Genomic DNA, 60,948 nt, shown 5'->3' on the forward strand with positions numbered 1-60,948 from the left:
ATATATTGCATGTATTTGTGCATAATAATATTTGCTCTAAGATAATTTATTTACTAATTGTCAAATTACCTAACAACTGACTTATGTCAATACACGAATATCTTTTCTGTATCTTTTTTTTATAATTAAAGTCCTAGTGATTAAAGCAAAAAAAAGTAATAGTATTAACAGTTGGACATGTATCAAGGTCATCTGTACAAAAAAAAAGATTAGGACAAACAGCTGCCATATTCTTTTCGAACAAATTATATTTTGAATTCAGTCAAACAACAAATCAGCCAACTATATTTAATTGAATTAATTAAGTAATTAACTAACTAGAGAAATAAATAATATACATAGGAATTTATTTTTATAACAATTTGTAGTCTCAATAATAATTAACGTTTTAACAAAACATTCCAATCACTCGATGTATGTTATTAACTAATGAGATGAAATGCATACTAATCTATGTATGACTTAACAATTTTTCAAATAGCTACTCATATTCACCAGTTCATTTGGAATCAAAAGGCGTTTACAGTCATTTAGTACGGTGTTAATAAAACTAATCAGTAGTTGTTGAATAATCACAGAAAAAAAATAGAAAATTTAGAATAGTAGTGAAGTATAGGGAATGAGCTTGGTTCTGTCTGGAACCCAACACCTAGACACGCAACTGTATCACAATGTTGTTATTTATACTGAAATTCAAAACTAATACTTGTTCTTTGATAAATAAAGTGATGCCCACTACGTTATTGATTCATGACAGCCAAGGAATAAGTTCCATATACTTTGGGAATATCACAACTGTTGCATTTATTGAGCTGATATAATAGCTACATTGTTTGTTAAAAAACAGACAAAAGTTCCGTTTCACTAAAACTCTTCGACTTTAATAAAATGTTATATATAATTCAAATAAAAAACGTATGAAAAAATTCACCGTGGAAATGAATTAAGAAACGTTTTACACAATACGTATAGGTAGCCTTCAATCGTTTATTCGCACCATTCGGTGTGTTCTACCAACTCCGTGCTTTCAATGCACTGAAACTCTTCAATCTTTTTGATAATTGTTGTAAATTCGACGCCACGTTCTACCAGACACTAATTACAAACAATCTTGAACGTAGCATCCTTTGCACTGTCATATCACATGACTCGAAGATATCCGTTTGAAAATTTGTAGTCCAAAAAAATAAGTTACTCAGTAAAAACAGTATTATTATGATGTACATATGTCATATTGTCTATTTTTACAGAACAAAGCAGATAACTATTAGTAGAAAACATTATCTTCTTGCATGTTAAACTACTTCTTATATCCACTGTACTGTAGATAAATAAAACTCATGCTAATTACAAAAAACTCATTATATGTTACCTTCATCTCTTTAACAATAAGTACTGCATATGGCTTTTGTGCTAGTTAGCACTTGATGCAGACAACGTTGCAACGTTAATGAAATTGATGTGCACCGTAAGATGTAACCCGTGAACTATCCAAGCTACGATTGACTTCCTGAATTACTTAAGACTAGACAGTATAATATTCGTAACTACTGAATGATTAATTACTACAAACGATATCTAAACTTTTATTCCTTAGACTTCTATTAGTACTTTTTCACCAAAAGTCTCAAATATCAAACGTGTTTCTGACTAACCAGTAGCATAGACAGAAATCAGTAAACCTAAGTCTGAATATTATCACCAACATTAGCATTCTGCTTAGTTTTATTTCCCATTTGATTATGATTGTTTTTCTATAGAAAAAATAAAAGATTAATTTTCAATTATTAGAAAGCATAAACCAACTAACCATATTTTATGAAAAATAATAACAAGAAATTTGTATTTCTTCAGAAACACACACACACATGCACAACAAGCAGTTTGAAATATTATTGAAATTCTTAGCGTTAATTCTCATGAGATATGTATATATATTCGACAACATTTGACTGTTATGTCATTAATCATATAACAGGTTTTTTTCGAACTTTTTCTTCCCTTTCGGCTATTTTCTTCTCAAAAGATAATATTTTATTATTCTTTATTCTTTCCTTTCTTTTCTTTCTTGTCTTGCTTGCTATATTTTTCTCTTCTGATAAAGATTCTGCTTACACTTTTCTTCGTTCATTGACTTTCGACCTTGTGATTTTGTTTATGTCGACTCATTCAATGACTGTTGACAGTTGTGCTTTCATTTAAATAATACTTATAATAATAATATTTATTATTATTATTATTATTATTATCGAGGACAGTACAAATTATAAACCAGTAATTAGTAAAATATTCATTTTATTATATTTATTAAGATAATTAATGAAGCGGGACTAATTAATTGTATACTTGAGTAGTTTTTTTCAATTTCATTTTATTTTTTTTATTTTTTTCAAGTCCTTAGTGTTTGTTTTTCGCTGTGCACATTAATGATGATTATGATGATGGGAATAATGACATTTTTGTTTTTCCCTTGTGAACACCGCAATAATAATAAGTATAATAATAATAATAATATTTGTGGTGTTGGTGCGGAAAAATCATTTAAACTATGTAACAGGAAAAATGAGAAAACTACACAAATAAATTTCAATTTTTTCTTCTCATGACAGGCAATTATTTTCTTGTAGATGTAATTAGTAATATTTCAGACTGTTAAAACATATATAATCAATATACGTCTATTTATGTATATCATATTCATGTATATACCGATCATTATGAATCAGAATTAAGACATTCAAGAATTAAATAGGTATAATTTGTGTTTATAAATAAATTCCACATGTTAATTTGCCTCTGTATTGACTATTTCTCAATTTCAATCCAGTCTTCTACGTTCTTCTGGTAGTGTTGTTTTGTTAACTAAAAGCTAAATAGTAACGAGTGATAAATTTTTTAGTCTTTTGTGTTGACTGAGTTCTATCTATCGAAATGCAAAGTCAGAACTAGACATAATTACTCAATGTCAAGGTTCACTACGTTTGACTTTAGGTTATTGAAACCATTTCATTTCATTCAACAAAGCTCAGCCTGGAACCCCTCTGGGGCCACTTCCAGTCCCAAGCCCGGATAAAGGAGGAGGGCTAGGCATGGGGTTAGCGACCCATCCCGTAAAAAACTAACTCTCTAAAAAACGCTAACCAGAAAAAAATATCCAAACCATTTAAACTCTGCCCTGGGAGTCAGAAGGTCTTTATTTAGAAGAATTATGACGCCTCATGGTAAAAGTCGAGTTCCTTCGGAAGCCATGAGGCCGATGCCCATTATGACAACCACTTATTTAGGCACATGGAATACTCGTACAATGTGGGAGACTGGGAGAGTCTTCCAAATTGCTGAAGAAATGAGGAGATACAACCTGGAGGTGTTTGGAATCAGTGAAACACATTGGATGCAGGTCGGACAACAACGACTAGCGTTAGGGGACCTTATGTTATACTCTGGCCATGAAGAAGAAAATACTCCACATACACAAGGAGTTGCATTGATGCTATCAAAACGAGCACAAAATGCACTTATAGGATGGCGATCCTGTGGACCCAGGATCATCAAAGCCTCCTTCAAAACAAAGAAAGAGTGCATTACAACGAACGTTATCCAATGCTATGCGCCTACCAACGACTACAATGAAGACATTAAAGATGAATTCTACGATAGGTTGCAGTCAATCATTGAGAAATGCCCAACAAAGGACTTGACCATTCTAATGGGAGACCTAAATGCCAAAATTGTAATGGAAAACTTCTAACAGATTTCAATTAATTATGGAACAATTGTTTGTTGTTGCTTGATATTCACTAATTATTTTTTTTTGGTTTCTTAAAATATTGTTTCCAATTACCCTAATCATTTATTTGTTTATGCTTTCCTGTTCTTCATGCTCATTCTTCTTTCTGTTTTCATATTTACATTCATATCTTTTAATGATATTCAGTGGGATTTTTCTCTTTAAAAAAAATTCTGATTGCAAATACATTTTGTTTTATGTTTCAAAATATGTGTCAAGTTAATTTCAACAAATAACAAGGTAATTATGTCAAAACTATTAAAGTAGTATAATACATCAATAGAATTATTTCTTCTGTTAGTAACATAAGTTATACTGTTATTTTAAACAAATACAATTACATATAATTGTATGTGTTTATGTGGAGCTATGACATGTATAGACATTTAGTATTGCTGTAAATCATATTTCCTTCAATTGTATTATTGTATTAAGCTTTACAGAACACAACAAACTGAAAATAATAATAATGATAATACATGTTTATTAAAATTAGTTTCAATAATACAATTTGTGCAAAATTTGTAAGTTAATATATTTATGCATTTGTATTTCTTAATCAGCTTGTAATTTCCTCTATTAAAAAAAACAAAACAAACGTAGATAACCATAACTGGCGTCAAAAGTGCTTGTTGTGCATATTATTCATAGTGAAGAAGAGAAAAAAAAGGCAAACAAAGAGAGGGAATATATAGAAAAGGAAATTATACATAAATTATATACATTTCTGTTTGCCATACGTTTACATACACACGCTTCTGTACACTATTAGTTTTAACCACAATTGTAGATGTTACTTTTTCAAGAATAAGGGGCAAGTATTTAAGTAATAATTAATGTATTACTTATCAAATAAATAAGTAAATAAATTGTCACCCAATATTTATTTATCAATTTTCAAGGTTATACGTATGTGGACATATACTAATTACACTGATCTAGATGACAATAAAACCGTTGTTATCATTAATTTTGTTGATGATGATCGTTCATTTTCATAGTAAACAAAAGTATAAACTATCCTACTATGTGGGTAAACAATTTAAATTATCATGTCTGGATTAAGAAAATTTAAAGCATAAATTGTGAAACATGTGCAAGTACAAATGAATGATATACTCGTAAACAAATCCGGTAGGCTAGTTGATTAGATGGATAGAGTGTGTATGTGTGAAGGCAAGGAATAAAGAGGAAAACAGAGATAAGTAAATGCACACATAAAGTATAATAGACAGAAGAGACTACAGTAAACTTTAATAAGAAATACTAGCCAACTACCTAACTAACTATAAGTATTAACGGTTGTTTAAATGTTTCATTCTTTTTTGTCAAGAAGTTACACTTGTGGCGCCATTCAGATAAGATATCATAATATGACATTGTGATGAAAATTGAACAGTTGTGGTGACTAGCATAAAAGTGGTAGCGAGAAAGAACACGCGTAAATACTAATAACTTTAGTAGAGAGAGAGACAGAGAGAAGTTAAATAGTCATGTGGGGTGGCTACAGGAGTCATGTACGTAAATAGAGATATATATACAGGGAATATTGACGAAAATTAGTAGAGACAAATGAATAAATTAGATTTAAATTAGTTTTGGTAGTTAATAGCCCCCACTTCATGAGGACTTTTGATAAATTTAAACAAAATCTATTTAGTGTAAATAGTTTTTAAATAAACAAAAAAAGTATTTCTCCTATTAAAAAGGAAGAGAAAAGATAAATGAAGACATAAAAATAATCATTAGTTATATTAGTAAATTCTAATTAGGTTTCGAATAAATTATGTTATCATTTATCAAGATCAGTCAATGACAAGTCAATGATTTAAACAATAAACACAGCGTTTAAAATTCACAGATTCTTCTCATTTGAAATGTTACTAAAATTTACTTTATCTTTTAATGGTGGTTTAGTCTAGATCGACTGGTGAATTTAACTGTGAAAATACTACATTCTCCACAAAATTCCATACTGATAAATGATATATATATATATATATATATATATATATATATATGGCTTATGATATTGTTCTACATTGATTCAACGTTTAATTAGTGACAATTCTTTTTCAGTCTTTAAGTAGTGAACGAATTTTATCAACTAAATGAACTAGGTAAACTGATTTTGTAATATACTTTTGTTTAAATGAAACTTTACTAGACATAACATTGTTTGGTACTCAGCTATTAATAAGTATGTAAACATCATAGTTTAACAAGAAACAATAGTGGCACAAATAGATCGGTAGTAAAACATATAATTATGAAACTAGATGATATTGGTTTAGATTTAACAAGAAATATCGTACACTCTTTGAAATCAGATTCCAGTCAACAAAAACCTTGAGTTCAAAGCTTCCTTTTGATTGTTTTCAACTTACTAACATCAGATATTCTACTGTAATTCAACGAAGAAAAGCTTATTAATATAATACGTCAAACATTGTTAACTTAATCAATTAACTAAATAGATCAGAAAGGGTTTTTTAGAGATTGTAGTAGTTTCAATAGTTGAGATCATGAGTCATTTGAAGCTAGACCACCATAGAAAACCTGGAAGCTCTAGACAGTCGTTTCCTCCTACTATGGGACTACTCAGCAGTGCACATCCACGACCCCGCCTAACGAGATTCGAGATCAGGACCTGTCAGTCTCGCGCGTGAGCGCTTAACCACTAGACCACTGAGCTGGCCGGCGTCCAACGGTATTAATGTCTAACTTCAACTAATCTATGAAATCGATCGACACATCCACCATTCTCATCAGTGAGTTAATATCTCACAACAGACCCGGTTGAACTAAATAGAATTAGCATAGAAATGAAAATATTTTATTTGAAGAATGTAATTAATGATGTAATAAGGTGATAAGAAAAGATAACAAGCATTTTATGTATTGAGAAATATTGTATTTACCCTAAATGATTAATCTGTTTTTACGTTAATGCATTTCAAAAATTTAAAGACAAATTGTTATGAATTTAATGGTTTAATGTCATTTCAAGTGAGCACTTTTCATTAGGTACTAAGATACTGTATACATAATGCTCAAATTCATCGATTGATTAGAAACAACTAAATAGGCTAGAACAATACAGTTTGATCTTTTTATTCAATTTATTTGTCTTAAAACTTTAATCAAAAGTAAATTTTAAACAAAATTACCCATAAATTGTATTTTGCTATTAATAGTTAAATGAAATATATATGTGTGGTTTGAGGACGTTGATAATAAATTGGTAGACAAAACTTCACTTTCAACCGTTTAAGTAACCAGTTGCACTGGCTACATGAATTTCCCTTGTGGAAGCTTAGTAAACTACATCTATTAAGACAATGAACATATTTCATTAAAATTTTCATCCTTACAGTACTGTCAGAAATATTTACTCATACTTCTTTCTAAATGAAAGGTAAAAGAAACCAGATGTTAAATATTCTGTAAATAAATATCGGTATGATGATTATCATCTATGGACCTTTGGTAAAGATTATTAAGACCCTACTAAAAATTACCGACTTTCGTGATTAATTGAGTGCTCTACGATAATTGTCTTAAGGATGCATTTTAGTGGTAAATGTAATCACACTAACAAAAGTTGGTTGGAATCTATAGTGTTAGTCAGTTTATGTAGAGTGACTCTCGAATGACCTTAAAGTTCTTGTATTAATCATTAGGTTAACAATCACTACTTGCTGCAAATATATTTTTAATTTACACAAGTAAGCTTTCTAATCTTGAATGGTTTTTGAAAACCTATGTATTACCGAATTGTGATAGTTATTACTTAGAAATTTATTGATATACTCTTAGTACTCAGCTCAAATAATCAATCTATGTACTTTCATTCAATAATATTTAATTGTAGAGTATTTGTTGTTCGAAACGTCACTCCACTCAAATTGGTTCAAGTTGTAAATGTTGATCATTCAATCGTGATTTCTGTAGTTGGCAGGTATAACCGTCAACAAAAGATATAAAAATTATGGACCCAGTCCTATGCAAGTTCTTCGACCTGCACTGATATTGAGCCACAAACGACAAGGGGGAAACAGCTTTCTATTTTTCTCCAGTCTTTAATTGTTCTCCAGTGGATATCAGTCCATGATAAAACCTAACGACAAATAACTATTGAATGGGAGATATATTCAACTAGTTTTCTTCAGTATGATCAGCAACCAACTGAATTTATTATTTGGTTGGAGGTGTTTATATTCGTTTGTTATATATATATCATAGACTGATTTTAATTGGGGTGCCACTAAAAACTAGGGAGAAATAAATAACTGTTTCTCCTAGCATGAAACTGCCCACAAATGGCCACCCACTACCCCATTAGACATCGAACAGAGGATCTTCAAATCTCTCAACGAAGATTTAACTGTAACCAATATTATTTACAAACCAAACAGATCTTCACGAATCTCTGCTTAATAAATTCTAAAAATCAGCTTACTAGTGATCTGCCTCAAGATTTTTTGAAATTCTAATACAAAGTCGTGACTGATGGGCCTCAGACGTATTGAAAGTGAGACAGTTGTCCATATTGGTATTGAATAATCATTGCGTCGTATCGCAAGTTGATTCCATTCGAAATTGTACGATTAAACTCAGACCTAGTGATAAAGTATTCACTATAAGACCTGAAGGTCGTATTTCCGATCCCTAGTAAGGTTGAAAGTGCCCACTTCTGTCGACTTCGATACTAGAACAATGCAGTTTTTTCATTAGTAACCCAAGTCCTACTCACTGCCTTCTCGCGCTATTACTATTGTTTACGAAATCGAGAGGAAAAAAATCGAATGTCCGGCGCTTTAACCGGGTTGGTGGATATAGAGGATCCACCTAGTGGAGTTGGAAAACCCTGATTCCAAACCAATGGTGCACATAGGCTCCAGGATCCTGAAGGAACAAATGGCGTGTGAAGCAGTTGTTGGTCACAACCTACCATGGGACTACACCTCCTGACGTTGCTTCACTGCCTTGTGGATTAGACCTTTAGATCGAAGGCTCCGGGTGTGGCCTCCTAAGGAAACCGCCTGCTTCGGTTTGGGCACCTGAGTAGTATCAGAGCTCACACACAAATCAAATGACTCGTGTGGCGCATATCTATTTGATGCCTCCTTGTACCAGTGTTTATGTGTTTAAATAAATAAATAAAATTAAGATGAATATGTAGAGAATGAAACATACAAGTTCGTTACTACATAATGAATATATTGGATTGCTTCTCAAAATGGTGATCATCAGTTTTCCATTTCATTCACTTCACTCATTTATGGGGAACCGGATTCCATTAATCGTATTTTGTTTTAATATTATATTTTAAATGGGACATTAAAAAAACAGTTTTTCTAATTAAAACTTTAGAAACCATCAAATTGATTTATTTTCAAAATATGATTCCAATCATCTTCAAATATCAAGTGATTTTGATAAACAAATTAGGATTTCGGCCTATAAAATATTCCAATACATTAAACAGGAATTTTTTTCAACTGGTCTAGTAGTCAGAATAGTTAATGTTAAAATTGTTACTCATTGCTATAGATTGAATAAACCCTATGTGTAACAATTAGAACAAAGAAGCGGATATGATCGAAAAAAAACTGAAGTATCACTTATGAACTGAGACTGACTTTGTTTAATTTAATGTTGCCGTTTCAACTCACATACATATTTTATGGAGAACAAATAAGCAATGGCTTAGAAAGAAAGAAAACTACTTAAAAGATGATACTGGTTAGGTTAAGACAGGCAAATAAATATTTACAATATATAGCCGTTGTATTCTTGAGCATAAAAATTGATAGATAATCCGTATTAATTACAGTGATGATCAGCGTAACACACACTTATTAAAGAGTGAAGATTAGCTAATTCAGTGTTTTCGACTGAGATCAACCACACCTCACTGAATAGTCATGTCTAACACTTTCAGTTATTTTTCTATTCATTTAGTGAGTGAAATTAAGTTTCCAGTAAATAATTCATCCCAAGTAACTGTAAAATCATACATGAGTAAAACCAGTATAGAGTAGTCCGACTATTGGATGAAAAATACAGACATACTAAAATTTAGGGCTTAGAATGATATCGTTGAAGGGGATTACCCCTTAATGTTCAACAGTCATCTACTAAATGAACGGAAAAATGATCAAATGTTCTGAGTACGACACAGTAAATATTCTGGTTAATATCAGCAATATTTTCTAATTTCAAAACAGATTTTTTTACGATCAATATCAACTCCAGAAAACCAGTGGGAAATAAATAAGACAAGACAAATGTTTGTTTTAATGCTGAATTTCATACTGAATTAACTTTGATAAGAAAATAACTCATTATTTATCATTTAAGGAGTGAAAGCTGAACTTGTCATTCCACAATTCACATTAAATTCCCATAGAAACTTCTACAAACCATTGACAAGCATTGAAAAAAGGGCTAATTTTCATTAAGTGAACGGCGTAAAATCATACGCTTTATATTATATATAAATAATAAGAATAAATTTAACAACCACATTTTCTGAGTAAAACTGAACTCAAATCTAATGATCCTCCAACCAGTGATTTACAATGTCTAGGGAGTGGTTGAAAACTAAGGAGCATTAGACTCTTCATCAGCGCATAGTTACAACTTCAAATGTGGTCATACCTCAAATTGTAATATCTCTCAGTTAACCTGTTATTATTTTGTCGCGCTGATATGAAAACAAAACGTCACTTTAGTCTATTAGCCACAAGGAGTTGAAATAACTATTTGATACTAGTATTTCAGAAGTGTACACGTTTCTCTTTTCACTATCTTATTTTTCATTTTCATGTATACTTTTAAAGAAAGCTAAAACTTGTAAAAATTCATTACTCAGTAGGAAAACCTCTGAAATAAACCGAAATATAACTTCTGTTGCGAAAAATATCTAGTTTGTAAATGTTGTATTCAATAAAGCAGACCAAAATATTATGCTTCATTTGTTGAAATAACCTGTGGGTTATGCTATGGATTAATAAAACAAGTACAAGTTTGTATACTCGAGTTGTGATTCCTCTGATTTATTTGATGTGAGATTCATTGGTGTTAGTCAGATACTTATATAGATATAAGGTTCGAACTTTTTTTCATATAATTAGTTCAGATTTAATTGGTTTAATTACTTAGCTGTTTTTTTAAGTCTGTTCAAAATGTTTATTATTATTGATTAACTCTTTCAAACTACATTATGAATAGTGTTATTTTCAGTCACCTTAGATAAAAACCTATCATATCTGCATCATAGTGTATCATTTGGTGGATTGACAAGATCATGGACAATAATTAGAGGATAGTATTCTTCATGAATTGATATATGATGTAAAACTACTGGGAACTATGGAGAACTAAATTGGTAGTTTGCCATACTGTCAAATTTCATAACACTGAGGATTCAACAGGTCTATTATATCACAAGTTGACTGGAGTGGAAAAATTTGTTCCATAGATTTCTGAATTAGTAAATAACACCATTATAGTTTCTTTGAATCCTGAAATCCATGAATTAGATTTAATATGAGGTCTTAGGTATACATTATTAAGAAGTTTTAAACTAAGATTGAATAGATTCCAGCTCTTAGTAGTTTTAATTTTTTTTCAACCGTTGTTTAGAAATATTTTAGGATTAAACTAATTTCTACAAACCATCCCACTAAATAATTGCTAGGAAAACCTAAATTAATTCCGTTTTCTTTTTATTCATAAATATTTGTTCTGATGTGTAAGGAAGACAATGATAACATTTTTTTCCAATTCATATTTTCCCACCAACCTTTGCCGTTATCTGATTGGTTATCCTAGTTTCCAGTTTGTTATTTTTCCTGTGCCTCAAGGGTATATTCATTACTAAACAGAGTTATTCTAATACAATTTTGACTTCTTGAATGGTAAGCTTTTTACTGAGATCGTTGAAGTGTTGTGTATCAACAATCTCGTCGACTCAGTTGGCATATATCTCGTTTGTATTAGAAGAATCCCCGCAATCGTCCGGAATTCGGAATTATCATAAGTTATTACAAAATATAACAACAACGAACCAGTATAGCTAACATTCGGTTTAATGATTATTAAACAGTTTTAAAAAATTCATGACGAAGAAAGAACTTTTGTTTATAACACATGTATTCGGGATAGGGATTGAAATAAATGTCATCAGCTTGTGTTGTTTGTAATTATACACATATACTGGTTTACTGACATGCTGATTAATGGATGTTATGCAATATATGTTACATCATACAGAGAATAGAAAATGCATAAAAAGAAACTGTCCGAACTAATCACATTGTTATATGACCATGAAGATGAAGATGCCTAGGAAACGTTCCAATCTAAAGTTAGCATAAAAATACCAGTATATAAAAAAAACTAAATCATACTACTCAATTTAGTAGTTGATCTGAAATGTATCCAAACCTATAAGGAAAGGGGTTAATGAAAGTGAAGGGATATCTATTCATTTAAAAGTAATATTCATTTGCGAATTATTCAGCAACAACACACAACTGATTACTTCTATATAGTTACTTTATACATATCTATCTTTTTCCGCCTTGCAATACTTAAATATATATTTACATACAGAATTTCATAATTTTATAAACTTTGTGTCGTATTGCTCATTCATTAACGTTGGTCAGCAATCAAATTCAACAATTTGTATAACTCCTTTTTATTGTTCGTAATGAGAAGAGAAATAGAAAGTGGGCAAAATAGCTTAGATAGATCTCTAAAATACCGGAGAATTCCTCCAGTTCACCTATCATCTATGTATACAAGTTTATATATATATATGCATAATTCCTGAAAATAAGGTAAGTGTCAGAAATTACAGTAACAGGAAATTTTCAGATTGGAATAAGTGTATCATTGTTATAATTATTGTGATTATCGTTAATACTATTGGTATTTTGTTTAAAATGTTGTTCAACAGTATCCTTCTGAAATTCCGTTAGCATCAATGAAGATGTTGTACATGGAATATATGAAGATAATCCAGTTGTTGAAACATTTGCATCAGAATTTTCAAAAGAGTTAGCATTTTGTGAAGAAAACACTACTGACGGGTTAGTAGACAGTGGAAACAATGTAGATGTTAAATTGATTAATGATTGAGTTGAATTAAAATTACCTAAAGAATTCATAAATGTTGACAATTGCAGTGCAGAAGGGACGAATTTTGAAAATGTTGATGAATTCAATAGTGAATTTGACAAATTCATCGTTTGACTAAAAACATTATCTGAAAACAGCCGTTTAAATAAAAAAGAATTGAAGTCATTCAAAGTCTGCGGAGTAAACGTTTGCATTAATGATGAGGATGATGTAGGGGGTGAGATTGATTGCTGTTGGCCGAATGAATTGAATGTTGAACAGTAAAACATATTGACAAGATCTTGTTCCAACTTCTCTTTATCTCCTGATATAGATGGAAAGGTCGACGATGAAGAAGTGGAAGTTGAAGTACAACAAGAAATTGATGTTGATGACATAACTGGTAATGATGATGTCAGTGATGAAAGAGAGGACGAAATCGACCCTGCTGATTCGCTTGTTAATATCGACTGATACAAATTGGATTCGTTTTTCGGTATATAATCCAACACTGTACCAACCCTGCTGGAATCAGTAGCGTTCATAGCGGGTTGTAATAACGGTTTTGTGTTATCTGTTAAAATGCAAAAATTAAAAATTAAAAAGAATTTATGATCAAAATATTTAAAAAAAACAGTTTGCAGGAAAAATATGAGGAACTAATAAGTTCACTGTTCAACATATGAGACACTAGTTGTCATTTACATTCAATCTTCTGATTAAACAGATAGTTATGGAAGTTCAACAGATAATGTTAGATAATTTCACTAGTTCGTCATAACTGAAACTACTTTCTTAAGATATGAATACTTTTTCTGTCATTTAATGAAAAGTCTGTACAGACATTAAGAGTATAATGAGAAGTTATGGAAGATTTTTGAAAACGTTTTTTCTCATCAACGGGTTACCCAGTAAAGTGTTTAATTTCAAAATTATTTAATACTGATATATGAAAATGAACAAAAAACAAGTATTCTCTGCATATGGGTATATCTATCAACATAAATCAATTACTGAATGATAACCAACGTTATCTTGTTTAGTTCCTAATGTTAGTCTAATTCTGTCAATGAGTAATTATGAGTGATTATATATATAATCACTAAATACATTAACTTCACATAACAATACACTGGATTTGATGTTGGATGGTACAAGAGAGCGTCAATATATATGCGCCACACAAAACAATGAAAATTCGAGAGGAATACAAAGAAAGAAAAAAAAAGCTAAGGAGCGCAACAAAAAAAGAGAGAACAATAACGAAGAGATTGGTGTAAGGTAATGTGCTAGTAATCAGGGAACGCAAAGGTACAATCGGAAGAAATCTTTCAGGTAAGGGAGACACAACCACTTTTTATGAAGAAAGTAAAAGAAGGTTACAGCAGGATCGCCACTGGCTTCTATTCTGAGCCATATCTGATAACGTCTCTAGCCACTGTGTAGCACCATCTCTCAGACCCCAACCAGGGAGTCGTGAAGGACCGACACAAGCCAGTCCTTTGCAGCTTTCTTTCATGCCACGACACCATGTCATGCACTGATCACCTCTCCGCTTCTTCCAACCAGTCCCAGAGTCGGCAAATAATGCACGACGTGGAATTCTCTGGGACGACATTCGGAGAACATGACCAAGCCACAGAAGTCGGTGTTTCAAGATGGTGACACCAATTGAATTATCATCTCTGTGCCCGAACACACGATGCCGAACCTCTGCATTACTGACATGTTGTTGCCACTGAATGTCAGCAATCCTTCGGAGACAGCGATGATCGAACACAGAGAGTCGTCTAACGTCCTCAACTCGGAGAGGCCAGGTTTCACAAGCATAGAGCAAAACTGCTCTCACCGACGCGTTGTAGATCCGACCTTTTACAGCCAGACTAACATCACGAAGGCGCCAAAGATGGCCCAGATTGGCATAAGCCGCTCTGGCTTTCACTATACGTGCATTGATCTCATCACTCACACCCCCACCAGCACTTATGCAGCTACCCAGATACACGAACTTCTCGACTACGTCTATCTGCTCACCATCCAGGGTGAGTACAGGATTGGAATCCTGCCAGTCTTGTAGGAGTACTTTGCACTTCGAAGGTGCAAAGCACATACCATACCTACGGACACTGATTGCCAACTGATTAAGTGCGGATTGCATGCCTTGGGCATTATCACACAGTAAGACAATATCGTCCGCATACTCAAGGTCGAGAAGTCTTTCTCCAGGCAACAGATCCACACCACCATTACTTACATTCATCAGAGCTGTTTCCAGAATGTCATCGATGGCAAAGTTGAAGAGGAATGGTGAGATTGGGCAACCCTGCCTAACCCCACTGCTCGAATGGAACAATGGAGAGAGGTGGTTGTATGCCCTCACTCTGCCTGAGGTGTTTGTATATAGGGCTTTTAGGATGTTAATAAACTTCTCAGGCACACCCTTCCTCAATAGACAATCCCAGAGAACAGTCCTGTCCAACGAATCGAAGGCAGCCCTGATGTCAAGAAACACTACGATTGTTGGCCTTTGATAAGTATGGCAGTGTTCTAACATTTGGTGGAGGGTGAAGATATGATCAATACATCCTCGACCAGAACGAAACCCAGCCTGCTCCTCGCGAGTCAATCTTTCTCGGGTTTTGAACAACCTACGAAGAATGACGGAAGCCAATAGCTTGGACGCAATCGGAAGTAGACTTATCTCCCGATAGTTATTACAGGAACGACGTGAACCCTTTTTTAAAGATAGGGACAACTATCGACTCATTCCATGACGTTGGCACACTCTCTAGTTCCCAAACCTTTGTAAACAACGTCGTCAATTCCTTAGTCAAAAAGTCACCACCATCTTTAAAAAGAGCCGGAGGTAAGTCATCTGGGCCAGGTGATTTGTAACGCTTCAAGAGTTGGAGTTCCTTGCGGACTTCCTCCTCGTTTGGTGGATCAGTCGTCACCGGCCATGGAGGGCAGGACAGTCTGACCGATGTTGCCGGAGCAGCAGGCCAGTTGAACTGCCCTTCGAAGAATTCTGCTCACCGTCCAAGACGTCGATGGATGTTAGTGATTGGCATCCGATCATCCTCGTAGATTGTTTCACTCACACCAGACTTCTTGCTGCCAGTGGCTCGGATGAGCTGGAAGAGCTTCCGGTAGTTACCAGATACAGCTGCTGCTTCCAGCTCATTAGCACGCTTCGACCACCAGGCTTCTCGGTCCTTACGCAAGCTTTGCCCAATTTCCTTACATAATATCCTTCGTTTATGGTCAAACTCACGGTCACCCGGAGTAGACCGATGGGCTTCAATGAGTTGTAAGGAACCAGAAGAAACCCAGTGCTTAAAAGCGGGACGTTTCGCAAACCCACAACTGACTGTTCCCGCCATTTTCATGGCGTCATGCAATTGCAACCAATGCTCATCTATACTTTTCGGTGGAGTGGTAGCTAGCCTAGAGGCTAGCTCGGTTCGATACTTATTTGCAACAGAAGTTGCAACCAGCTTGCTAACATCAATCTTTTGGTGGTGGTCACTTCGTTGGCCACTGAAAAGTAAGGCAAGATTGGCGCAGACCAAGGCATGGTCAGAGTCCACACAGGTACTCCAAAAGGAGCGGCAGTCTTGTACACAACCACGCCAGCGGTAGCTCATCGCGATGTGATCAATCTGAGTCCAGGCTTGGGATGCAGAGGGAGGACGCCAGGTGGCACATCGGCGATGACTGTGCCGAAAGTTAGTGCTAGCCAGAAACAGGTTGTGGTCTGTGCACAGTTGCAGTAGACGGTCCCCGTTATCTGACCTGCGACCAACAAGTCCCCATCGGCCACCTAAACGACTCTCTTCTGTGCCTAGACGTCCGACCTGAGCATTCAAGTCTCCGGCTAGTACTACAATATCTGTCGAACGCACTTTCTGGAGAATAACAGTTAACTGATGGTAAAACTCATCCTTGATTGCATCCGGGCTGCAATCTGTCGGGGCATAGGCGGAGATGACGAAAAGACATCGTTTCTCACGCCGATTTCTTCTCACTTTGATGGAACTTTCTAATCTAACAGCACATAACCGACTGATAATGGGGATCCAATCGACTAGTGCTGCCTCAGCTCTAGCGCTTAGTGCGACACCAACGCCAGCAAGACCAGACGAAGATGCCACAGGGTCCCCGGATAAGCGCACGTAAAACAAGCTTTTTGAAGTGACAGATGTAGAGCGAATTTGTAGTACTTCGCTAGAGTCTTGAATACGGGTCTCGGATAGACAACAAACATCAATATTAAGACTTTCCAAAGACATAGCCAGCCCTATCTGTTGACCAACCTGCATAAGTGTGCGAACGTTGAAGGCAGCCAGTTTGAATGGTGCACGTGGTTTCAGAAAAACTGCTTCAGTACTCATATTCGATGGTAACATACAACTTTCAACCGGACAGTGACTCGAGAACGTTTAGATACAGTCGGATTTCCACCAAAGACGAGCCGCTGTATAAGTATAAAAGAGGGTGAATAATGTGGGAAATAATAATAATAATAATAACGACAATAATAGTAATAATAATAGTATTAATAATGACAATAATAGTAATGATAATTATTTGAATCGACTGATTGTTTTTCGGAGCGACAAAAGTAGTTGCCAAAGAAATAGAGTTCATCGTTTGTGTGTGGGCTGTGATACTGCCCGGGTGCCCAAACCGAAGCAGGTGGTTTTCTTAGGGGGCCACCCCCCGAGCCTTTGACCTAAGGACTAACCCACAAGGCAGTGGAGCATCGTAAGGAGATGCAATCCCATGGTAGCCGGTGACCAAAGATTGGTTCATACGCCATTTGTTCCCGCAGGATACTGGAGCCCATGTGCACCATTGGTTTGTGATCCGGTTAAAGCGCCGGACATTCGCTTTTCGTCCTCTCATTTTCGTAAACAACACCCCCGCCACGAGAAGGCAATGAGTAGGACTTCCCTGGCAGAGGCTGTATACGCGCGGCCGTGTGAGAGTATTTCGAGAGGGAGAGCGGACTCACCCCACTCTCGGCCGTACCAGGGCATTCGGGGGATAGTTGAGATCAATTGACAGGAAGCCGATAAACTAGATTTTATCCTATTTAGCATCCATCAGGAAGTCGTGTCAACAAACTTTTGGGAAAATGTGTTTCCAGTCTATATTATTTGATAAGATATTGACTGATTTTCAGTAACGTATTTCTATGAACACGCCAGTCTTATCAAGTCTTTAACTCCAGAGTTTTATATTCAAAAAACCAACAATAAATATTTGAGATTAATACTCAATCCACTAAGTAATAAAGTCGTTTTAGTAATTGGAAGTATCCGGAAAATAAGCCGCGAATTAAGTTTTATACTTATTCACATTTTTTTAATAACGAATTTTTATGCGATATACTGATATGTCTGCCATTTGAAACATTGATAATGGCTTACCAGAAACTTCCTAAATCCCCATAATTCTTCTGAACATGAGCCTCGAGTGGTGGAGAACAAGAAAGCAGCAGGAACAGAAGCTTTACTTCAAGATATACTTATGTACAAAATGTCGCAGTATTTCTAGGTTTGTTGGTAACCTTCAACCTTTAGAAACCTCTAGAAGCAAACTAACCATAGTAACAAAGTAATTAATCATTTAATCATAGTGTGAAACCCAGTCAACTAATTTTATAGGGCGTATGTTGATCAAACAAAAAGTACTCAGTCATTTCCTGGCTTCTGAAGACTATCGAAGAATTCTCAGAGTATCCTAAAATACACATATGGCCATATGACCATTTTTCTGCTTTCTTCATAAAACCTGGTGTCAAATATGGTTAGTTTTTATAGACATTATGTTATAAAATTCAAATAACACTGATAACTAGCATAGCATGATGACATGATGTTAATGACTGCCCACTGTGCAGCCAATGCATTTCATCTGGTATTAGCAGTTAAGACTTAAATATCTCGTCTTCACAGTGTATGCCCGGTATGTTTGGTTGGCAGGATAACAGACAAAACACCTAACTTTCAAAACAATTAATGACATACTTCATCCTTCTTTCATGCATTCCAAGTTGGACAATTGATTGGAATCCTTAGTTCCCTCATAAAAAAGAACAATTGATGTACAACAGAATACATAATTCTATATTTAAATTACTAAAGAGGTTTGAAATTACACGTGTATCTAAACCAAATAAAAAATAAGAGATGGTCTCTAATCAAATGGATTTGATCATCATTACAGAGAACTGAATAAAATTGAATATTGATAATAACTATTTTACAGATTATCAGTCTACATACAGACCATAGCCTGCCAAATAAATTATCTTTGAAATAATATAATTAATCAACCAGACAGTAATTTGATGATGAAATCTTGTACAAACGTGAATGTTTACACATGCAAAGAAACAAATCTCATCATATCATTAACATAGAAAAAAGAATGATAAAAACATCATACAGAATCATACAAATCCAAAACCTTTCAGTTTTTTTAAACGTCAAATTAGCTTTAAATTATTTTCTCTACTTCTTTTTTCACTCTCTCACTTCCTCTCGCTCTCCCTCTCTCTCTCTCTATTTTAAAATTACTTTATATAATTGTGTCTGTTGTAGTTGACTAAAGAACTTACCAACTGACTGGAGATTTTCTAATTATATACTACTCTTTTTTCTCGTAAGTACAACAGCGATTGTAATCTGTCACTAAAAGCACCACTGTTATTATTATTATTGTACATCAAATTGAAAAAGAAAGATGGTTAGCCAGTAATAAATAAAAAGAAAATACACATCATATCAATCAGTCACAAGATAACTATCAGAACTTGTTAGTATTGTGTACTTTTATTATTGGTTCATCATTGTATGAAAAGAGTGAATTACTGAAAACACTATTTAAATATATCATGGCTAATAGTAACATTTATTATTATTATTATTAATAGTACTATTGTGGTGCATTATGTATATAAATATAGTTGTATACACATGTAAGTAAATAAGCAAGTGTATAGTTCAAAATAGCACTACTACTACTGCTGCCAAGAGTAGTACATTATGATTCAGTTCACCACCTACATACTTTGAGATAATTTATACATTTGAGTAAAAACATATTCCTAGATATACATATAGTAATTTAAAAATAGCCTTCAGTGATTAATTATTACTCATATTGTGTAGATACTAATATCAATTACTCTGTAGACAGTAATTATTTCTTATGAAATGTAAAACGATGACAAATATTTAAGAATAAATCAACGTTTAATTTGTATAAATTGGATTGATTCCAAATATACACTCACAACACAACTTTTATCTGATATTAGTTTAGTAATATTAAGACTTTGTATTAAAAAATGAGTAAAAAGTATTGATCAGAAGCTGATGGATGTATAAAATTATTAGTGTATCAAAACTTTATGGGTGTGGTCAGTAAAATACATGAAACAGTTGATGGTGAAATTTGACTAGAAACTATATTCATAGTAATTATCTTTATTGTATTCTTATAGTAATCATCACATTAACAACAAATCAAACTAAACAACTACAAAAAATAAAGAAATGTGTATGAAGCTTTCTATTATGTTGTATATTAAAATTATACCCTCTATCTATTGTTTACAACTAGTTCTCTATAGCTCTTTATGTAAACTATCCCCTGCTTCGATATGTCTCCTAATAAATGAATTCCATACTTACGTAGAAAAACTATCAACCATCAACTAGACTTGAATATTACATCACGAATTTGAACAAAATCAATCTTAAGCATTAATAGAGGTTTATGTAGAAACATACGCATCCTAAGTGGGATTGTGGCTGAACACTACTGAGGTGTCCCATACTAGGATGAAACAACTGTTTAGTGCTTATTGGTTTTCGGTGGTTGTATAACCGATATCAGTTCACAATGTACTCTCTAAAACTTAACAATCATCATAAACCCTTTATGGTTACAGTTGCACAATATTCTGTTCGGCATCTGTATACACTAGGAAAAATTCTAACAAGTCTGTTGACTAGAATTCATAAAAAAATCTGTGTAATTGACTTTAGAGATCATTTTCGTCATAAATTTATGTTAATCGGTAAACCATTGAAATAAACACCTATTGAATTTTAGATTAGAAGATTATACCAGTCGAAGCCATACAAGGTCTAGACTTTGAAACAGGGTAATATATGTTGAATGCTTCGTTAAAATAATTATAGTCATACTGAGTAAACTGAACAGTTGAGTTACATTTTCCCATTACTTATTGACATCTACTATCCCCATTTAGAATGTGCTTCTATTTTAGACCATCCAAACATTCAGCAGTATTGCTAGTGTTAGTACACATATGCTGAAAATAGACTGATCATTTAAGGTTTTAAACATCAATGGGAAGATTCATACTACCAATAGAAATCAGTTGGTAGTGTTTAGTTATGTTATGGTAGGATGTGATTGATTCTGATGAAAGCCAGTCTGTTGATCTAGAATTTGAGCGTCTACTGAATCTTTAGCTGGGGTCAGAAACACTGCTCCTCACTACTTTACTACTGCTACTATTACTACTACTAACAACAACAATAATACTACTAATACCAACACTACTACTGTTACTACTTTTACTACTTCCTTACTTACGCCTGTTAATCCTAATGGAGCATAGGCCGCCGACCAACATTCTCCAACTCACTCTGTCCTGGGCCTTCTTTTCTAATTCCATCCAATTCTTGTTCATTTTTCTCATGTCTATCTCCATTTCCCGGCGTAATGTGTTCTTTGGTCTTCCTCTTTTCCTTTGGCCTAGAGGATTCCATGTCAGAGCTTGTCCTGTGACGCAGTTGTGTGCTATCCTCAATGTGTGTCCTATCCACTTCCAGCGTTTCTTCTTCCTGATCTCTTCCTCCGCTGGGATCTGGTTTGTTCTTTCCCACAGTAGGTTGGTGCTAATAGTGTCCGGCCAACAGATCCGAAGTATTTTGCGTAGACAACTATTAATAAACGCCTGTATCTTCTGGATGATGACTTTTACTACTACTACTACTACTACTACTACTACTACTACTACTACTACTACTACTACTACTACTACTACTACTACTACTACTACTACTACTACTACTACTACTACTGATAATAGTAATAATTACACTAATGCTACTACTATTATGATCACTATTAGTATCATTTACTTGAAATGTAGGCACCATTATTGTTGTGATTAGTTATTTTTATAATCATTATTAATATATGATTTACCCAAGAAATTTACATAAAACAAAAATGAAATTTACTATTAAAATTATCTAATAAAATTACTTTCAATCGCTTCTAGTTTGGCGTAGACAATCTATTAAGAAAAAGTCAAGTTTATAAAGGCCAATATATGCGCGCGTATACGCACACAGTATACAGATATATAGATAGGCAAACAGAGAGACACTGTAAATTGTTACCATATATATATGTATATACTTGAATAATACATATTTTGTTCATGTTCATCTCATTTATGTTACCTACATACATGTATTATTTACACATATGTGATAGATGATTATCTCTTTAGTATATTTAATTGTTTTAAAATGAAAATTTTATTTATTTATTTTAATTTAATTATAATTTTATTCAATTTTAACGCTACAATCACTTTCATTCACACTATTTAGATAGATAATTCAAATTTGATTTTGTAATTAACATTATTTAATATTTCAGTTCATTGTTGATAAACGATTTAACTTTTCCTTTTTTCATTATTATTATTTGTTCAATCTATATCATTTACATTCAAATAATGTGTATAGTCATTAGTTTATGCAAATGATATTGTAATCTAGATGTATATTATTCAGCCAATGTGTTTTTCTCTCTTTTTTTTTGTTGTTGTTGAATGAATTCAGATTGTGATAACTTGAATGTTATACCATATAGAGTCATTAAAAAAAAGAAGAGAAAACAAAAAGTGGATGTTGGATAAAATAAAGGTTAATCTAAACTTTATAGATTGTTTAAACATTATAATATGTACTGACTAGTTTATAGTTTATCATTATGTTAATTGTTGCTATTACTGAAGTGTTAAGAAAAAGTTCGAATTAATTTGTTGGAAAGATTAGTTAGATTAAATAAGATGCTAAATTGTTTTATTTTTGTTTTTCATTTTCATCGATATAAGTAATTTCATAGATGAAGATGGCTAATTCTATCATAGTAGTTTTGTAAAGGTATTTATTAGTTATCATGAATGAGTGAAATATTAAGCTAAAAACCGTCCTTTTTATAATACTCAATATGTTTCGGTGTTGTTTGTTTAGCTAAGTTAATAAATAATGATTTAATCAGTTTATTTGGTTCTATGCAAATTTTTATTCCAGTTAACTTTACTTGCTTACGCCTGTTACTCCTCGTGAAGGAATATAGGCCACTCACCAGCATCCTCCATCCAACCCTGTCCTGGTTAATCCTTTCTAGCTCCTTCCAGTTGTTATTCATCCTTTTCATATCTGATTGTATTTCCCGACGTAATGTGTTCTTTGGCCTTCCTCTTTTCCGGTTCCCTTCAGGATTACAAGTTGGTGCTTGCCTCGTGATGCAGTTTGACGATTTGCTTAATGTATGTCCTATCCATTTCTATCGTCTTTTCCTAATTTCCTCTTCAGTTGGAAGCTGGTTTGTTCTCTCCCACAGAAAGCTGTTACTGATGGTATCCGGCCAATGAATGTTGGGTATCCTGCGTAGACGGCTATTTATAAATACTTGTACCTTCTTGATGGTGGTTGTTGTAGTTATCCAAGTTTCAGCTCCGTGAAGTAGAAACGACCGCCTTGACGTTCGTATTAAAGATTCTCACTTTGATATTGGTTGAAACTTGTTTTGAGTTATATATGTTCTTCTATTGAAGGAATACGGCCCTTGCCTTGCCAATCCTTGCCTTTACGTCTGTATCTGAACCTCCTTGTTCATCGATGATACTACCCAGGTATGTGAAGGACTCCACATCTTCCAGAGTTTCGCCATCAAGAGTGATTGGATTGCTGTTCTCGGTTTTGAATTTGAGGACCTTGGTTTTCCCCTTGTGTATGTTGAGGCCTACTGATGCAGAGGCTGCTGCTACACTGGTTGTCTTTTTCTGCATTTGTTCGTGTGTATGCGATAGGAGGGCTGGGTCATCTGCTATTCCATTTAAGGTGATTAATAATTATTTGGTAACTATTATATACTTAACAAACTAGTTATTTCACTGCAATATCTAAAGAATATGAGGTGTTTTTTGAAAATAATAACTGTTAGGCACATATATATGCCTAACCGTACAATTCTAATTTCAATACAATTCATTCGAGTGAGTTGTCTGTGTTGTCTACCCTCATTTATGATTCAGTAGTGATTATGAGAGTGTATACTAGTTATTATTATTATTATTATTAATGTTAGTAGTAGTAGTAGTAATGGTAATAGTAGTAGTAGTACTTACACTTAACACTACTAATATTTTGAAACATCCAAGAATAATTATTGAGATTTAAGCTAACAGCTAAATACAACCACGTTTTTTTAAAATAGTTTTTACTGGTAAATTTAGATCTGTAGTTTTGATGAAAATGGATGTCATCTGGAAATGGTTCTCATTGTGAACTGATTCTAACTGGAAGGTTAATCACTGGCTTTTTTCAATGGCTCTCATATCTAGGTTTCACTTATGCTCTAGAAACTAGTCGTACATTTAGATTATATAAAGTTTTCATTTAAACAACCCTTAGATCTACTAAAATCAATGATAATTTGATAGCATTAAGTTCTTTCTTTAGGTAGTCCCTTAGTTTGGATTCCTGATTAATTGCTAGTCGATAGGGGATTATCAATGAGTACACTCAGCACTCGAAATACAACAACTCACTGAGTACATGTTTTTCTACACTAGCCCGAGTTACATTTTGCACGTATTTGTACGTGCGTGGGATATTGGCGCAAATTTCTAATAATTGGTGAAGTGATTGAAAGATAACTGCTGTAACTACTAAGCTGCTATACTCATAACGCAACTGTATACATGAAATTTCGCTCACAATTATATATTAAGTGTTCGAATACTTTGAAAATCTTAATTGGTAAACTAGAGACTATAGTAAATTTAAAATTCCTAAATTAAGCTCACAAAGATGGCATGAAAAATAACGTTCATATATATATGGCAACGGATACTACTGACTGTGTAGATAATTCACTCCTAAAAAAGGTCAGTCAAAACCTGAGTGACTCATTGTTACCATCTTCGGTTGTGACTGACAGTTGTGATACAAATTCGAATTCCGGGTGAAACATCAATTCATTCAGAACTATAAACAAAACTTGTTAAGGAATAAAAGTGTCAAGAAAAATCAAATGGTTCCAACCACCAAATATACGTCATCCATGATCCTCATGGAATAGAGCCCAGAACCTTAAAATATTGTGGTGAACCTTTAACCTTCTTGTTTTTCCCTCTTTCATATACATATATCTACGGATAGTTAGATTAACCAAGTGACATCAATTAGAAAAACATAAAAAACCGTATAGAATGTTAAATAATTTTTTAGCTCACTTTTAATAAATATTTAAAATCAACTTATCCATATGTCATTGAATGAAAAGAAGATATTCAAGTCTCGTACTGGTCATGTTAATTTTGAGCCACCTAATCCCGATTTAATAAATAAAATTTCAAACTCTTATTCAATTAACGAGTGAAATTTTGGCTAATGAGGTTTGATTTGATATAGAGTGAAGTGTTTATCACCGATATTGTACAACAGTTACACTATATGATGAAACTTTATTTAAAAATATGGTACACTTAATTCAAAGTCACATATCTTAATTTGTCTGAATATTCATCACGCGATATCCGAATTATGAGTCCCGATCCATTTTGAACTCCTTAGTATACATTGTTAATGAATCTCATATTAGGGTGAAACACCCAATCGGTATTTCCTGATTTCCAAAGGAATCACTATCTGATACTGAAAATTATCTTGAAAGCAAAGTATTCTCTACAAATAAGCAACTAAATAGATATTTATTATATGAGGAGTTTGTGGGGATTATTGAATTTCGCAGTATATCTCACGAAATGACTTTAATAAAAACTGACGGAAACTAGGAGACCGTAACCAATGAATTTAAGCTAAGTTGCATGTCAGGCAGTTGCTTACAAATATTATTAGATGACGGTGGTGTAATATTACAAATTAACTGAGGTTAGAAACATAAACTACCAATTGCTAACTCAGTGGTCCGAAATTCAAGCACTGGTTGTAGGGTCTGAAGATTCTTGGTTCAGTCCTTGATGGAGTTTATGTTACGAACTGCCAAGGATTTCCATACTAAAATGAAATAACTGTCTAGTGCTTAGTGGTTTCCCATGGTTGTGTAACTAAGGTCAATCTGTAATGTAAGTTGTAAACGAATATCTTGCTCGATTCATTCTCTTTTGAAATAGTAACAAAACTGTAAAGGGTATTATAAGATTTTTACTTAGTACGACTGATTATAAGATATATACATAGTTTCAATTTTAAAACTTCTATGAAAACTTGATTTAAAATTTTTCATTATTTTCTCTATTTACTATTTTTATCACATACAAAATAATGGTATCTTCACGTGTTTGAATCATTCCCAACCTATTAGATAGAATAATTATTCATTTATACTTGCCAAATATATTCACGTTATTACCAAATATGTTATTTAGTCTGTAACAAGGAGAAATAATATTTCCAATTAAATGTGATCCTACTTCCACATCCGCTTCAAATTAGTAAACTTGTAACTTCTTTTATATTTTTTTTGTAATAGACTAGTCTTAGTAACATAATATACTTACCGATTAGATGCTAGTTATTCATTATTATTTTTTATGCGTTATGAATATATCAGAATGACTAATCAATCTTCAGTTGTCAATCTTATTTACATAACCTGAATAAACATACTAATACTTCAACCGGATCTGTTGTGAGATAGTAACTCACTGAAGATAATGGAGGATGTGTCGATCAATTTTGTGGATTAGTTGGAGTCAGACATTAACAACCTTGGATAACGACTCAGTGGTCTAGAGGTTCGTGCGCAAGACTAATAGGTCCTGGGTTCAAATCTTGTGAGGCGGGATCGTGGGTGCGCACTGTTGAGGAGTCCCAAAATAGAACGAAAAGGCCGTCCAGTGCTTTCAGGTTTTCATGGTAGTCTAACTTCAATTGACTCATAACCTCAACTATTATAATTTATATGTGTTGAAAAAAATACCACCAATATCAGAAACAAAGATAACTAGATGGCGGTTGGAGGTAGTCAACAAGAAACCCTGGACTCGGGTTTCCTGTTGACTACCTCCAACCGCCATCTAAATCTTAATACATAGTGCCTGCAGTGTCGATTCACCTAGACTGGTGGCCACATTGCAACATGATCGATAGCATTCGATCTGCACTAATAAGGACTAGATAAGCATGACATTGATCACCACCCAGTGATCGATCAATTGTGACAAAGATAACTGAAATTATTCACTTGATGTTGTTCGCTTGTATCTTCCCATTGTTGTTTAGGACTGTAATTGATCAGTCTCTTATTGGCATATGTGCATCCTATACGAATTGCCTCGATATTATATACTACAAATATTGTCGTTACTACTGTCATTACAATTATTACTACTTAAATAAATATATAATGTAAAAATGATTGAATGTGTATACTTGTCAAATACAATAATCATAAACCAGATTACAAGATAACTAAAAATAAACTAAAAAAATAAAATCATTATTCTAATTTCATGTGTTTTCCCAGTATAATAATAATAATAATAATAATAATAATATAATAAACTTGTTACTATGATACATTGTGTGGCATCAGTATATGTGAACGTTCCTTGTATTCTTCTGACCGACTTTCAATATATATATATATATATATTGAAAGTTATTTGTCAGTAGTTAATTTCATTTACATAAATGTAATTTTGATTAACTGTGTGATGAATAATAATTGAATATTCAAATTTATAGGTGAACCAATTTTTAACACCTACATGTACACACACACACACACATGTACATATATTATTTAAATATACTTAGTAGTTTTTCGAATATTAAATAAAATTTCACAAAACGTTTATTAGAAAATTATTGAAATATAATACTTGATATGAACTAAGTGAAAAATTAAAATACTCTCCTACCACTATTATCATTAAATATACATCCAGAGTATAGTTGATAAAATGCATGTAATTATGTATTCATTTGTTGTTTTCAATGTAATGAAATATATAAAAAGAATGCTTAGTCCTTTAAAGTTAATTTATCAATCTATTACTCATTTATTCAGTAATATCTCAATTCTGGAATAAATTTATTGTTTTGTTTTAAAAATGAGTATAATGCACATCCATGATCCTACTGCGTATCGAACTCAAAAAACTTCAGGTCTCTTGACAAGGGCTCAGCCTTTAGATAATGCGTTAGCATCTAGTTGTTAATATTTCCAGCCTAAACCAAACCATTATCACTTACTGGTGACTGACTTCATAAGGTGATTCCTAGAGTTATAGTTGGAAGCAGTGTCCAGTATTTATTTATTTTAACACATAGATATTGGTACAATGAGGCACCAAATACACATGCGTCACACAAATCTCATTCGACATGTGTGAGGGCTGTGATACTACCCGGGTGCCCAAACCGAAGCAGGTGGTTTTCTTAGGGGGCCACTCCCCGAGCCTTCGACCTGAAGGTCTGATCCACAAGGCAGTCGAGCATCGTGAGGAGATGCAGTCCCATGGAAGCCGGTGACCAGCAATTGGTTCATACGCCATTTGTTCCCGCAGGATACTGGAGCCCATGTGCACCATTGGTTTGGAATCCGGTTAAAGCGCCGGACATTCGCTTTTCGTCCTCTCATTTTCGTAAACAACACCCCCGTCAGGAGAAGGCAGTGAGTAGGACTTCCCTATCAGAGGCTATATACGCGTGACCATGTGAGAGCATTTCGAGAGAGAGAGAGAGCAAACTCTCCCCACCCTCGGCCGTACCAGAGTTCAGCCCTATCGACAATCAGACAATTATTATCAATGGCAATTTATGATGGTTACGCAATATTACGAATTAAATAAAGTTGGAAATGTAAACCACTGAATGCCGATTTAGTGATCTGAAGTTTAAGTATTAGTCCTATGGCCTGAAGGTCCTGGTCTCGTTCCTTGGTGAGGCAGCCGATACAGAATGCTGAAAAGTCATGTACTTGAATGAAATACATGTTCATTAGTTTATGATTTTTCCTGGTTATCTAATAAAAATCAGCCTGTGATTTAAAACTACAAAAAAAAATATAACAGACTAAAACTCACGTAACTCATAAATAATCATTTATACAGTTATACTATACATGCATAGTTTCACACCGAGTTGCTATAATTTAGAAATATACCTATTAATGTGTATACATACAAATGAATAGAATTTTGTAGGTTACTGCGCAAATAAATATACATATATTCACACCCACGTAAACAAATACAATCTTGTTCTATAGTAGCTTTCTAGTAAGTTGAGTTTGTTTTTATTTTAATGTTTGCTATTTTCGCACCCATATCCATCCATCTTTTTAAACTATTTTGGAAATAAAAATGATAATACTGGGTAGGAAACAATAGGTATTTATTTTTACAATACCCATTCCAAGCTGCACTAGGATACTTACCATTAGTTAGTAAACTGATACTAAGATGAATAAAAATAATGGCGATGATATGCAAGACAGATGAAGCATTATTATCTGGCATATATATATATGACAATACTAATTATAGGATGCGGGATATCATAGCTATTATCTAGCTATCAACAACATGCATTTAAAATGTAGGCTATTTGAATTATTAACGTAAATAAACAATTGTACAAAGAACTATTTGTGTTCATTTTCCCTTTTCTATGCAATACATATCCTATTTATTCTTCTTAAATGGTTATCTATGAATAAACTTTCGGCATAATATGTAACAATTAAACATGACATTTCTGACTTATAAACAGGTACCTATAATATACTACAATTTGAGTAACTTTCCAATTGAAATCAAGATGTTCTCTTAAATATAACTTACAATATGTATACAAATAATTAAGTAGATAGAAAGATAGATAGATAGTTTCAGGATTCGTGACACTCGACAAACCGTTTGCAAGTCATATCTTCAATCATAAGAGCATCGACAATAAGCACATGATTTATACCTGTATAACTCACTATTACAGTCAGTGATGTTACCAGAAGGCTATTAAAGTACCAAGTGGTCTTATACTAATCGGTCACCGGGGATTTATTTATAAGTGATTTTCAAATAAAATCTGTGTTAACGTTTATTGAATATATAACGATTTATAAACATACTTGGATTGTGGTTATTATTTAAATCAATTGAATAATTATGGTCTGTTTCTTTATTTTGATTATATTGTTTATAGTAATGATTAGCTGCACATAACAATGACAATGGATCATTCAATGTTTCAACTGTTTTCAAATTATTTATCCCATTTGAATTGGATTGAAGATTATTAAGTATTGATTGAAAACCAAGCATAGAATCATATTTCATATTCGTTAAATTATCTTTATTATTATCATGATTATTATTATTATTATTATCGCTACTATCATTCCTAATAAGTCTACTATGATTATCATGCTGATTGTCAATTCGTTGCCCATTTGAAAAATAAGATATTGTATGCTTTGATGTTTTATGTGTTGTACCATTCATATTGTTCTTATTAATACAATTAGTAGTAATCATATCATTAGAGGGGATATTTTTATTAGGATGACTTTTAGTAAAGGATAGAAGAGACGTATTATTATTATTATTATTATCAACATTTGTTGTGGAAAAATGTTTAGAGTTTACTGTTTCTATACTTTGTAGTTGATGTTGAAAGTCATCGTGTGAAAAGTTTTTAATTGATGATAACTTTGGTTTATTGGGATTAAATGAAATTTGTTCACAATCATAATTTGAATGTACTTTGTCATTATTATTATTATTACTATTATTATTATTATTATTATTGACGTTAAGGTGATGATTATGTGTATACAAATGGTCTGTGGATAATGGTGATGATAAATTTGAGAAAGATGAAAGCATACTAGTCGTAGGAAGATGTAGAATATTATCTCTAGTCAGTTCTGTTGATTTGTATGAACACTGGTGATTCGGAGAAACACATGAGCATAAATATTGATGTGATGAATTTGGTGTGTTAGAAGATAGTGGAATTCGAGAAGTGGACACAGAATGAAAAGGAAATTTTGACTGAGGTAATAAAGGAGACGAAATAACCGGTGTTGATGATATAGAAAGTGGTGGTGATATTGGAACAGTATGAAATGATGTCATATCATGAGCTATCATATCCACAGAATCTGTATAATTTTTATCATTATTATTATTACTACTTGTTGTACCTAATTGTGATGCATGATTTGCTGATGACATGGCTGCAATTAAAGCTGTCTCTAAATTTTCATTTGGTGATAGATGATATTTGCCGGTTTCAACCTCTTGTAAACGTTTAGCCTTTGCTCGACGATTTTGAAACCATATTTTCACTTGTGTTTCAGTCAATGTTAGTTTATTTGAGAATTCTGCTCTCTCTAAAAAGTAGTTAAAGAATTTAAACAAAATTACACAGTTTAATCAGTTTTATAGATTAATGAAACAGATAATCAACATTCATTACTGGAAAGTTGAACTAAACACAGACGGTTGGAGTATAATGTATGGTAATAAGCAATAATTCTATTTCAAGATTACTTATGCTCATGTTGAAATCATTTAGTTATACCGCTGTCGACTAAAGTGAATAACATGAAGTAAAAACCTTAGAACTTTGTGTTAAGGTTATTTTAGAAGCTAACGGAAAAGTAACTTATCCTATATTGCCAAGCAAAGGATAAGGCTCTTAAACGAACCACTGATAAATTGATCTGATACGGAGAAATTGCCGATTGAGAGCTTTTTTAAAAAAGTTGGTATCTATGTTCATTTATTATGAATCACTTCATGGTTGTTTAATTTATGTCCTATTGCTCAGATATTGTTGTCTGTCTGTTAGTTCACATTTAAACATGGAAATCGTAAGGACTTTTACAATTCCTTTTACATTAAACTTTCATAAAACCAAACAATCACCAAGATCGCAATACGTGTAAGATTGAAAACACTATGAACACCATTTTCTATGACTTCGTGATCCGTGTATCTCATCATAAAGTGACCTCAACTAGAGAACTAGCGAAAAACAGGGATTACATGACAGCTATTTAGTTCTAAATAAAAATTTATTTCCCGTCCTTATAAACAACTTCACAAGAAATCAAACCATACTATTAAATTGTAATTTAATGGTTCACATTTACAAACTCAGTTCATATAGTATGTTGAGCAGTTATCATAATGAAAACACATTAATGGCATTCGTGCATCTGATCAGACCAGAATGTTGGCTTCTTCTCAAAGATGGGTTATGATACTTTATTCAGTCTCACAACAGTCTTCATTCGCCTTTAATCCTTATACAACAATGTCTATCATTGAAAATATAGATAATTACTAATAAATCATAAATAGAAAATTTCTTTGCAAGTTTACAGCTATATGGGGATTGTATTTATCAAAATGTACTAAAACGATTAAAAATTTTCAACATGTCAAATTGTAATCTAATGTAATTTACAATTATTGATTGCTGATTAGTGACCAAAGTTATATTTGTTTAGTCCATGAGGCTAAGTGAATTCAATTGACCAAGTTGCAATTTGGTTATTTGTGTGATTGATTTGACATCATGTACTCTATGTTTTGATGTTGCATGATTCAAAATAGTCTGGAAGAAACAGTGAATCTAAGTTTCGTGTTAGATAGCACTCAACCTCAAGAGATGCCTGTATTTTTAACGGTAATAATGTACTTTGAGGGATTTACATCAACGTTAACTGTCTCTAGAAGGTTAGAGAAATCTCACTTTGTATTCACCTTTGGTGTTGAACCTTCAGATATAGTCGAGAAGGTTGCGTATTTAATCAGTTATGATTGTGTCAAATACATGATAAGTGAGTTTTAAAAAGTTATAACTACTTATACCGCTCAAGACCATTTACAATACAGTTTCGATGTTAGTCTAATTGTTGACTACATTATGTAATGTGATCGTAGACAGTCATCAGAAAAACTTATTATATTTTTGAAGGAACTGTTGCACCCTGTGTGATCTCAACCCAAGTCACGAGTATCACTTTAGAATTTAAATTTTATTTGATTGAAGGAGACGGATAGAAAATTTTAAATCTAGGTTTCATATTAGTTGGCATCAGTAAGTCCGAGGAAATTGTTGGTTCTTGCATGATTTCAACCTGTCACAATCGGAGAGAGTGGAGAGATCAATCAATGTAAACTTTTCAAATCTTATTTAATAAATGATTAAGTGGTCAGTTTTATAATTCGTTTAACTCTTTATTAAATACTTCTTATGAATGTATAATGTTTATTTTGAAATTGTATATATTTAATTACATGTGGGTTAGTTACTATGACTTAGATTAAAACTATGTAAATGTCAATCAATTTCAAGATATGAACACTCATCATTAGAATGGTTGTCGTTCGCATCATAGAAAGTCATACAAAAAATGAAACAGTAAACTAGAGCAACTGACGAAATAAATTTATCTTAAATAAACTTAATAGAGATATCAGTTAATTATTTCATCAATATGAATTGATAAATAATTAACATATAAATAGCAAAAATAATGTGATATAAAACATGCATCACAACTATACCACCCCCCGTCAAACGACCCTTTCAATCCATCTTATTATAGCACACAGATTCATACATTCACATATGCGCATAGTTTCATCATTAATTCTGCAATTATTAGATATTACATAATATGTACACACAGGCGAACAAAAAGCCATTATGATATGATAATAATAGCATTAAGAGATTAGTTTGTCATAAATGAACAATGTTTGGTATGGTGATATATATATGCAAAGAGATGGATAACGGAAGGAGAGCAACATCTAGAAAGTTACCTTCCATTACATATGTGCATAAAGATTAGTTTAATTAATGAGATGAATGGACAACATAGTAACCAAATTCTATACTACTTGACTTTATTTATGAATTATGACGTAATAAACTAAACATTTCCTTATTGGTGGTAAATAGAACTGAATAAATAAATAAATGATTCATCTGTACTGACTGATTATTACATTGAGACATGACAAGTCTATTATGATGACATGTATTCAAGTAACGATGGTTCTAAAACTTCACCCACGTATTTACACTGCATTACTTGTAAGGATTTTATTTTACTGTAGTTGATATTAAGACTTGCAAACTCTGTTGGAAAATCTTCATCAGGTCTTAATTAGATTTGGATATTGATTATCAGTCCTTAACATTAACAACTGAAAAATATAAATACTTATAATTAAAGAGAAATTCATATGTTACACCATCTTGTAGCCAAGTGGATAACGTGTTGTGTGTTTAAAATAAAATGTGCTGTGTTCAAATGTCAATGTTAATATCAACATTGAGATCTAGGTACATTCAGGTGACCAGTCCCAAATAGGATGAAACGACTTTAATTAAAACTTGTGTTTACATTTTAGATTACATTTTTAACCATTTATTATTTGTCTCTGAAAAATATTGAACAAATCTGGAACAGATTAGTTAGTCATTCAGTCAAAATCAAGACAACTGACACAGTACGGTCCAATTTTCTACAACATACATAATTACAAAATGAAAATTAGACAAAAAGGAAATAATTTTATCCAGTTCACAGTGCTTAGCTATAAGAAAGGGGAATATTATCAATAAGGAATAAATGAGATTATTAAATTAAAAATATGGAGCAATATTCATCTTATAGTCTAGGGTATTCTTGTTTATCTATACAGATTTTCTAAAAGAATAATTCTGTCATTCTATATAATGAGCTTGAGAGAAAAACACAAAGAAACTAACTGAGTTTCCTTACTGCAGCAGAATCTTTACAAGTCATTAAATGATTAAAACAACCCGTTGTATCACTGAGTAAAAAAAAGAATTCACAGAAGACATTTTTCTTATGATTTAAAAGGACATAAGGAATGGTTGGAACTGTACCACAGCAACTACTTTTCAACTATACTATCAAACCTCATTTAATTTTCTATTCACCTAAAATATTTGGAAATATTTCTAGATTAAAAAACGGAGCCGAAAAAAGTTATCTTTTCATTTCATAGCATAGAACTGTTATTCTTATTTCAAGAACTTATTCTTATGGAGACTTGCACAAGTTCAGGAATATGTTCACCAAAAACTGATGTCACCTAAAATGTCATCACGAATTCAAGCAATGAGTAGGTGATTTGTTAACGCCTGAGATCTACGGGAACTATTCAGTTACGACTGCGTATAGTTAACCACAATAGCTTTAGATCACTAAGTCAGTTAAAGCTGATATAAAGCACGGAACATAATAATTATTATTATTATTATTGTTACTAGTAGTATTGTTGTTGTAGTATATTATTTAAGCTTTACTGACGAAAATGGGACAAATATGTTTCAATTAATATCAGAAGGGGCTTCTTGTGGATATTATAGTAATTTTAATAGTTGATATCATGAGGCATTTGAAGCTAGACCATCATGGAAAACCTGGAAGCACTGGACAGTCGTTTCGTTCTATTGTGGAACGCCTCAGCAGTGTGCATCCACGATCCCGCCCCGCGAGATTCGAACCCAGGATCTATCGGTTTCGCGCTTAACGTCTAGACCACTGAGCCGGCATCCAGTTAATTTATTATATACCGCTTTTGACTCAATTGGTTGATTCAAACACAAATTAAACTGTGATGCGGGAAATTTGACAAAAACGTTTAACCTGAGATTAATTTATCTTCATTAGCGAAAACAAATGAGTGATACTCATTCGATGTTGGAATTATATAAACAAAACTTTATCCTTTTAAATAATTTAGAAATTAAATTAAATTTCATAGCAAAAAAATGTTCTTTTATTTGAGAGATTAAAATGTTTCATCAAGTGCCTTTGACCTTAGTCACATGTTTGTTTTTGTAACAGTGAACGAAACAATCCATATAACTATTAATCAACATCATTTCGTCATTTGTTTACATTAAGTCATCGACATATTCATTTTCATATGGCCAAGAGTGCTTTCCTTCTGCATAACTTTCTCTACAATATAAAAAAAACTGACTACATCCATCCCACTATTCCATTTCTGGTTATTTATAGAAAATATTTAAAACTGTTTACCTTAAATGACAAATTTCTTATCTGACAGTTTATATCATCAGTTTATTTTGTCCATGTGAATGAATTCATTGAGTATCTATTTCCATATGTATGTATACATGTACAGATATACCTTTATTTGTGTTTAATATGCATGTATGTGTGTTAAAATGAAGTAAAACAAACTACACTACCATGTTAATATGTATATATCAATAGATATTTCTCTTTATCAAAATTATTTGAATAGTTCAATACCATGGATCAAGAAGGAGAAGACAATGAATATCATTAGACATTTTCTCTAATTCTCATTGACATTCACTTTAACTGTAACTGCCTTCAAATTATGTTTTGAAAATAACGACAATATTATATATATTTTTCTGTTAAATGGTAGTTTTCATGGAAAACATCAATCAACATTCAGTAAAGTTTTTGTCGTTGTGTGTTCTCACCCTTCTCATTTACTTTAAAATTAAATAAAAGGAAAACGTTCATTATATTTTACTCAATGAAGTTAATTACACACTGTATACTACAATTTCAAGAAAAAAAACAAACATTGAAAATTCTTTCAACTTATTATTTTACCGATTGTCTTCAATTTAAAAATGAAAACATGGAGGTGGGGAAAAATTGGGAGGAGGAATAATATCAATGAGAGGTAAGAGTGACAAGTAATGGTTTAAGGGGGAAGAAAAGAATTTACATGGAAAGAAAATCGCCAAAACACAAATTAACCAAAAATTATGAAGGTAGGACATGGAAAATTTACCTTCACTTAATTGTATATCACTAATATACACATACATATACACGATAATAACAAACTGCCTACCGGTGTACTAACATAATCAATCACATGAACAATAATGGAACAATGATAATGATATGTACACACACATACAAACATAAACATGGATGTGCACAATGAACGGAAAAGATTCAAAGTGATAACGGTAATGAATGATGATCAATTTAAATATATTTTTTCTGAAATATAAGTCAATTTCCTCAAATATATTTTTTAAATACAAGGGTTAATTATACCCGTCTTTCCATAGGGTATGTTTAAACATGTAAGAAGAAAGGTATACTTTACACATGTAAACATATACAGACATATATAGAGAACACTAAGAAATCATATTTTCAGCTTAAAGAGTGTAGTAAGTATGTTCAGTGTCAAATTATGTTCATATTATTGATGTAGATGGTTAAATAACTTGTTTCGTCATTTTCATGCGCACTATGATAAAGAACAGGTTTTTTTTTTACAAAAGAAATCACCTTGTAATGATGTAGTGTGAAAAATGATGAAACAAAAAACTTTATCTGTTAACAGATAAAAGATAAAAACACAGATCAGTAAAACATGAAACATTTATGAGTAAAGATTGTTTATTTTCTTAAAAAAAATTACTTCGATAACGTATGTTGATCATGACGATAAAGTTGTTATTGTCAAAAAAAAGTAAGAATTGAACAGTATGAAGTAAAATGATAAACTGTCTATGTCCACATTTATGATTGAGGTTCTCACATACATTAATGTACACAGATAAAATTTCTTACAATAATTCACATGCACATACAGAAATGTTAAATCTGATCAAAAGAATCGTAATCACATCAATTAGATTTTCTAATATATTAAAATAATCTGTATTTATTGAGAGAATCAACTTTATCGAAAAAAGGAGTAATACTGTGTGTGGTGTTAAACATCACTCTTTTGATGAAATAAATATTTTATCAAGCGATACAGTAGACAGTCAGTTGTACATGACTTTTTGTACTAACATTTAATGTTAGATGATCGCCAAGAGATTGACATGAATCCGAGAATCTGATTTTCGCGTCAGTTTTCACTCTGGCGGTTACGGCGACCTTTTTCAATATCTGAGCTACCTGTTCCTTACATCTTGATATATTTTAACAAGTTATCCGTTTTTCTGACACATCATTCTGTCTACTAATCTCATAACCTATTCAGGAGCATTTATGGAACTTTTGCAACTTTTCGCTGTACAAGTTACAAAACAGTAGATTCAGAGACATCGTGGTGGCTAGCAATATGAATTGAAAAAAATGAATATTATTCAGATATCGATTCCTGAACTGCTGACATCTAACTGGAGATCGTTTACTATTTATCGTCAGGATCGGTCAAGAAACAAGAATAGAAAACTTATGGAAATACTTTTTGCTCAGAATTCCATATTGTACAAAAAACATAATATTGAATAAATACATTAATGGTATTAATAAATAATAATCAGCAAGACTTGTGTACAATATTAAGGGAACTGATGATCCTTGTAGGATTTTAACACCTATCATTCAATGTTATATTCAGAGATATTCTCATTTAAATATTCAGAACTTTATATTTTCAATCTAGATTAACAGATTTAATTAAACGGATGGTTATGAGATTTCAATTGCTATCAACCTGTTTTATCATTCTGCATGCTTATTCAGTATCTAACTAATATTTCATTTTGCTTTTACAATGTGTTAACTATGTGGACTCTCAATGTTAAGCCTATGTTTTCAGTTATACTTTCCTAAAACTAACAACATACCGAAAGCCTAAGTACAAACCTCTAACCACAGTTAAACATGATATTAATCCGTATAATAAGATAATAGATCGAATGTTCTGAGTTCGAACCCTAGTATGAGATCATGAATGTGTACTCCTGAGAAGTCTCCATACTAGAATGAAACAATCATCCAGTGCTTTCGGGTTTTCAATCGTGATCTAACTTAAATTAATTCATCAATTCAACTTTGAAGATAAAAATAGTTGAATACATTATGAACATATCTAATAATTAAAAAAATATGTGTCATTTGTTTAATTTATTCCACTGTTGTTTAACACAACGCAAAAACATCAACAAAATAAATAAGTAGTAAGAGAGGGGTTTTGTGAATATGATAACCATTTCATAGTTGACTAAGTAATGGATAAAAATATAATTAATTGATTTGACCTAATTGTTGTTGTTGTTTAAATTACAGAAAGAAAAGAAAGGATATTTCCCATTAAATAATAATCATATAGGATAAACAGTATTATTATTATTATATTATAATAGGAGAAATTTTTTTCACAGCTTTAAAGGAGAAATTAATCAAATGATTTAATTTATTAATGAATCGTTAAATAAACTGAGTGCTATTCTAAGTAATAAGTACACAGAGTAAACAATCCATTAATAATAATAATAATAATAATAATAATAATAATAATAATGGTAATAATCATGTTGATATAGTAATAATAGTAAATAATCCTAAGTAGTAATCATGTATTATTACCATTATTTATTTGTAGGCTTGATTATATGAGTAATATATTTAGATGAGATGTATTTTTATTTTTTTTAAAAAAAGATGATGGACTTATTAAAAGTGAACATAAATCACATGAATAAAAATCTCCCTATGATATATGATATAAAATTATTTTAGATGGATATATAAAATGAACACTATTCAACAGTTAATTTTTTTTTGATTATGATTAAATGGTGAAAGAGGTTTTATTTCCTGTTAGTGATATAAATGTTCATGATGAAGAAACTAATCTAGTTTAATATATATTAGATATTTTCTAATCACAATAATAATCGATTCTTAGTTATGAGATCGTAAATGGACAGTACTGAAGAGTTTCATACAGGAGTAGAATGATTGACTAGTCCTTTTTGATTTCAATAGTTATCTAACTTAGATCGGTTTGTAATCTTAGTAATCTTAGTCGAACACTATGATAATAATTAATATATAGTGAAAAACATTTTGATAATATTTTAGTGATTAATGACAAAATGATGAACTCTAGTTTCGTTTCTAAGATTCCTGTGTTATATGTAAACGCTACAGTGATTTTATATTTTCAATCTAATTTTGCATCTAGTTGAACAGATTCTATAAAGTTACAACTTTTATCTGCAACTTAGTAAGTATTGGTAAAATTATCTAATTTTGGTAGGAATTTACAAGAATTTGTGTTTATTTTGTCTGTTAGTTGGAAATCACCAGAGAAAATTATCTGAAATATTGAGGATACTAATGTGCTCTGTGAAATTCTAATTCTCGCCACCCAGTGTCCTATTTAGACACGTTACTAATGAGATATTAAAGAAATGACAGACCCATTTTTAGTGGTAAGATATTCACGCTGACATATTTGTCTAGCCTTCAGTGATGATTGAGTTCTATTGAAGGTCTTAAAGCTTTTAGTATTTTACTGTACATGAACAAATTCTAATGTGCTTGAAAGTTGTTCTTTGCTGTAGTGTAAATAAAGATATCGGTAATAAGAAATGACTTTTATTTGAGGAAATAATATTGTAATCGGTTGTTTGTCCAATGTCAGATTTCCATCAACAAACATTTTTATAATCTGGTCTAAAAGTTGACTATTAACAATAATGAAAGTTTTCAAGGTTCTACTTTTGTATAGAAGTGTATTTTTAAATAGTTTAGGAAACAATAAAACAGGTAGTAATAAGATAACATGTAGGAAATATTGAGTCGTAATGGTATACAATAGATTTATGGTGAATATATAAAATTGTCTTCGACATTAATAAAACGTTGATCGATAAGGAGAAACTAGAGTAAAGACTTTAGTGAGTTTAGGTAATATTTGATTTATTCTCCTTGATATATGTATAATAGTTTGGTGTTCGTTTGAGATATCACTGGAAAATAAAGAGTAGATGACAGTTATTTGACCTTTGGTTGTAACTTCTTAGTAGAACCCACTTACTACTCCCCTAGAGATCGTACTCAAGACTTTCATGTTTTACAGTTACAGTTACATGGAGCATTATTACACATTAACAGAGAACTCATGCATTTTAAATTAATCTGTAAGAGAAATGTTAACATATATATATAATAACATCAATCACACGCATATTGGAATTGTTTTCAGTAGAAGTCATACGGAAAAAAAATGAGGGACTGAGAAGAATCGTTTATATAACTGCACTAATTTTAATACATATTGTAATGAGACGTTTACTTCAATATACATAAAATCCATTATTTTTTGAGATCAAACCAGTTTTAATTATCGAAAGATAAAGTTTCAACTATAGAAACATACTTTCTAAATGATGGCCATTAAATTTAGAAAGCTTCATATTACACACTCATACACACAGGAATACTAAATACAGTTTCTAGTAATATTGATTTCTGCACACATATTTATCGCTACAATAACATGAAACTGGTTTTCTTGTATTGAACAAGCAGTAAACGTGATAGACATTTCTCATACATAAAAAAAGTACTCAGAACAATATTGATAATAAAAATAATAATAATAACAATAAGTTTCTCATAGTCAGAGTACAGCTTGGTACAAATACACGTTAGCCCGAGTTACCGTATCATAAAACCACAAGAAGATGAACAGCAAAGGAAATGAAATAATTGTAGTGATAATGATAATGAGGAAAATCAAACTTTGAGAATATGCTTCAAAAAGACAATGAAATGTATGTGTGAACTATAATTAATAATAATGTTAATAAATTAACCAACCTGCAATAGATAAATATTGCTTTTGACGAAATTTCCTTTCTAATGCTAATAATTGTTGAGTTGTAAATGGAGTTCTTGGTCGACGATTTGGTTTATGCTTACGTAATGTACACTTTTGTGGAATAGGTCGAGCTAAAAATAGAAATTTAGGGAAAAACAACTTGTTTTATTAAATAAATAAGTATATGAGTGAAGAACTAATTTGTAAAAATATATTCAACGTAAAACAAGCGGTGATCGCACATCAATTATTAGTGTTGTGTTAATCAACTTTTTTAATCAAATCCCGATGTGGCTAGTAGTCTCTAAGACACTAAATATCGTGATATACTTCATTTGATATCGTTGATGTTAATCAAGACAAGGGCTCGGAAATATATATCATGCTATTTGGAACATTTTGATGAAAAATGATGTTCCTCATGAAACTTAACCAGCCAAAGATATCATCGTTGAGCAATATGAGGGGTGAGTGACTATTTATAATACAAACAACTTGACATTACAACACAAAACTATTCAATGATCGATTAGCGTCTTAATCTTTTTGAATGTCAGTTTACTTCTATAGTGTTATTCAATGTAGGATTTATGAGTAGCTATTGAGTTGATATTCGTGTCGTATGTCTTGTTCGCCTCAGTTTACGGACTTTCATGAGAATACGTTCAGGAAATTTGTGATAATCTACTATCAACCCATAAATTATATAAGCCAATGTGTAGGGAATTTATATTTTGCGTGTACCTATTAAATGTCTCATCTATCCGCTCTTTTATAAAAAAATAGGCTGGAAATAGACAAAATATAAAATCTCAAATAGTTCCCTAATAATATGCAAAACTGTGAATGAAATATTGTAAAGAATCACAAGTGAATGCCTTTCATTCCTTTAGTTCAATCTATTCATCTATCTCCCGATAATATTTCCGTCTGTTTTCGGAGCTGACAAACTGGATATGAGGTCAGATGATTAAATTGTCAACACTTGAATAACATGTCGTAAAGAACTGTCGCAACCTTGGATCTTTCCTGAATATTAGAGATGTATTCACTAAAGCGTATTAAACATCATGAAAATTAAGTTGGCAATAACTTGTCTAGTGTTTTTACCCATATATTATTAAGAAAGTAAACTGTAATGTTAAATCAATTAACGCACTAGTTACAATCGACTAATACTGAGAGCTAAATGATAGAACTTTAGTTAATACCCAATGAACACAGGTTGCGTGCAAGTTGTATTTATGTTCATATGAGATTTATAAATGACTTTAAGTTTTGTTTACTCAAGCACAACATACAAGATGTGTATGGGAACTTGTGATACTACTCAACCACCAGTGGATAAAATTAATCCGAATTCACTATATATTAATAACAAATCGATCAATTAAGATGTAATTTATTAACTAATTATGGGTTTTTACGCTTAGCTTTGAATAAAACGTTAAGTATGACAATTAGTTATATGATCCGTTTACTTAAAACAGGACTAGTTAAAGCAATGGTTGAGCTCACAACCAAATGAGTGAAATTTGGATGCGCTGAACACTAAACAATCGATCCATAATCTTAAGATCAACTAACAATTACTTCATAAATTATGTTAATAAAAATATCATCTTCACGATATTCACTAAGGCGTAATTACTATTTTCTAAATAAGCAGTAGTTTACTGTACGAAGAAATAATTTCTTCTAAGGAAAGATTGCGAATTTAAACGTTTCTTTCTTATTTATACGTATGCAGTAAAAACCAAATCTACTGAGTTAACTAAACACATACCTAATTGGATTACTGAGTATGTAAAATCAACTGATAATAATTAAAATTTAACCCCCCCTCGATTTGTCTGACAGAAAACAAAACTGAATGTATGCGAGTAGAGTAGATCTCAACACAAAGGGACCAACACAACCTAGTTTGTTTCAAGATATTCCTCATATGAAAAGGAAAACAAATGGAACATAACTATTTGATTTTTAATTAAAGAAAGATTTTTTTAGTGACCATTTTAATTTGTGGGTATTACTCATCACAGATTAATTGAAGTAACAATGAAAACTAGAGAGCACTAGATAACTGTTTCGTTTTAATACAATGTATATCTTCATTTTTCTCAATGATCCTTCTATATATTGTCATGACGAACTGAAAATTTAAAATATTTAATTATGATGACAAGTGTATTAGAAATTCACCACTCTCCTCAAAAATGAATCAATTCTTTATGCAAGCTGAACTGAATTCAGTTCATATTGTTTATTTGTGTGAAACAACAATTCAATGAAAGTCATCAATTATATATAAATATGAAACTAAGCGGAATAACTTACAATAATCAAAGAGATTATATATACATATGTATATATATACCGGAAAGTAGGATGTTTAATTACATAGTTAATCAACACATAAACTCATTATTACTATTCACAGTAATTAATTTAATAAACATATTCAGTAAAGTTTTGATTTCTTATATAACAATAAAATTGTTATAATTTGAACTCATTCACAGGTCAGTAATTATTTTAATCACACTAGTAATATATTTATTAATTAATAATTACGATAAACAATATTGTCACAGGAACGATTGAATGTATTTCATAAAATGATATATATATATATATATATATATATATATATGCAAAACATCTTCATAAACTACAATGAAGTATTGATAAATGATAAGATGGATGTGGCGATGAGGGTATGGCGAAATTCTTCACAAGTCTGATTGTGAAACCGTAATTTCTAGAGTTATTCGAATTGGGAATAAATCATCAGATCTATCCATAAAATTAGTATAAAGACCAATTAGCTGAGGTTAAGGTTACGAACTAATAAAATGTGATCATGTATTTGAAAGATGACGACAATAGTAGAATTCTTTCTATTACGTCATCTTGGTTATTCGTGTTCATATTTCCTCATGGAATTAGTACTTTAACAAAAAAATTTCATATATATATACGATTGTACAGCTTGATAATAAATTCGTTGAAAAGAGATCCCTTCGCTGAACTTCCTGTTTTAATTTATAGTGTTTAAATGGGAATTATCTATCAATTCACCAAAAGACTTTTAAAATTCATGGGTCATATGATCATATGTGTGTGAGGTTGTAGACTGACATTGCTGAGATGCTTTAATTTAAAATAAAAATAGATATCCAATGTTCTCTGTTTTTACGGAATCCTGATTTGCTATTATTTTGTAGCGGAAACCATTTACTCAGTAAAGTCTAGTTATCATAAAACATGATACGAATGTGTACTGGTTCAAATTAACATAAATCATTTCAGGACAGAGTGATAAGAAATTAAAAGATGCAAAACATAGAAGGAAAAGTATCAGCTGAAGAGGTATATATTTATTTCATATTGATAGTAGGCACATCCAAGATAATCCAACCGTTTAGAGAGCTGCAAGTTCAAAGTGCACTACAATAAATCGAGTCGATAATTAACCGCGTACTCTCATCTATGTTAATTCATTAAAATCTGTGTGATCAAAGCCATATATTGAATACATATTCATCTATTAATTTTGGGACTAAATTTACTATGTAATGGAAGGAATATTTCAACATCATGATTACGTAGCATCATGCTTGGAATTACTTTAAAAGATTGACATTACTGGAAAACCCTAGTCGGTGGCTTATGATTCATGAGGAGTAACAGGAGTAACATAGATAAATAACACAGTTACTATTGAAGATCAGAAAGCCCTGTAGAACTGTTTCGCCTTAGTATGGAACGCCTCTGAATTTTCATCAACGAATCCAACAACGATTGAAGGTACAACCTGAAGTCTCGTAGCTAATGCTGCGTGTCCAATAGTATGATCTCAACTCCAGTCAATTGGTGACATAGATGGTCGACCGTCCAATGCTATTAATGATATCATTATCTATTTCGACTTCAGTAGTGAAAATCTCGTACAAAGAGAGCATGACTACATCATACGAACAAACGTACTGTTGATTGACTACTAAACAGTAACCAATGCTATATTTGTCTAGTCATTGGTGCTAATCGAATTTTATATTACAATTTGGCCACTATTCTAAGTAATTCTATATCGCCTACACTATGTTGAAATTATAGGCGGTTGGAGGCAATTAGCAGAAAATCCTGGACATATGTACCGTGCTAGTTGGTACTCATTGGCAAGATGTATCTGTAGTATTACGTGAACTAATGCTTCTTTTGGGATTCAAATCCGAGTCACTTAGTTTCATAGTTTGAGATGTTAATACTGAACTAATCGATCAATGGATGGTGTAACAAATGTGTGTCTGTTTGCTAAACCATAATCTCAAAAGTTAGCAAAATAGGTTTCAATGAAGAAGAAGAAACATGTGGATAAAATATTTTACATATTAAAATTTCTACATTTGCACATCAGTTGTAAGGATACAGTGACATTGTATACACTTTATATTTTAAGTTTAACAAAATAAGCAAAAAAACGCATTTTAAGAATGGATCTGTTGTGGATTTTAGGAGATTTGTTTCGTCCTGTTGATAACTCATAAGATGGATGTGACTACTGATGTTCGAACTCAGTAACTTTCACTTCAAATGACTACTTATCTGTACATTGAGCTGAAAATTAAAAACGACACAGTTCAAACCCATATTAATAACGATATGAAAAATACCCACAGTTGATGTAAAGTAAAACACTATAGTCTACACTGCGGCCCGTTCTGATGAACTTATAAGATTAAATATGTGTTGTATGGCAAATAATTTTCATAATATGTAAACTACATTACATTCCTAAACATTTTTAATATCATTAAAATAAATAATTGGAAGTTTGTTCTTTTATTAATTACACAGGATTATTTATTCAATTGGTTGTTCGAACTAGAAGATGAATGTGCAAGATTCTGGCCTTAAAAGTTGTCTAATTAAAAACTATACACTATGGAAATGATAGTCATCATTTACGTCTACGAATGGATGCCATTGGTGGTGCTGTATTCTCTTAGTTATGCGGTTTAATTTGAGAGCTTTCATTGTCATTCTGGACATATTTTTGAAGATTACTTCATGTAGAAGAGCACTTTCCAGCTATTCCACGATGGTTACATCAGTTCGTTCCTATGGTCTTCTTTGTGGTTAGTTGTCTTAGTGGATTTCGTCGTCTTCGTTTGTCTTTGTATTCATGTTGACTGTCTTTGCTAGTTGACCTCTAGTCTTTTAGTGGTGCGGTATCTTTGGGTCATGTCGTTTAATTGTTGATTGATTGATTTATTTATTTGAGCACATTAATATTTGTACAAAGGGGTACAGAATATCTATGCGCCACATAAGTCACTTGTTGAGGTCGGCCGGAAATAATGGTCAGCATGAATACGAGGAAAAATGAAGAAGACAAAATCCACTAAGGCAGCCAATTGCAAGCAAGACCATTGGGATGGACTGGCGTAACTATTGTGGAATAACTGGAAAGTGTATGTCTGCATAAAGTAAGATTTGAAGATGTGTGTCCAGAATAACAATGAAAGCTGTCAAATTAAACTGTATAATTTAGAATATAAAACACAACCGAAAACCGTATGTTGTATGTTGAAAAGTGACTCACTGGTTAAGACGTTCAAATTTTAGCCACTGAGTCACAGGTCTGAACCTCGTTCAATCTGCTTCTGCTTGGGCAATCGGATAATATCATTAGCTGTCACATTTGGAGTATTACTTGGAGCCAAACACACAAATCTTTACTTGGCAAATAAATTAATACTAGTATGTTGTGATCACCAAACTATCACCGATAAAATTATTAAATTATCAACTACTTTTAGGTCCAAAACAGTCATAGACAATCTAATGATATTTACATTCCAAGCAATTGCATTTATACAATTTAACATTCAGCAAATACACATAAATTATATTCTAACAGAAAAGTTTATTGATTTTTCTCACAACTATTTATTTCTATTCTGTTAAGTATCTATTTTTATTAAGACCAAACTTACTGAATCGAACCAACTTTACATAACTTATTTACTAAGGATAGATTAATATACTTGGCTTGAAGTTACATTTCCTGTGAAGATGGTTTAACGACACTAACCCACTATTCAAGCTGAAGTAGATGAAGCTAAGTCGTAAGGCATGATTTGATTGTTGAAAACCAATTACTTCGATCGTTAATAAACCGCCTGTTACAATTTTGCTGATCACTCAAGAATTTAATAATGGATTAATCAGAACTAAACTTGAAGATAATGAATTTCATACTAGAAATTTTCATTAAACTAAAGTGAATTCACTATTTTCATAACCAATCAAGGAGAAAATGACTGATTAAATTTTTTCATGCAGTGTGATAGTAACTAGCAGCGGAATAAATACCATGTTTCGTCCTATTTGGGACTCGTCAGCTGGAACTACCTACAATTCAGTGTTAATGTTCACATATATATTCAAATCCAGTACCTTCCACTTCAAATATCCAGGCACATTTTCCACAAACCTATTGAATTTAAATCGCTGCATGCTTGAAAACTGAAATAAATAGTTACTCTTTTGGCTAAAAACAGTATTCCATTTAGTGTTAAATGGATATTTGACGATGTATCCTAAGATCGTTAATCCGAATATCACTCCGTATGGCCTGCCAAGATGAAATTAAATTCTGAAAATGTTATCATTAGATTACTACAATAAGATATCTTAGTTTCCTGTATATATTATGATTAAAATTGGGGGAAAATAAAAATAGGAAGGGTAAATTTCACTGACTTACATCCAATTGCACTATTACCAAATGTTAAATAATCATTAAATGATAATTCGTGTAATGAATTAAAAAAGTTATGCTTCTTAAAATAAGACATTTGATTATGATTTATTTCATTATCAATATGATTACTATTATTCATATTATTGTCAGTAGTATCTTTGCTTGAATAATTATAGAATGGTGAACTTGTAGAAATCTTATTATTTTGATTTATTCTTGATGATTTAACGTCATGATGTTTTTTAAGCTTATTGGTAAACTTTTCTTCACTTCCATTATTATGATTAGCTTTACCATGCGATTTTTTACTATTGACTTTAGTTTCATTGAATAACGAGGTGGTTCTGTTGAAATGGTGGTTGTTATTATTATCGCTGTTACTACTGTTACAATTATTACCGTCGATTTCTGGATGAATAGAATTCTTGAGCCCTAAGTTATTTTCGTCAGAATTAACCAGATTGCGACAATGATTGCAACTGTCATTGTCGATATTTTCGTTATCCCCATCATTGTCGTCATCATCATCATCATTAGCATTATCATCATCATTGTCACCACTTTCATCATTAGCATTGCCATCAATATCGTCATCATCTAGCAAGGCATCTATTGAAAAATGTAATTGTTTTGATGCTTTTGTCATGACTGTATTCTCATTGTCTGTTTGAATATTTCTCAAATTACTGTCATGAGTTTTTATATCCACATGCTGGTTACAATATGAAAAATAATTTGATGTGTTCGGTAAGATATCTTCCATATTCTCATAATCCATTGAGTTATTCAACATTTTGTTGAAAATAATAATGATCACTATGAATTTTATGATTATTTATTAATCAACGTGTAATTTTTGATTTTACAATTAAATAATTTTCGTTTTCTAATTCAATAAACAAAAGAACGCTAGTTGTTGAATAGGCGACCAATCAAAATAAAATAATATGATGTAAATAAAAAATTAAGCGCTTCATGTCAACCAATAATAATTGAGTAAAATTTTTATCCATCTAGTAAATGTAGCCAATGAAATTTCTTACAGTAAGTAGAAGAAGGTTTAGGTACATTAGAGCGGAATTTAGAAAATAAACTGTTTGTTGACAGTTTTCACAGATGCTACGGTAAAGAAAGATTTGAATAGCGAATATTTGGTATATGATTTATTACATCATGAAATCAGAAATTATAATTACCAGAATCTACTCATTAATTTTAAGTCTCACAGACCCAAATTATAAGTGAAATTATTTAGTTAGTAATAAATCTTTTACATGTTACTGAATAAACATTTAGATCTTCATTTACCCGGTTAATTACTATTACGATTTAGTGTACAGAGTAAGTTACGTAGAATCTATGACTGAAAATAGTTCAGATTAATAAGTTTTTCTGACTGCGTATTAGCGATAAATGGAGTTTGAACTCAATAAATTGGAATTAGGGTTCCCTGGTCGATTCTCACGATCACTGTAAATGAATCAGTGTAAATGAATTCATAATGGAGTCTCTAATTTCATGAGTCGATTAACTGATAATATAAGTAGTTGAAAATTATGATAATGAGTAATGTACCAAAAATATAATACTGAATAAACCCACTAATAATTATAATAATATATAATAATCATTATGACGAAAATAATTATTTGAAGTCTATATATTTGAAATTAAGCTGGAATTAATAAGTGCATTGGTACTATAATGTTAAGCATAGAACAATGAAATGAAAGGGATAGATTTCGTGATTAACCAATATCTAAATTATTATCACTCTGACAATCTGGGTAATGTCATACATTCAAGTAATTCATATACCAATAGTGACTTATCACTTCAGTCCTGAACAATGACAAACGAAATGTTTAAATGTTTACAATAAATAATGAATACCATACAAGTAAAAAATGTTGACGGCTATAGTGAGATACTAACCAGTTGACTTTTAGCTTGGAAATCTATTACCAATGGATAACAAATATAATTGCTTGGACAGTAAATGATGCTGACTAAAACATTTCATCGATTGCTGTACATCAGTTGTTTTGATCCCAAAGTAAAAAAATATCATGATCAGTGGTACTACTTATTTTACTAATGAAATAACCCACATAATTTTAGACATTTAAAGGGAATTCACTAGGAATGGTAGAGCTATATTTCGTCTTTGCTGAGACTCGTTAATGAGATATGTTTGTATTATCGAATGGACTTTTAGTCTTGGAAAGATTTAGGTCAGTTAACGTCAATATCATTGTCAGAGACTCTGCCACTTGGTCATTCAGGTAGATTACCGTCAATGGTCTAAAATCTATACTAAGTATATGGCAGTATCAAATCATCTGACCTAATAGTCATATTCAAGCCATTATGGAAAAAATTTTCAACTATTATTGAAGATTAGACGCTATAATGTTTATTGACTGAGTGATGACCGGTATCGTATTTGGCCAGTCCTTAGTTTTGATCGAATTATGTTGACTGGGGTGTAGTGTGGTCACTAATCTAAGTAAATTAGCATCACCTAAACTCAGATTTTAAGACTGGGCGGTCGGATTTATTCGAACCCATATTTCTTACTGGTAGACAGTGGTCAGTAAGGTGAACCTGCAATAGTGAGGGCACTGAAAGTTCTTTGCTTAGGTCCCTTCTTGTCGATAAGCCGATGTAAATACCTCAATAATACAGGAAGTTATTCGCAGCTAGAATAATACAGCGATGGCATCGAATACTGTAAGACTTAGAAACGTTAGTTGGATTCATTGTAAAAACCCTTTCTATCAACATTAAATGTGTAAGGAACATAGACTTGGTTAAAATGAACCAATTTATTGTACTGAGCAAAATTACACACTACATTCGTGAAATTTGTAAACAATATATTTAGTACATTGTTTGCGTGTCTTCCTTAAATAAGCTCAATCGTTCTTTACATCTTGTTGTCACGTTTCTCTTCCGTCAGTAAGAGTCCTACTTCCAGTTTTGATACACACTACTTATATCTGTCCATATAAGTAGCATACCCCACACACATGCACCTTGTTGAAAATTGCCAAGTAGGACGAAACCTAGATTCAGTGTGTCCTGGCAACTACTCTTAAGAGCCTAACACCAAATACCGGATATTATTTGTTTTTATTCAGGAATTGATTAATGTATTCATTTAATATTTATGAGCTATTTACAAAGACTAAATGGATATTTTTCATATAAAATGATCGAGACTTTTCTCATAAGTCTAACATTGTTTCAATAACACTTCCCTTCATTCTCAAAATTTCATGGTAAAGTTTTGATTATCTTTAGCAAGATTACCAATACCTGAATTTTTCATAAATTAATAGATGAAAGGAATATCTAGTGGAATGAATATTAATTGGATATAAATCTTCCCTCGTAAATATTTATTATAATAGTTAGAAAAGTTTCGTCGAAATTAATTTAATCTGTAGGTTGTATTCATCATAGACAAATACATCACAGAAAATCAGGAAGCACTCATCCTAGAATGAGACTGCTCAGTCATATGCACCCACAATCCCACCAGTTATCGAACCCAGGATGTTCAGGTCTTGTTGGAAATATTCGACGAATTTCTTTCTAATATTAATCAGATAATTAATACTGTCTTGGTGAATACACAGTGATAAGTAAAAGATCTTATATCAATTATCATCATGGGCTTAAATAAGCAATAATTGGTAAATATGATAAACTTATGAAGTTACAGAATATTACAATATAATGTTTAAATTATGTGTACATGTTTGTGAGTGTGAATAATTGTTGCATGGAAAAAAAGTGACCAATTCAAATCCGAGCCGAATACATATATTGATATCGAAAACTAATAAACGTTCAAGTGTCTTATTTTTTTTCTACAGTACATCAATTGACATTACACACATGCACTTATCACAAAGTTTCATGTTCGAACCAGACAACAATATTAGTCTGTTTTTTCTTCACTAACTATAGTTGTCACCAGATTCATGTAATATGTATTTCTTTTCTTTTTTTAAAGAAACATCTAATTAAAACTACATAAAATAGCCTAATTACTTATTGTAATTGCATTAATATGTAAATTTGCGAAAGCATTAATTTCGTGTCAAAAATTTAGTAAAATTTCGTTTTGCTGACATTATATATATACATATATAAATATTAAATGAAAGTACACAAGCATACAGGACAAGGTATAACTTGTAAGAAAAGTGGAATAACTCATCTTTTCAACTAACTTTGATTTCATCTTTTACAAACCTCATCAGAAGCATCTTATATGTGCATAAATACTTGTTATCTCATTACATTCAATACTTTTATCACGAATATCATCATTAATAATTTTTCCTGTCTTTTTCTTTTTAAAAATGTAACACTATAACCAAATTCATTTATTTAAGCAATATATATATGCACCATTGTATGTATATACATATGTATAAGCATATAATTCATGTTAATAATTAACAATTTTCAAAATTATTTATATTAATGGAATATTTTGTTAACAAGATCATCATCTGGTTAGTATGAAATTAGCGAAATTGATTTTTTTTTTTAAAAGTAAAAAGAAGAAACAAATAACAAAGTCAACGCCAACAACAAGGAATGGTATTAGGATAACGGTAACAACAGGATAGGAAGAAATAATCAAAGTAGGTATGTTGGGAAACGGACCAGTGTACACCATCACCACTGTCATTATCTCGTAAGACTTTAAACAAACTATATATGTATATATACTATCATTATTTATTCCTTTGCATAAGAAAGAATCTGTCTAGACCAAAAACTGTGAATATATATATATATATATATATATATATATATATTCCTCTCTAATGTAATATTATATATTTTAGTTAAATAATTTGATGTGTATATCGTCAACGTTACTAGAAAGTGAATACACTATTGTCAATAAAAAATTAGTGATGCTAGTCGTTGACGCTGGAATTGTATGACAATCGTAGCACGTATCTATGTGTGTATGTGCATATGTCGATATGTTTATTTATTTGTCTGTCTATCTATCTATCTATCTATTTATCTATCTCTGTACATGCGCGTATAATGTTTGCATGTACAATGCAAAATTTACAGACACCTTTTCCTACTAGAATAAGCGAAATTTATGGTAAAATCTTGTCACACCTATAAATTTATGTTAATAATAATAATAATAATAATAATAATAATAGATATATTAATCTATATAATTATAAAGTGAGAGAGGAATAGGACACAAATAACAATACTAATAATGAAGTGAATAATAATAATTGTTATCCCCTTGTTGTTATAATTATATAAACTAAGTATATTTTTTTCCCCTTTTTTCCCTTCAATAAAAGAATATACAATAATGACTTGATTGACTTTAGTTAGAAAGGAAAAAATATATAAATATATTTGTTAAATATAAAGTTTTCACCTGTTAAATTATTGTTAATTTACATGTTCATTATCTGTTTTTACTGTTTGTTTATTTTTTTAAAAAAAATTCTGTTAAAAGGTTCATCTTAATTAAATATTACACTTTAGGAAAAAAAAGTGTTAAACATTTGAAATTAGTCAATGTAATGCTTTTCATTTTTAAATTTCATCTACACTGAATGTGTATGAGAATAATCATGAAAGCTCCACGACCAAACTATTCAGCTCAGAGAACAAAACTCCACCGAAATCATCAACCTGAGCTACAAATCTTCTCCACCCTCTCAGTCATACTTTATTTTTTTCTATATCTAAGCATTTTTAATATAACAGTATAATTTTCATTGGAGATTTCATTTCCTATAATCTTATGATATCTAGATACGTCTTCAATGAATAGAACATTGTAGGACATCTGAAATTGCCAGATAAGAAAAGAAAGATTAATTCAGTGAAGAATTCTCTTTTCGGCGAATTCATCAAAGAATTCATTTTCAAAGTTGTACATTTCACTCTCTGATGTAAGTTATCTTCAATTTAAACAATCTCTAAAAATCTTCTATCTTAATTTGATAGCTATAAAAGTGAATTTATTCTTTGAAAATACGAAAATATAAGTGATATTGATTTAATTACAAAGGAAATTTATCTAATGAATAGTAAACCTTTGCTACTGAACCACTGTTATTATTCGTTTTGTTTGTTTTGTAGATGTGATACTATTTAACCAAAGTATTTTAATGAAGACATCTGTTAACCAATTGTAATTGAATCCAACTTTTTCTCATAATTATACTTTTTAAGGGTAGATATTATATTTGAGAATAAAGTTCAGAAAATTTTACCGACATTCTTTAAACGGGGTGTTGGTGGACAGAGCTATAAGAAAGGAATGACTGATAGGAACGATCTTTTCTTCTAGAATAGACTAATTGACATATTCACTGAAATAAGCTAGACAGTTTTTCATATTTGATAAAGTTATTCATTATAATATGACATTGTTTACAATTTTTTAAAAAAGCATTCACTGTGCTATTTGTATTTGAATAGTCGTAGTGGTTTTATTGTTGTTATCATCTTTACTAAATAAGGGAACCAATACATTGTATTTTTTTGTATAAAAATATAAAAGTAAATTGTTAATCGAGCAATATGTTACTGAGGTAATTTTTTTCAGGAACAATAGTTAGAGGACTACTGAGAACTCCAAAACACCCAATAAATCTTCGTTGATAACTCATCGGCAGAATGAATACCTTACATACCAGTTCGGGCTTATAAACTCTAGGTTGCTTAGCGAATATTACATTAATTTTATTGGGCTATGTTACTGAATAGTGAAGCTTTTATTATATTTCTAGATAGTTCCATTAGCACAAACTTCTGATAGAAATGAACGATAAGAATTTTTCTCCACGTAACTAACAGCCTGTTCTGTTATCGTTGAATATGATAAATTACTGTTGAAATTTATTCTATCATTGTCGCCATATTTATTTCGATTTTCTTTCCCTATGAATATCCACCTAATGACTCGAAACATAACGATTTATACATCATCCAATTCTTATTCAGTCTCCTTAATAGGTTATCACTTTATTCCCAACATTGTTGGCACAGAAAAGTCAAATTCTCCTACCAGAACTATGGAATATACATCTTCAAATCGAGTCACCAGTTAGTAGAACAAGACAATTATTATTAAAAATTGTTTTTTGTGAAAACTTTGGATAACTCGAATGCCGTCTAGATCAGTGGTTGGATAGGGGTCGAATAGGTGTATTAATTTCAATTGGTTAGTTCATATGACCAACTTTTGTAAGGCAAGAGTAATATATACATGTGAATGATTTAAATTTGTTTCATTTATCTTTCTCTGAAGTCTTTACGAAGAGTTAATTCTAGATATTTTTAATCATTTGGTAAAACAACATTATTTACTTATGGATTACTTCTAGTGAGTGTTAGAAAACTAAAAACAGTTATTTAAAAATGCAGTATAATATACACTGTTGTTTGAGGGTAAAGATATATTAATCAACCAATGCTCACTCACTAGAAAATGAAAGCAGGATCATCAAGTCTCTCAGTGAACACCGGAACTTTAAAATCACTGAGATAGTGTTCAGTAGTATTTCAATAATGTTAGATTTCAGTGGAACATTAGCTAATTCCTTTCGAAGATTCTGATAATTTTAGAAGTAAGATGAAGTGATCATACCTTAAATTACTTACCTTAGCAAAATTAACTTATTTTTAAATATTTGTACATATTTCAATGGCTGAGATCATGAGTCAATTGAAGCTAGACCACCATGGAAAACCTGGGAGCACTGGACGGCCGTTTCGTCCTATTTTGGGACTCCTCAGCAGTGCGCATCCACGACCTCGCCTCTCGAAATTCGAATATACACATTATTAATTATATCAGAAGGTATGGAATGTATGATTAGGACTTCTTATCTACCCACACACACTTTTCGACCAGTTTGTATTGAATTTATTCATGATAAAATAATTAACCTGACAAAGTTACCGAAATGATGGATATGTTACAAATAGATAGTACGTCTAAACAAAACCAAAAAAATAAATTTTTTCTCCTTTAAACAGATCTTAAATAGCACGGAACCATCTTGTTAACATCCTTATTGTTCAATGAGTAGAAAACTAAATTTGTTATTGCTATATTTCAAATATCATAACAAAAGTGTCACAAATCAAATAAACTAAAATAAACAATGATCATTAACTAATAATATTTCATTTCTGTATCAAGATTCTATCATAAGTAGTATAATGAAGCAAACGATTACAGATTATTTTCTGTAAATTATGAATTAACATTATTTATTTATAATGATGATAATAAAGCCTGGAATTTACGATTTGTAAGATTTCATTTATACATAGTCATATTTAACTATGACAGGACAACTATATGCTATGAAAATTTTCTAATTTATATATGTAGTACGTGGACTTAAAAGGAATGGCTTTATGTTTCATACCAAGTATGGAAAGGAAGAAGAAATAAACGTCATTTAATTAGGCATCATCTTATAGACCCATATATATATATATCCGTTGAAGTGTACACAAACTTCTATTTACAAAACTATCGACAAACAACTATAAAGCTTATTCTGATTTATTTGTTGAACATGGAAGCACGAATAAGTGTTAATTTGAGCTGAATAAACAGATATTATAGAATGGAATGAAATAATTCTTAATGATTTATAAAATATAATCAAATTTAATTGGGAAATATAAATAGTTTATAACAATGTCTAATACTTTAATACTGGTTACTGAATTACTTGTAACTTTCTTTTCATGCCTGCATCTATGTTCTATATAAACATACATTAAGATAAAAGATGATATATTCATCATCCTAAAAAAACAAAACCATGTGTATATATATATTCATGTGTTGATAACTCTTAACACTCATTTCCGCTTAATTAATGCTATAACTAACTATTTAATGAATAGAAACAAATTCAAGGGTATTAAGCTATTGTTTTAAATGATATACGATTACTAAACAGTTTTTCTTTCAAACTAGGAAAATGTTTAAATGAATCCATAGATAAACCATGGATAGAAAGTATGTCTATTTAAATAGGTATAAATTACTAAGTTATATATAGATAAATGTACAGCATATCATATTTAATTACAAAGAATAGAAAATAACCAATAATTCATATGAATATGTTTCCATTTCTGGTCAAGAATTTTACATTTTTACATTGATAGTTTAAAATGTAAGCAAATTGGCGCCAGCATTAAAGTGACTATAACGAATACTACTACAATGACATTCAAAAAGAGTTGTTCATTTTAATATGTTTGAAATTTTTGCATTTTACGAAGATAATTCTTTAAATTGATAAACCACTTGAAGTTACAGAAATAGATTGTTAGACTGATTACAAGAGAATATATATATATATACAGAGAGGGAGAGAGAGAGAGGCGGGATGAAGTGAAGTGGGAAAATGAAATTGCGAGAAAAATTAAGATATATAACATTTATTTGACTAAGAAGACACCGGAAAACGCCAGAAAATCGTCGAAATGTCGGCAAGTAGAAAAAAACACAAATCCGAATGGAATCGCAGTGTATATCTTACAGGACTACTGCAAATTTCTAGTTATTATCGAAAATGTTACTGATAACTAAAGGAATTAAGATTAGTATAGTATTTGAGTTGACAGAAATTCTGCATTCAATTTATGTACTTAAACTAATAACCACATAGATCATATGGAATTGAATAGATTTTAATATTTCGCCTTAATTTTCGCTAGTGAACAAAAAGAAACATAAGTAACAATAATTTCAAAAATAAATTAATGATAACTTTACACTTTCGACGATTTATTTCATGGGTAATTTTAAATACTCAGTGCTTAAAAGTGCTGCTTTGTAAGAATGAAACAAATAGTAATCACACAGGATTAAAGTGATTATGGGGGTTGGGCGGTAATCTACAAAAAGTGAACGCGTTGAAAGATACATTAATTTGTATATATGTGTATATATATGTATACACCGCCGAGAAAGAGAATGTATAGAAGTACCGTGTGGAACCTACAAGATTTGGCGCCACGATATACTTGTTATTAGGTTTTTCAACAAACTGTCTTCTTTACTTCGTATACATTTTTTTTTTGGTTTACCAACTTGAATGTTTAAAGTCCTTATTATTATTTTTTCTTAAAGACAATCAGTATTTTTATGGACAAATAGTCAATAAAGGTTGGCAGGCGCCAGTTACTTAAAAAAATATTTTAAATTATTCGTCCTTTGTGATGGTTATTTCGTTCTGTAAAACAAATGAAACAAGATTTCAAAAAAAGAAGTTGACATATATGTATTTACGTATCTTTTAAAAAGTGTGGTAGATCAGAAAACAAGGCAAGAACTTAATTATCCCTTGAATTCTACTTTTAAAATCTTATTTCTTTTTCTCCATTTAAAGAAAATTATTAGAACAATTGTGTTAATTATCATTAAGTAGAATAGACATGTACCATTTTTTGTTGAAAAATATACATATTACTATATTTTCATTAAAAGAAAAAAATATTATCACTATTTGCTCGTTATACTACATATAAGTCACGAAATTATATGCTATTACAACACATAGCATTTGTCAGATGGAAGAAGAAGAAGAAGAATAAGAAGAATAAGATGATGATGATGATGATGATGATGATGATGATGATGATGATGAAAGTATAAGTGAAACAAGACAACAGAAACAAACACAACAATTCATTTGATTCTGATTTGTCTAATAGATATGTTAATAATACTTGTAAATAATACAGAAATGACAAATTAAGTTGGAAAGTTTACTGATAAAAATGTCAATAAATATTAAGTTTATTTTATTGTGTTTTCAATAAATTTGAAGTTTTTAAAAAAAAACTTAAACTTTCAGTAGATTTTGGTTTTGTGGTAAATAGTCAAATATAGAAAGAGTATATATTTCATACTCTTTGGAACTAGTCAGGTTGTGGTGGTCGGTATTCAATATAATCCTTAAACTTCGTATACAATTCGTCTTGATAACTGTCACTAGATAACGCCTCAACGGTGTATTAATCAGAAGGCGAATACAAAGTGTTGATTACGTTTATTATGGAACCACACATAGATATCCAAAACTACAGGTGCGTTAAACAAGCATGAAAGAGTTGTGCCGAAAGGCAAGCGAGTGAGTCAGCAAATATAAGTACGAGTAAGCGAGCACAATTAGGCGAGAGAAAGCAGCGAATATGAACTAATATGGACATATATATACCTAGTGAAATGAATGAATCATCAAATCAATTTAGGGGTTAGTAGCAAAGTAACCATACTTTTATATACCAGTGTTGATTTTTATAATGAGATTCGGATATTTTTAATATTTTAAATGTTAATATATTATCCACTAATTTACTGAGTTCAAATATCCATCATTTTACTTAACGAATTTTGAAGTTATGTGCTATAGTCCTTATTTTCTTATAGTTGATATTATGAACTAAAATAAATCTATTTGTTTATGCACATTCTAAGTTGTTTGTCTCGATATTACGTCTAAATTATAAGTTTTAAAAAGATACTGTTAAGTATGCTACTTATGTTCACTGATGTAAGTAGTGTGTAATAGCAATCGTAAGTGGAATGTTTGTCAAAAGAAGATTAATAAAATTGAACTCAAGAGAACAGAAAGGAATAATAATAAAAGCAGAGTTGAAAGAATCATGAAGGATATGAAGGACAACTGTAAAATGTGCGAATGGTGTATTTGATGTATGATTTTCACATTTTACTAAATCACTGTGAGATTGTACGTTAAACAATAAATTGGTCTTTCTCACTTGAATGATCGTTCACTACAACACTAGGTTTCAGCTTCGGTATGAACATTATCAATAGGGAAAAGATACATTCAACCGATGAGTTACAAATAAAGTGTAACATGAATCCTGAATCCTACTACTAGACACATTTAAAGTCTACTAAAAGTCTATTAATGAAGAGCACTATCTATAGAATCTAATCAGCCTCTGTACATAACGATAGACAACGTTTAATTGCAGTTCTGAACATTAACAATTAGAAAATATCAACATTTACAAATTAAATCTGTTAATAACGTCAGGCTTTGGGGTACTCGATTCAAATACTGATAAACAAACTTCCTTTTCTCGAGCCAAACCTGATAATTGAGAGATAGAGTGAGTGAATGAGGAGAAAGCATTTTATTTGCCAACTGACTTGAAGAATAACTCTATAGTTACACA

General features: G+C 31.3%; 1 protein-coding gene across 1 annotated transcript; it reads right to left on the reverse strand.

Annotated features, from left to right (window-relative positions):
• Nucleotides 1–11,881: 11,881 nt before the first annotated feature.
• MSX1 (Msh homeobox) lies at nucleotides 11,882–49,551 on the reverse strand. Its single transcript, XM_051213542.1, has 4 exons — nucleotides 48,685–49,551; nucleotides 41,909–42,040; nucleotides 30,377–31,642; nucleotides 11,882–13,496 (listed from the first exon to the last, which is right to left on the reverse strand). Exons 1-4 carry the CDS (start codon nucleotides 49,472–49,474, stop codon nucleotides 12,676–12,678), a joined length of 3,009 nt encoding a protein of 1,002 aa, XP_051069531.1. The 5' UTR covers nucleotides 49,475–49,551; the 3' UTR covers nucleotides 11,882–12,675.
• Nucleotides 49,552–60,948: the final 11,397 nt, after the last annotated feature.

Source organism: Schistosoma haematobium, chromosome 3, assembly GCF_000699445.3.
Source record: "Schistosoma haematobium chromosome 3, whole genome shotgun sequence".
In the NCBI taxonomy this organism is placed as follows: domain Eukaryota; kingdom Metazoa; phylum Platyhelminthes; class Trematoda; order Strigeidida; family Schistosomatidae; genus Schistosoma; species Schistosoma haematobium.

What these genes read in the sequence shown, in the direction of transcription:
- MSX1 (XM_051213542.1), bottom strand. Translation starts at nt 49,474, where the DNA reads ATGTTGAATAACTCAATGGATTATGAGAATATGGAAGATATCTTACCG. An exon ending in GCAATATTTATCTATTGCAG is followed by an intron (nt 31,643 to 41,908) that starts GTTGGTTAATTT and finishes ACTACTTTTTAG; the next exon opens with AGAGAGCAGAATTCTCAAAT. An exon ending in AAATAATAACCACAATCCAA is followed by an intron (nt 13,497 to 30,376) that starts GTATGTTTATAA and finishes GCATTTTAACAG; the next exon opens with ATAACACAAAACCGTTATTA.